The sequence below is a fragment of the Electrona antarctica genome (genome assembly GCF_951216825.1).
Source record: "Electrona antarctica genome assembly, chromosome: 3".
In the NCBI taxonomy this organism is placed as follows: Eukaryota; Metazoa; Chordata; class Actinopteri; order Myctophiformes; family Myctophidae; genus Electrona; species Electrona antarctica.
In genome coordinates this window covers 53,554,964-53,627,052 of record NC_136808.1, presented here as the reverse complement: position 1 = coordinate 53,627,052, position 72,089 = coordinate 53,554,964, and the positions used below count along the sequence as shown (strand labels likewise).

General features: G+C 44.6%; 2 protein-coding genes and 1 long non-coding RNA gene across 3 annotated transcripts; all 3 read left to right on the top strand.

The window, feature by feature from the left end:
- Positions 1–40,457: 40,457 nt before the first annotated feature.
- On the top strand, positions 40,458–69,088 carry chrnb4 (cholinergic receptor, nicotinic, beta 4 (neuronal); the record flags this gene model as incomplete). The annotated part of the gene is made up of 5 exons (XM_079497468.1): positions 40,458–40,571; positions 47,010–47,054; positions 47,795–47,904; positions 49,166–50,231; positions 68,713–69,088. The coding sequence occupies 5 exons, from the start codon at positions 40,458–40,460 to the stop codon at positions 68,875–68,877; spliced, it is 1,500 nt and encodes a 499-aa protein (XP_079353594.1). The 3' UTR covers positions 68,878–69,088.
- Positions 52,941–56,448, top strand: LOC306920661. Its single transcript, XR_013789669.1, has 4 exons — positions 52,941–53,151; positions 53,374–53,401; positions 54,794–54,870; positions 56,371–56,448. It is a non-coding gene; the product is annotated as an uncharacterized lncRNA (long non-coding RNA).
- On the top strand, positions 57,021–61,090 carry LOC306920660 (uncharacterized protein). The gene is made up of 4 exons (XM_079497469.1): positions 57,021–57,815; positions 57,953–58,105; positions 59,661–59,753; positions 60,024–61,090. Exons 1-4 carry the CDS (start codon positions 57,051–57,053, stop codon positions 60,321–60,323), a joined length of 1,311 nt encoding a protein of 436 aa, XP_079353595.1. The 5' UTR covers positions 57,021–57,050; the 3' UTR covers positions 60,324–61,090.
- Positions 69,089–72,089: the final 3,001 nt, after the last annotated feature.

Genomic DNA, 72,089 nt, shown 5'->3' with positions numbered 1-72,089 from the left:
CAAACCAAAAGGTCTTCAAGTTCAATATAATGGACAAAAAACGGAGACCATGGCAATAATGTCAGGTTAGACAAACATGAGCCGTTAATTGCATCAGACATCAAGAGATACACAAGGGATTTCAAGGGACAAACAATTAAGACATCGACGTCCATGTGGCCTGGGACTAGTAGACATGCCAACCACAGCACAAAATCTCAATCTCCAGTTACGTCCTGTGTATGCTAATACGCACACACACGGCCACACACGCGCACGCGCACACGCACACGCACACGCACACAGCCACGCCCACACCCACACCCACGCACGCACACGCACACGCACACGCACACACACACACACACACACACACACACACACACACACACACACACACACACACACACACACACACACACACACACACACTTCAAGTCAAGTCAATTTTATTTCTAGAGCACATTTAAAACAACCAAGGTTGACCAAAGTGCTGGACAGCATACAAAACAAACATATACAGTAGGAAAAATGCACAAGAAGATACAGTAAAAAACATTTTTCACAAGTAAAATAAAAGAAGTACAGAACAAGACTGTAGAATGGGAGAGCACAGCAACACATTATTAAAAAGTGGGGAGGGGCATGTGGTGTTAAAAGGCAAGGGAGAACATGTGTGTTTTTAGACGAGATTTAAAAATGTCCACTTGACAGACATACTGTAGGTGGGCCTATTACATTAGTGGAGGGTTTCTCAAAGTGGGTGCAGAGCAGCAGAGGCACCCTCGAGTCCAGGGGTGCCGCAGAATACTTTGATAATATTTGGAACTCATCAGTATCACTTCAGTATAACCAGACCCTACCTAGACCTGAGTTGCAATGGACTTTGTGTGTTATTTTTCGATCTCCTTGCCAAAAGTAGCAGATCAGTCACATTGTGAGCATGTTGTTGTGAGCTTATAGATGAGCTATTTTTGGTTAATATTCCCCCCAAATTGATGGATGCTGGGCTTCGAATGGTTTAAGTATAAAGTTATTTTAAATATGTCCTAATGGAAAAACAGATGTTCTTTCAAGTTTTCCTCATGACATACACTGTATCTTAGGTGCAAAGATTTACATTGCAAGTATCGGCTGAGAACAAGGATGTCCGTCTATCCCATTTTCAATGCCGTGCCGTACCGTACCTCTCCGCTGCTTGGTGTTATAGTTCAGTAGCTCTGACCTAGATCGTGAGTCCAGACAGACACACAACATGCTGTACGTCAACAACAATCTGTCTCTCTTCCCAAACCCCACATGCAGTCTGATGAGATTCCTCTGATTTGATGACTGCTTCATGTGGTCTCCTGGTTAGTGCAGCTGACAGAGGGTCTCATCGTTTCCATGCTCACTCCCCCTGGGGAGCTGGTTAAATTAGTAAAGGCAGACAGTAAATTGAATCATAGAGACGTTGTGTAATCCTGGGCGGATGTATGATGATGCCATTAGGCTATACTAAACAGGGAGTATCAGTATATTAGGGTTACGTCATGGTGGCTCTATAGTGCAATAGGCCTATCTCACAGCACCCTTTCCTGATAGTGGTGTCATTTAACATTAGGCATTTACACTTTTTTTCTCTGGAGAATCTAAGTACATTTCCTAATGTTAAAATGTCAAAGGCCGATAATAATATGAAGAAAACACAATGGTATAACAACTCAAATAAGTAGAATAAACCTTACCTTTACAAAACGGTAGTTTGTGGCTTGTGAAAATACCTCTTTTAACATGGAAGCCTATGGACCGCAGAAAAAATAACACCACTAGCTCCAAAAGGGGGGCGTGGAAAGGGGGCGGGGAAATGCTGTGAGATAGGCCTATACAGGTCAGTCATGAATCACATAAAAAAACATATTCCATGAAGAGAGCATAATAGTCATGCACATGCAAATACAATTTAACCACTTTAAACCCCAGTATCCTTATTGCCAGGTGAACATTCATCAAAAATAGCAGATGAACACGCTTATACAACCTGTGTTGCAACGCATTGTGAGATTGTAGATGAGCTTTTCTTTTTTAACAAAGGTGTAGAGGGAAAAAAAGAGCGGGCCAAGTGAAGCTGCTGGTCAGAAGGCTCTGTACTTGTGGCTCGACTCAGGCCAAATGTATTCATGAGCCTGAGGCGCATGTTGGGCCTTTTTGGAGACTACAGTGAGTGACATGACAGTCCCAAGTCAGGTCCTTGTGGATGTTCACCCCCAGATATTTAACCCATTTTGGGCGGGAAGCCGGGAACCCTTTTTGGTGTTTTAAGCATTATGTTATGCTTTAGCTATTGAAAAATAGCAGATCTACAAGCTCGTAGCGCGGCACTCGGACCGTGCCGCGCTACGAGCTTGTAGATCTGCTATTTTTGAAAAATCGTGAACATGTGGCGCACATCTTTGACTTTGAATATATAATCTTTCAGAGCGTTTTAAACTCATATCTTTGCTTCTGGGGAGGTCCCTACACAACATATTTTCAGATGGGGATCAGCGGCCAATTACATATAATTCTGGGGGTCCTTGACATGAAATAGTTTGAGAACCGCTGACATAGAAAGGTTTTTCAGAAAACTGTCATGTTTTAGAAGACATTTGTAAAATTGTCCTGAGGTCTAAACGGGTTAAAGGTGTCAATCCTGGGGGAGAGTCTTCATGACAACAAACTTCTTGCTTTTCAAGACATTCAGGGAGAGATGGTTGTCCTGCACCATCACTCCATGGTGGTCACCTCCTCCCTGTGTAGGGCAGGCTGACTCATCGCCACCAGAGATGGTTGTCCTGCACCATCACTCCATGGTGGTCACCTCCTCCCTGTGTAGGGTAGGCTGACTCATCGCCACCAGAGATGGTTGTCCTGCACCATCACTCCATGGTGGTCACCTCCTCCCTGTGTAGGCTGACTCATCGCCACCAGAGATCCGTTCCACCACTGCTGTGTCATCTCTACAAACTCCAAGTGGTTTGAAGTCTGTGTTGCCTCAAAGCCTTGCAGGTTTAGGCTTCACTCACACGGTCACAACAGATTGTTTTATAGCTGATGCATGAGACTTGTTTACTGATGCAAGCTCGCAATTCATTTCCAATGGGAGTCACATGGTTTGACACAACATTTTTGTTGTATGAGGGGGAGGGGGGCAGTCGAAACACAGCCGAAAGCCGTACAACAAAAATGTTGTGTCAAACCATGTGACTTCCATTGGAAATGCATTGGGGCGGCCATGACACTTACCCTTTGTTTACATCTAGCATCCAACAATGTTGTATGTTAGATGCGAAGGTGTGAGTGAGGCCTTAGAGGACGTACCTGAGGACACAGCCCTGTGCTGCCCCATCCTGAGTCTCAGTGTGGAGGAGGTACAGCCAGCCACCCACTCTCGCCACCTGGGGGCAGTCTGTCAGGAAGTCCAGGATCCTCTCGTATCCTCGTATCAAGCTTCAGGCCCAGGTCCTGAAGCTTGCTGACAAGCCTGGAGAGCTCTGAATTCAACACCATAGTGGTGTTTTGACCTGCATGCATGCAGGCTCTCATAGCACTTGCTGACTTGTAGAGTTCCCCAGCACATCAACCTTCTCGCAAGCCCAAGATGGACATAGCAAGACTCGCCATCTCCAGTTTACTACCCGTATCTGCGTGAAGTGGGCGGACGCCTTTTTAGGAGATGAGAAGATATGATTTGTGTACCGCGTCGCCTCTAGTGGCTCCAATCGGGATGGACTATCTTCCTAAATTAACAATCTTTGTTTAAGGTTGCACACTGGCACACCCATGGCTTTGGGCACACCTATATCTTACGCGCCCATTATTAATTTGATCAGCGGACAGCTGAGTTGCTTACTGTTTGCTTAATGTTTGTAATCTGCTGTACTTTTGAACCTGAACTGGAAAACAGACTACAAAATCAGCCTAGGGTCTCATGCCCCGTTAAGTGCAATTTATTGGCACATCCGCAGGTGATGTTTTGAGCCAATTGCTCTTCTCCATGAAGAGAGTTGCCAACTGCTACATCACTTTAGGCCACTTTGGTGTCCCTGAAGTCTTAGTATTGTTGTTTATAAATTTGAAAGCACCGTTCAACTAACAAGATTGATGGAACAAGAGATCACTATGTTTTCACTCTCACATTGCTTCACAATTCTCCACTGACACACACGGATGCCAAGGAACAACCCAGAACAACCACACTCATCCATTGCGAGGCGTACTGGACAAACTGGTACTTAAGTTCCCCCCATAAAGACCTCGAGACCTTGAGAACCACTGAATTAGGCGATTGCACTTGATAAAAAGCCCATTTTGATCAGAATCTGGCAATCTGGTGCCAGACAAGCTTAGATTTTAAGCAAAACTCAGATTACATGTGGATATACTAACTGCAGTGCAGGCCAATGACTCCTGCCTGCCTTATTTTATATATATACGCTGAGGAAGGCCATACAGGCCGAAACGCGTACGTTTGTTCATTCTCGTCAGAGGTAAATAAAAATCATGCAAAAGGACATACAATGAGTGCTGGCATTTTCTTCATCTCAACTTATATCTTCGAGCCTTCGAGTGCTGCGGGTTGTCTGCTACGGCAGTACTTCTTTCTTATTTTAATATGGAAATCTATAGAGCGTCGCAGTCCCGCCCCCTGTTATGACGCCCCCTGTTATGACGCCAGGCCCAGGAAATGATTCCCAATGCATTTTCCCATTGACATTTCAAAAAGTATTTAAAGACATTTTAAGTGTCGTACAAAGCCAACTCGAGTTGTGACAAATCATGACAACAAACACAATATTTTGGACCAAACAAATAATTAAAAACAAACAACAAAAAAAGTGTTGTAACCTGCCGTTTTTTCTTCTTTCTAATTATTTGTTGGGCCCAAAAAATTGTGTTTGTTGTCATGATTTGTGTCACAACTCGAGTTGGCTTTGTCCACAGCGTAAACGTCTTTAAATAAATACTTTTTGAAAAGTCTATGAGGAAAATTAACGGGGAATTCGGAGGCTGGGCTGCGACGCTCTATAGCTTAATGAGCAGAGAATGCCACAAAAATTGCCACAGTTTACAGTATGCTTTGATTTTCACGATGGCCTCACTAAGAATTACAGTTACTGTACAAAACATGTGTTAAAAAATCAAAACACATGAAGCACTTCAGACAAAAGCATCCATGAATGCTGTCATGTTGTGTCATGTCACCAAAGAGCACCTCCAAACCATTAGCATTTTGCACCAAAGGTTTTTACTGTGTATCATCAAGGCATTGGCAGCGCTCCTCTCTCCCCTTTAGTATGCCATGTTATATTTTATGAAAGCCAGCATTGCTGGAGAAGTATTTGGCCCCTTCCTGCAGTGCTGATCCATTCAGCTAAGGGACTGAGTCGGCCACATCTGGTAGTGCACTTCAATCATGCGGTCCTCCACATATATTTTCCCACTGGGAGCCTCCTAGCCACATGGTTACCTCTCTGCACACTCCTGTCCAGACTCAGTCGAGTCATTTCCATGTCCTGCATTTATATGCATTGATCCAATCTGACCAGGTCTCCATTTTGACCCTGTGAATGAGCCCCAGGAGAGGTGTTAGCTCCCAGGGTTCAATAAGAAGCAGGGTTCACACATGGCCCACTACTCCATCACCAGTACGTCTGAAGCTATCCGTACCTATAGTTATCTCAAACGGGTCCTGAGTGCCTGATTATAAGAAGACCTCAAAGGTGCCTGTGGGCAGTTTAACAGGCAGCGATACATGGGATGTTGTGAGAGGCACATCCCAAAATGAGGTATTCAAAGATTTGGCACACGCACGCACGCACGCATGCACACAAAATGACTACAAAACTACAACGTGCCTTTTTAGCATTTTGGTGCTAACATCGCCATGTAAATAGCTTGTGGAAGAAACAAAGCCTTCTTCATAAAATTGGGTTCTTTTGTGAAATATGAAAAAACACAAAGAATGTCACTTTAATATTTAATTTACAAATGTATTTCAGAATTTGTGTATACAAAACTCTGAGAATCTTTCCTTGTGCACCAGAAGTAAATTCATGGAGAAGTTCAGTGGTTTGAGTGCATTTATAGGGGATTATTACTATTAAATTACTATAGAAATTAAAGGACCACTTCACCACTTTTCAACCTATCTAATTATTAATTTAATATTAATTCATATTTAATATGAATATTTAAAGGATCACTTCACCACTTTTCAACCTAATAATCATGATAAAATGGCACAATTCTTTTCTACTCAGTCTGTGTCTCATAGGAGGGCTGTGGGCAGTTCAGAAACCCGTCCACCAGTGACATCATCGTTAGGCAGATTTATTTTAAACAAGATTTTGTTTTTACAAATATGTTTAGATTTTCATTATCGTGAGAACGATGGCTTCCATTTTCGCATTGCAACTTTTCAGTACTAGAAAGCCTGCATCTATTACATTGGATTCCCCATCGATGATGTCACTGGTGGACAGGTTTCTGAACTGCCCACAGCCCTCCTATGAGACACAGACTGAGTGCAAGAAATGGTGCCATTTTATCATGGTTATTAGGTTGAAAAGTGGTGAAGTGATCCTTTAAATATTCATATTAAATATGAATGAATACTAAATATTAAATACATTACTATTCAATTATTAAATTACTATTAGATTAAAAATCCGCACTGAACACAAAGGTTCTTACTTAGCTCCAACAGAACCCTGTTTCATGTTTGTTTTGTGCATGTGCGTCCTTGTCACCTGTTGTTTGTTTCAACAAGTTTAATCAAGAAAAACCCTTAGTTACAGCAAGAGGGTTTTAAACTACTATAATTAAAAAGAGCAGCCGAATGAAATACCACAAAACCAATGCAGGCGCCGCCTACAAAATCAATAAAACTACCTTAAAATAAACCCAACCGATAAAATGAACACTAGAGGGGGAGTAGCTCTCCTCAGCTGACTCGACACCCCATCCTCTCATGCCTCGTCGGCTCCCCGGGGGGGGCTCCCCAAATCCTTTTTATGTCCCTAGACTAGATTGGTATGTCCAACTAACTGTAGATGAATAGCTAGCGAGGCCGTCTGGTAATCAGCTAGGTCACCGGTTCAACCCACAGCCTGCCCAGTCGGACACTTAACCCCATAATAGCACCAGGCATACTCCCCCCCCACCCCATCCCCCTATTCTACAAATTGGTGTGCCTTCATATTTTACAACACCAGCCTTTTGGAACTGGCTAAACTCTGTAACAGTTTTGAGTGTTTTGCTTAAGTCTGATCAGGCCTGATGTCGAAATTTAAAAAAAAGTATTCTGAAAGAATATATATTCAAAGATGTGTGCCACATTTTCACGATTTTTCAAAAATAGCAGACCTACGAGCTCGTAGCGCGCCACTCGGTGGCACGCTATGAGCTTGTAGATCTGCTATTTTTCAATAGCTAAAGTATAACATAATGCTTAGTTAAAACACCAAAAGGGGTTCCCGTCCAGAATGGGTTAAAAGGAAACCATTATTTTGACTATGAAGTGTTCCTCTGGGTTTAACAGAACAGACTTAGAAAGAGACTAGGACAAAGGTGTACTGATCTCATGGTGTCCTGATACTGACCTGACGAAGATCCTGTGAGATCGAAACGTTTGTCTTCTCTTCAATAAAGTCATAAAGTCATATCAATAAAGTAATTCCTTTGCCTAAAGAATGGTGTGTGGGCCCTATACCTCCTTCCATGATTGCCTTATTGGCCCTGCAGCCACTGTCGAGGTGCGTGTAAATAGGTATGCTCTGTCGAGGTGCGTGTAAATAGGTATGCTCTGTCGAGGTGCGTGTAAATAGGTATGCTCTGTCGAGGTGCGTGTAAGTAGGTATGCTCTGTCGAGGTGCGTGTAAGTAGGTATGCTCTGTCGAGGTGCGTGTAAGTAGGTATGCTCTGTCGAGGTGCGTGTAAATAGGTATGCTCTGTCGAGGTGCGTGTAAGTAGGTATGCTCTGTCGAGGTGCGTGTAAATAGGTATGCTCTGTCGAGGTGCGTGTAAGTAGGTATGCTCTGTCGAGGTGCGTGTAAGTAGGTATGCTCTGTCGAGGTGCGTGTAAGTAGGTATGCTCTGTCGAGGTGCGTGTAAGTAGGTATGCTCTGTCGAGGTGCGTGTAAGTAGGTATGCTCTGTCGAGGTGCGTGTAATTAGGTATGCTCTGTCGAGGTGCGTGTAAATAGGTATGCTCTGTCGAGGTGCGTGTAAATAGGTATGCTCTGTCGAGGTGCGTGTAAATAGGTATGCTCTGTCGAGGTGCGTGTAAGTAGGTATGCTCTGTCGAGGTGCGTGTAAGTAGGTATGCTCTGTCGAGGTGCGTGTAAATAGGTATGCTCTGTCGAGGTGCGTGTAAGTAGGTATGCTCTGTCGAGGTGCGTGTAAGTAGGTATGCTCTGTCGAGGTGCGTGTAAGTAGGTATGCTCTGTCGAGGTGCGTGTAAGTAGGTATGCTCTGTCGAGGTGCGTGTAAGTAGGTATGCTCTGTCGAGGTGCGTGTAAGTAGGTATGCTCTGTCGAGGTGCGTGTAATTAGGTATGCTCTGTCGAGGTGCGTGTAAGTAGGTATGCTCTGTCGAGGTGCGTGTAAGTAGGTATGCTCTGTCGAGGTGCGTGTAAGTAGGTATGCTCTGAAAGTAGAGATGTCCCGATACTGTATCGGTATCGGGAAAAGTATCGGATCGGCCCTTATTTGTCATATCGGGTCATATCGGTATCGGCGAATATGCCAGTCTAACCACAGATCCGACACAGGGGTAAGGGGTTGACATGGCAGGTAAATAAAATGTTGGGGCATGTGGAGTTTGCTTTGGAGTTGCCCAAACTGCAAGTACACATTTGAGTGAGGAGTCTGCTATAAACACAACATGAGATATAGCTATAAACACAACATGAGATCACTACACTGGTATCTGTATTCGGTATCGGTATCGGCTAACACAGAAATTGAGGTATCGGGATCGGATCGGAAGCGAAAAAAGTGTATCGGGACATCCCTATCTGAAAGTGTCTTCAATCTACCCATCAACATGGGTGGGGTGGATATTAATTACCCATTACCCACTGAAGTGACCAGCACAATATTTTGGTATGATAAAGTGAATTGTGCAAGTTTTGTATTGTATTTCATTATTATATACAATAACAACAAAAAATATACACACACACACACACACACACACACACACACACCGCACGCACACGCACACACACACACACACACACACACACACACACACACACACACACACACACACACACACACACCACACACCACACACCACACACCACACACCACACACCACACACACACACACACACACACACAGCGGTAGGCCTAATCAGCGAGATGCATCCAGTCATAAAACTCAGTTTGAACAGAGAAAAGGCGAGGCAAACGCTGTGTATATACACACTTCACTGGAAGGGTTAAGTAGAGCTAAATGGTGTCAATACAAGGACTCAAGAACACCAAATTGGATCTATATATCTTTTAGTACCATTTGACAGCTTTTATGCGCTTCATGGACTACCGACGCAATAAACTACTAATACCTCAGTCCATGCAGTATACTTGGACTATGTTGTTCTTTCTCATTCTAATGAAGTTGTATACATCCTGCTCTCTTTACATTTTACAATGAATCTATTCTGTATGGCTACAAATAATTTCCTTTTCTTATTTTTTTTTTTTGTTTGTTTTGTTTTCATTTGTTTGCACTCAGAGTTAAACCATTTTGACCTGAGATCAGATTCTAAAAATGTCTTCTACATCCTGACAGTTTTCTGAAAAAGCTATGTTTCTATGTCAGTCGTTCTTCGATTTTTCAAAAATAGCAGACCTACATAGCAGCGGTGGCCGAACGGTTTGCGGAGCGGTCTTGTTATCGGAAGGTCGCCAGTTCGAATCCCCGGACCGGCACGTTAAAATTACCACCGCTGAAGTGCCCTTGAGCAAGGCATTGAACCCCTACCATGAAATGTTCTATGAGCAGGGTCTGGCTGTAAACAAGCATCTCGAGCTTAGTCCATTCACCCTGGGTAAACAAAGAACTTTGCTTTGCTTTGCTTTACAAGCTCGTAGCGCGCCACTCAGTGGCGCGCTATGAGCTTGTAGATCTGCTATTTTTCAATAGCTAAAGCATAACATAATGCTAACACCAAAAGGGGTTCCCGCCTTAAATTAAAGGGATAATATAATCTAAATACTGAATCAAGCAACTTAAAAACTGTCCGGCGTGCTCACATAAGCCTGAGTAGACGCTACAATGACCGCAAACATGAAATGGTGAAATATCTCACTGAGGATTTGTGGCCTGTAATTCATATCAAACCTTGTGTTTGTGAAATTTAAAAAGATTGAGAATCACCAACGTATGACCAACCTAAGGTGCTTCACAACAGTAGTAATATGAGAATCACCACGTATGACCAACCTAAGGTGCTTCACAACAGTAGAATACAGTATGCTCAAATTAACATCTGGCCAACATTACAAACAGCAATGGGTATATATAAGCAATGTATGGTGTCTCAAAATGACCTGTGGTATCAGGACGGGAACCCCTTTTGGTGTTTTTACCCTTCAAGACGGGAACCCATTTAGGGGTTCTTGTATATTATACTGTAGTGTATGTACAGTATATAGCAGCATAACATTTTTGTAATTTTGGAATAAATATTTGAAGTTTTTCTGAAAACTTTTGATTTTTTAGATTTAGAAGGCGTTTTTAGAATCGGTCTCAGTCCTAAATGGTTTAGGGTTAGCCAGCCGGGGCGCCTGATGGAGAGGAAAGGAACTGGTCGGAATAACGTGTTACTTCCACACGCTACGTCCGGCCGGGAAAACTCTCCCCTGTCAGGTGAAAAGAAGCAGCTTGGACTCCTCATGCATAGAAGGAGGCATGAGGTCAGTCCGCTGCCCCCCAGGTTGGCAGAGGAAGTGTAGCGCCCACGATTATTGGCACTGGGTGAAAAAACTGGGTTGCAAAATTGTGGGATAAAATTTAAAAAAAAAAGAAAAAAAAAAGTTAACTGTAGCCGATGTTTACCATGGTAACCTAGTTCGTAGCATGTCATGGCATTAATTTATTTGTACTCTATTTACACAACCATCTTGTTATTTGTTTCTAAATGGCTTTTTTTTTTTTTACAACATTTACATAGTTGTAATAGAGAGTAACAACAATAGTTCCATACTGTAGAATATTGCCCCATGTCATTTAAAAGGAAGGATACGATGTGTGCAGTGATGCTGATGGTCTAACTTGGATGCACTCTTAGGTTATCACTGAGTTAACAGCCCTCACTTCCTTGGATGCACTCTTAGGTTATCACTGAGTTAACAGCCCTCACTTCCTTGGATGCACTCTTAGGTTATCACTGAGTTAACAGCCCTCACTTCCTTGGATACACTCTTAGGTTATCACTGAGTTAACAGCCCTCACTTCCTTGGATGCACTCTTAGGTTATCACTGAGTTAACAGCCCTCACTTCCTTGGATACACTCTTAGGTTATCACTGAGTTAACAGCCCTCACTTCCTTGGCTCACATCCGTGCACCATTTTAATCAAGTACATTCTGGAGGGGAGCCAGCGAGCCAGAATGTTTTCGCTGCACACCATAAAAACGGAAAACAGCTCAGAAAACAGATGGGGAGCTGCAGAGCTTATAGACAGGTGTGATTTATATTTAGGTAGATCATAGCAGCTTCATCACACATATTTCCTAATGTTGTCAAAAAACATGCACACTACACAAAACAAAACAAAACACTGTCATTGTTGGCAACCTCTATGTCCATTACCATATTTCTTTACCCTGATTAAGCCAATGCTTTTGAAATATTGTTCTTCATAACCTTTAAAATACATTTATAATTTTGCATTGGACCTATGCTGCTGCTCTTTCATTCTTCCTAGACGAGAGTGTATTGTATTTGGCTGCAGACCCTCATCTGAAAGGATTTTGTGCCACAGCACAGATCCCCAGAAGAGAAGATTTGTGCAAACAAAAATGGGTTAAAGTGGTTAAACTGAAGTGACGCTGTTAATGTTGCTGGGGAGTGGGGACCCCTTGGAAACCCTTCAAGGACCCCTGGGGATCCCCGGACCCCACTTTGAGAACCATTACTCTAACAGCATACGTCATAAACAATCTGACTGGTGTTATTGACGTACATCCACATAGATATACTACATGTCACCTACAGTACCTCCTGTGTGCAATAGTACCTCTCAATATTTGGAGTAGTGCATATATTGAAAGCACAGTGGGTAGAAATGATATAGCGCTTGAGGGAAAATAATCAAACAGAAAACCCCCTAAAATAAATAAATAAATAAAAAACAGGGAAATGAAAATAAATGACTATAAATTGTTACGGGAAATGAAATCAAAGGGAAAAGGGAGATACTCCTGTATCCTGTCACAGCCAATCGGCCATGCAGGTGGCACTCTGGAACAGACTCTTAAAGGAGCATTCAGTGATTTGGGTGATTTGGAAAACCCCCTGGTCCGCCCCGGTAACAAGATGTGCACATGCACGCACTGCAGTGGAGGGACACGCGACAGGCCAACAGCACACACACCAAGGCCCGCCCCCACTCGATCATGATTGGTGGAAGGCTCCTCTCTATCTTGATTGGATAAAGGCTGGGCCACCCAGCCAAAAACGAAACCTAAGGTTTATTTGACCCCAGGGGTTAACTGGGGACAGGGAGGAACTCCTTATATGGTCAGCACACTATAGTAGGGAGGATTATCAAAAAAGAAATACAAAAAATAAGTGATATTTGAATTAAGTGAAATCACTGAATATACCTTTAACAAACGGGCCCTGTCTCTGCATTGAAAGACAGAGTTTAGAGGCGAGTGTCACACAGGGGCCATGTATGACAAACTGACGATGGGCGCACTGACAGTGATGAGAAAGAGTGTGTGTGCGGGGGAAGACAGGTGATTCTTCTGTATGCCAGGGAGGGAGGGATGCCTGATAGAAGAGAGATGGCTAATCAAAGAATTGCTGCTGCTGCAGTACCATGTTGCACCGCTGCAGACCTGCCTGACTGTAGAGGGGTATATATCAAGTAGGCAGTTCATTACCTGGAGTGCTTGGCTCTCCCATAGCAGAAAGTCTCAACCTCATGTGAAGATATCGATTTCCTACCGTCCACTGGCTTCTAGGAGGGAGACCATCTCATTGCTCCACACATGTAATGTTTCAGTGTGTTGCCATAATCTATGGATACATGCTTGCATCATATGTGTGCCTGTATGGCTGTGTATCTGCGTGTGTGTGTGTGTGTGTGTGTGTGTGTGTGTGTGTGTGTGTGTGTGTGTGTGTGTGTGTGTGTGTGTGTGTGTGTGCGTGCGTGCGTGCGTGCGTGCGTGCGTGCGTGCGTGCGTGCGTGCGTGCGTGCGTGCGTGCGTGCGTGCGTGCGTGCGTGCGTGCGTGCGTGCGTGCGTGCGTTTTGAAATCTGCCCCCAGTCTCAGTGCCTGAACCGTATGAACTTATAGCCTCAAACAAGTGAAGTGATAGTATCATTAGTCTGTTCTAATGCTCCATTGCGCACTAATTAAGTAATTAAGCAGCGCCAACCCCCAACTGGTATGTAATGGAATTACGATATAAAAAGCTGTTGTGTATGGGGACGTGACACCAACTGCAGTAGTTCATGCAGAGGGAGTGAAAATGATTGAATGGTCAGACCCTGGGGGACACCCTGGGGGACACCTAGGGCAGACCCTGGGGGACACCTAGGGCAGACCCTGGGGGACACCTAGGGCAGACCCTGGGGGACACCCTGGGGTACACCTAGGACAGACCCTCGGGGACACCTAGGGCAGACCCTCGGGGACACCTAGGGCAGACCCTGGGGGACACCTAGGTCAGACCCTCGGGGACACCTATAGGCCAAACCTATAACCTCCTGCGGCTGCCTGTGTGGGGGACACCTAGGCCAAACCTATAACAACCTGCCTGTGCTCTGCTGTGCCATTCCTCACAGCCCAGGGAGAGACCACTGTGCAGCACTGCCTCACAATGGACTCTATGCACACAAAACTCTGGCCCCTTCTTTCTACACAGGTGTTACCGCTGATACTAATGAAGGCTCTGTTCCATTCTGGTCAAACAGAGTCAGGGTGCTGCTGTTGTGCATGTTGGCTCACTGGAAACACTCTGCTGCTACACCAGTGGGTCTCAAAGTGTCCTTGAATGTGTTCCAAATGGCCACTTACGGCCCGGGTCTGTAACTCCGAGAGTGTAGGCCTACATACAAATGGAACCAAATGGACCCGTAAGGCTATGCATAACTGTTAGTCCTGGGTTCCCATGAGGTGGTATATGCCTGTTCCCATAGTTCCATTTGAATGGCCCGGCAGCATATTTGAACGGAAAGACTCACTCCCAATCTTCCGCAAGTTCCGCCAGCGTCTGAAAACCCACCTCTTCAGAGTCCATCTTAGCCCATAGCACTAGCTACTAGCTAGCACAAGTTACGAGCTTGTAGATCTGCTATTTTTGAAAATCGAAGAACGACTGACATAGAAACATAGCTTTTTCAGAAAACTGTCAGGATGTAGAAGACATTTTTAGAATCTGATCTCAGGTCAAAATGGGTTAAGCAATCTTCTGTATCAAAGGAAAGTATTCCAGTTGCTTACATAGATTCCATCACGTACATTCTGGCATTGAATAAGAAAATATTGATGATTTTGTTTGACTCTCATCATAAATGTCTCAGTGTAAATTAATATTGCCCACCACTGACGTTTTTTATAGATACTCCCAACCTTGGAAAGTAGTTTACATAAAGTAATCAATCAACACAAGGCTTGTTTTTTGCAACAGGGAATTTAAATCTAAATATAAGATATTCATTATATTTCACTGGTTTTTCAAGTAACAAAATGTGTGTGTGTGTGTGTGTGGGGGGGGGGGGGGGGGGGGGGGGGTTCAGACAGGGCATTCTTGCACCTGTCTGTGTGTCCAAGTATACAGGCCTACTGTATATGTGTCGTGTGCAATTCTGTATGTGAGTGTAATTAGAAAAACAGAACGATCCTCCGCGTTAACACGGCTGTGAAATTGATCCCATTTGTCACTGCCCAGGGTTTCCCAGGTTTTCTTTTTTCTTGTACAGGCACTATTTACTGACATGCATCCCCACAATCATGGCTGACTGGAATCAATTCTTTCTGCCCCAGATGAGATCTTAATGTGCTTGGAAAGGTGTGTCTAAAAGCCTGTAGAAGACTATGGGGTCGATTGATGCAAGGAGTCCAAGGACACAGAGAGTCAAACGATGTCTATCTGTAAATCTCTTGTGCCAAGGGAAAAGACAGGCAGGCAACAAAACAAAATACAAAACTACTCAAGAGGAAAAAAAGAAAGAGATCATAGATACACGTAGATACCTATCCTCAGCTGCATAAACAGCACATTTTGATTTAAAGAGAAGTGACAAGTGAGTCATATATAAAGCCAACAGATTTCAATTCCTGCACCTTATTGGTTACAAGACAAGAAAAACAGAAGAAAAAGGTAGTGCATTAATAAACCTTTGCATCGTGGCTAAGAGCCTCGTCCTTTTCAACACTATTAGGCTGCCGGCCGTGCAGGTCAGCACCTCATCAACACAGATGTGCTCTCCCTCCTTTGTGTTTTCATATGACTTCATATGACATGTATTGTATAATTAAGTATGTAATATATTTTTTGAGGGGCGCTAGCTAGCCCCTCAAAAAAACAAAAACATCCAGCTTTTAGTTACCGGCGTCCACAAACTTCGTCTTAAACAAACATTAAATTCCCATTGACAATGAATGGACAGTTTTATGTCATAGTGTCTGAGCAAATAGGCACAGTGTCTATTTTACGTCATGATGTACGCTGATAAGTGTGATTTTTAAGGGGCCCCCCTTCTATAAACAGCTTTTGTCCCCACACATCTCAAGGATCCTTCCTACTATAGAGTGTGCTGAAGGAGTTCCTCCCTGTCCCCAGTTAACTGCAGGGGTCAAAAACCCTAGTTTCGGTTTTGGTGGTGGGTGACAAAGCCTTCATCCAATGGCTTTGTCAGGGTCTAGCGGGGTGGGCCGTGTCCCCCCACTGTAGAGCGTGTGCATACATATCTTGTTACCGGGACGGACCGTTTTTTTCTCCAAATCACCCAAATCACTGAATGCTCCTTTAAACGCCATTGACATTGAAGGGAAAATGTACGTCAGTAAACGAGCAAATCAGCCAATCAATCACAGGCAACAGGCATTCTGATTGGCCAGTATGAGATGATGCATGATGATGTATGATGATAAGAGCTGAAAATTCCGCTAAATATGACGTAAATTAAACATCAAAACATTAAACACCATTGACATTGAAGGTAAAACTTACACCATGTGTAAACGAGCAAATCGGCTAACCAATCACATGAAGGTGGGAACGCTTGGCCAATAAGGGACCACCTTATGTATCTTATGTAGTGATGTCAAATGTCCGCTAACATAAATTGATGTACGATGACAAGAGCGCCCCTCATTTCACACGGGTGTGATTTTTCATGTAAGGACAGCCCCTCTCACTTGCACACATATACACAGTCACTGTGTATGGATGATTAAACCATTCTGGACGGGAACCCGTTTTGGTGTTTTAACTAAGCATTATTTAGCTATTGAAAAATAGCAGATCTACAAGCTCATACGAGCTTGTAGGTCTGCTATTTTTGAAAAATCGTGAAGATGTGGCACAAATCTTTGAATATATATTCTTTCAGAATACTTTTTTATTTATTTCGATTTTTTATTTCGATTTTATATTTATTTATCCATGTTATGTGTAACACAGGGGGCACAGCTCACACTGTTCCCCCATTTTGCAAACTCTTACCACTTTTCAACTTTCTTTGTTTCGTTGTTTTTGTTCTTTATATTATTGTAAATGTGTCTTGTGTGTATGATTATGTTATCAAATTGAGTATGCACACTGCCTTCTATGTACAGTAAGTCTGTAAGTCTGTCTGAGTCTGTTGTTCTTGTGCGAAAACCTCAAAATAAATGATTAAAAAAAAGTATGTAATATGTCATATATTAATCATAAGAGTAGCCGCAGGAAGTAGGAGTGCTATACCGCACCCCCTCACGTACTCACCTAGGAGAATGAATATTGATGAAAAATGAACCTGTCACGTTATTCATATAAATAATAAGGTGACTGAGGTATAGGGGAATGAAATAATAGGTCTATTTTTCTTGCGCTCCTCAACCCACACCCCCCAGTCAAAGCAACTACCTGCGGCTATGTAAGAGTAAGCTATGTATGCGTATCACATTTGGGAATATACACGAATGTACACATACAGCCGGTAGCAGCATTATACAAAACAAATTATGTTTTGTATAATGCTGCTACCGGCTGTGTACTGTATGTGACTAACACCCTTGAATGTAAAAATAACGCTCCATTCAGAGAGGACAGAGAGAATTTCAGTCTGGGTTTTGTCTTTGGAGACAATATAATAAAGCATAATAAACATCTTAACCCTTTTGGTGTTTTAACTAAGCATTATGTATACAATATTAATAAGATCAATGAGCGCATTGTGGTTCTCACACTATTAGGCAACCCACAAACAACTGTCATCTGTTGCTATAGTCCCACGGTCCCACCAATGAGGAGAGGTATACAACTGATACCGAGAACTTCTACAAAGTGCTATCAACTACTGTGGCTGCTGTTCCTGCACACAACTTGCTGATCATAGGAGGTGACTTCAATGCCCAGCTGGGCCCTGAGAAGGCCAGATTCACCTACCATAAAGCCACTAACAAGAATGGCCGATTCCTGACTGACTTCATGGAACAGTGGAATCTCATTGCTGCAAACACAAGGTTTCAGAACCGCCTGAACAGACTGTGGACACATAGGTCTCCTCGCGGATACCTATCACAGCTAGACTACATCCTTGTTCGGAGGAAGTGGCAAAACACCATCAAAAACTGTCGTGCCTACACATCATTCACAAGTGTGGGCTCAGATCATAAGATAGTTTCTGGTACTTTTAAAATAAGCTACAGGCAAAGCAAACCACCAACCAAAGACCCCATGAAACAAATAGACTGGAAGAAAGTGTCATCAGTCAACACATTAAACCAGGAATTTACAATAGCAGTCCATAACAGATACTCTGCTCTTATTGACCAACTGGACGACCCAACTGACATCAGCTCAAAGTATGACAAGCTTGTAGATGCAACCCGGGAAATTGCCCTTGACAGCCTTCCCAGACAGAAGAAAAAGTCACATCTGATCTCCAACAGTGGTAAAGTGCTGGAGGCAAGAAGGGTACTGAAGAGTGTGGCCAACTCTCATAGAGCTCGTCCCACAAGGGGATCTGAACTCAGACTAGATGCTGCCAAGACTGCACTCAAAGATGCCTACACCAGAGAGCTTGAAGAACAGCTCCTAGCTAAAACCAAGGAACTGGAAAAGGCTCACATTGGACGGCGACATGGCGCAGCCTGGGAAGCTCTAAGGGAGATAACAAACAAAAAGGCCTCTCCAATTATAAAGATTAGCGGAGACACCACTCAAGAAAGACTTAACAAATGGTTTGATCACTTCAGCACTCTTCTTGGAACTCCTGACCAACAATCGGTTGACTTGAATGACCCTTTCTACAACAGAAGGGTGAGTGAAAGGTTACCCATTGATACCAACCTGTTTACCATGGAGGAACTCCAATCAGTCCTGAAGAACCTCAACAAGGCCAAAACGCCAGGACCTGATAATATTCCAGCCTTCCTATGGAAGCACGAGCTCTTCCACAATCAGCTGTTGGAATTCTGCAACGGAACACTCAAGGGTAGGAAGCCCAAAGCATTCTCCAAGTCCTGCATTATACCACTACCAAAGACCGGTGATCTACAACAACCAAACAACTACAGGGGCATCACTTTATCTGCCATTGCCTCAAAAGTCTACAACTCTCTTCTTCTGAACAGGATCACTCCACACGTTGACCCGATTCTTCGAAGGAACCAAAATGGGTTCCGGAAGAAAAGATCCACCCTTCCACAGATTCTGGCAATAAGGCGAATCATTGAGGAACTCAAGATTTCAAAGAGGAGAGGCACCATCATATTTGTAGACTTCTCAAAGGCTTTTGACAGTGTGAACAGAGCAGCCATGATGCACATCCTCCATAACTATGGAATTCCTGAGCAGATTGTTGAAGCCATTGCTATAATGTACAAAAATCCCACCAGCTTCGTTCAGAGCCACGATGGTCCAACAAAAGAATTCAAGACTACAGCTGGAATTCTCCAAGGTGACACACTTGCACCTTTCCTGTTTGTCATCGTAGTGGACTATGCTCTGCGACAATCAGTGGACAAAATCAGAGACAAAGGCCTCATGGTTGGAAGGAGATCTGGTCGTCGGAGCGAGAAATACCTGACTGACCTCGACTATGCGGATGATGTCGCCCTGACTGCAGAGCACATACAATCTGCTCAGACGCTGCTCATCTCATTTGAAGAAGCCGCTGTCAAAGTAGGACTCAAATTAAATGCCAAGAAAACGGAGTGCATGCTTATGAATGAGGACCCTACCCATCCAAGTATTACATCAATGGATGGATCACACATTAAGGAAGTCGAGGACTTTAAATATCTGGGTTCATATGTGGCTGACAGCAGAAAGGACTTTCTTGCCAGAAAGGGACAAGCCTGGAACGCCTGCAACAAACTCTGAGTCTGGCAGTCCAGCGTTTCAACCTCCACCAAGGTCTCTTTCTTCAGGGCCTGTGTTGAAAGCATCCTATTATATGGTGCTGAGACATGGACTATGAAGAAGGAATTACAAGACCGGCTTGATGGCACATATACAAGACTCCTCATGTGTGTTAAAAACATTTCCTGGAAAACTCATCCAACCAAAGAGCAGATCTATGGTGAACTGCCACCAATAACAACAACCGTAGCATGTCGTAGAGCGATCTTTGCTGGTCACTGCTACCGCTCCAAGGATCAAGTAATATCAGATATCCTGCTATGGCGGCTCCCCCAATCGTCCAGAGGAACCAGGCCTCATACATATCCTGACACAATCTCCAGGGACACAGGACTGACATTCCAAGAACTGGGAGCAGCAATGGCTGACAGGACCCGATGGAAAGACGTGGCATCTACGATCTCGACGACAGTCGAAGGATGATGATGATGATGTATTTATGTTATACTTTAGCTATTGAAAAATAGCAGATCTACAAGTTCGGTGGCGCGCTATGAACTTGTAGGTAGGTATGAACTTGTAGGTAGGTATGAACTTCTGTAAGGTTATCCCATCTCTACAAAAGTACTCTGGGTCAAGTGACCATTGGGTTCTTGGTTACCTTCATCTAAGAAGACTATTGTTCCAAACGTCTTCCATTTGAGAATGATGGAAGTTGGGGCACAGTGAAGGTCCCGGGTTCGATTCCCACCGGGGGTGCTGTGGGCGCTGGGGGGGGGGGGGACGTGTTATCTCCTCTGCGTCATCAGCGCCCATACCCTAGGTGGGGTTGGCAAAAGGGCCTTTCTGTGTGGAGTTTACATGTTCTCCACGTGTCCCCTCACCAAAAACATGCAGTGATCCTGCATGGTCTCTACTGCCTCCCCCTGGTCAGCCGGGGCGCCTGATGGAGGGGAATAACGTGGTCCATCCACGTGCTACGCCCTACAGGGGGAAACTCCCCCCTGTCAGGTGATAAGAAGCGGCCTGCTCACGTCTCATGCCGGCTTGCGTTTCAGATGCATCTGACACACGCAGATGAGTGACCGGGGCTTTAGGCATAGGTGGACTGAGGGCTGGGTGTTATTACTTCAAATCAATTTCATGATTTTTTCAAACTTTTGCCTCGACTACCATCCATCCATCCATCCATCCATCAATAAACATAAATTACTGAACACCTAAACCTACTGAAAAGACACAGAATAGAGTGATACTGTAGTTCAAGAGTCAGACATGTGACAATAACTTGAACTGAGTGACAGACTGAGTGACAGCTATAATTAGGGAAGGGACCGTTGGCTCTAAACCAAACCCCAAACGAATCCCCTTGCTCTGCAGTAAGAAATCATATTGCTGAGATAGAACATTTCACCAATTGCATTTTGTAATATAACGAAGAAGGGATGGAGTCATGGAGCCCATTTGCGGAATTAACTGGCTCATGGCTCTTTTCTGTCACAACTCATGATTGTAAAAAGTTTTATTGCAGCAGATGTGTGATCAGACAAGAGAGATGTTCTCTCCCTGCTCTTTTATTGACACATTTAGATCGTGTGTCAAAGGCCATGTCTCACCTATTAGACACAGGATCTGACACATTAATTTGACAGAGCTGCATCTTTTAGTTGTAGTTGAGTAACATTTGACCATGAGTCTCTAAACTCTAGTAGGGTAATTTTGGCGGGAACCCCTCTTGGTGTTTTAAACATTATGTTATAATTTAGCTATTGAAAAATAGCAGATCTACAAGCTCATAGCGCGGCACCGAGTGCTGCGCTATGAGCTTGTAGGTCTGCTATTTTTTTTAAATCGTGAAAATGTAGTGCAAAGCTTTGAATATATATTCAGAGCCAACGTTTTTAACTCAAATCTTTGCTTCTGGGGGAACAACATACTGTATTTTCAGATGGGGGTTGGTGGCCAAATACAGATAAAATACAGAACATTTTTGAGGGTACGCTTGAGAATGACTGACATAGAAACATAGGGTTTTTCAGAAAACTGTCAGGATTTAGAAGACATTTTGTAGAATCGTTCGCAGGCCAAGTACTTTCTCCACCACTGGTTCTGTGTAAAACAAATAGCTGGCAGTAATGCCAGCTCTTTGTTATCTCATTGTTGTGGGATCTCTGTATAAAAGTGGCTAATGATTATATTAGTAATGAGTACACAGATACAGAGTCTGTATCTTTCTCAAGGACATTTCCATAGGAAATGTGTCAGTGCTGCCAGTGAGGGATTGAAACGGGGCCCATTCAGTTACGGCACGGTGACTCTAATCACCAGAACCTCCTGACTCTTCTCTTACTGATAGAGTGAAGACTTGTGGGCCAAACGGAGGCTGGTGAGGTTAAAGCTGCAATCCAGAACTTGTTTAACACATTTTGACCTGAGATCAGATTCTAAAAATGTCTTCTAAATCCTGACAGTTTTCTGAAAAAGCTATGTTTCTATGTCAGTCGTTTTTTTTCAAAATAGCAGACCTACAAGCTCGGCACGCCGTGCTATGAGCTTGTAGATCTGCTATTTTTCAATAGCTAAAGCATAACATAATGCTAACACCAAAAGGGGTTCCGCCCAAAATGAGTTTTAATGAATAAAACATACTGCTAACAATCGGTTGTATGACAGTTCATGCTTGGTTCATGCTTGAAAATAGCAGATCTACAAGCTCACAAGTTGTGAGCTTAGTTGTAGAAGTCAAGAATCAGCCAAAATACATTTTAGTCGACTAAATCAACTGTAGATTTATTCGACTAAAACCTTATGATATTTAGTCGACTAAAACTAGACCAACACTAAATCATTTTAGGTGACTAAAATGTGACTAAAACTACATTTTTGTTTTGCTCTCCTCCGTCTCTCCAGGTTGCACTGTGCATTGCACATTGCAAGCATTTCATCTTTCCCTGGTGAATCTTAAAGACCCAGGCCTTCTCATATTTGTATTTTGTATATCTTAAGAAATCGTAAGAAAACCTCAAAAGAAATGATTAAAAAAAAGTAGCCGCAGGAAGTAGGAGTGCTATACCGGTGTACCCCCTCACATACTCACCTAGGAGAATGAATATTGATGAAAAATGAACCTGTCACGTTATTCATATAAATAATAAGGTGACTGAGGTAGGGGAATAAAATAAATAGGTCTATTTTTCTTGCGCTCCTCAACCCACACCCCCCAGTCAAAGCAACTACCTGCGGCTATGTAAGAGTAAGCTATGTATGCGTATCACATTTGGGAATATAGAATTTGTTTTGTATAATGCTGCTACCGGCTGTGTACTGTATGTGACTAACACCCTTGAATGTAAAAAGAACGCTCCATTCAGAGTCTCCGTCTCTCCAGGTTGCACTGTGCATTGCACATTGCAAGCATTTCATCTTTCCCTGGTGAATCTTAAAGACCCTGCAGGCCTTCATATTTGTATTTTGTATATCTTATTATCTTCCCACATCTGCAGACCCCGGGATAAATCACTTAGCTGTTCCGTAGTCGATTGTCCGTCATGGGTGGTCATAACATTGGTCTGTGCTGGTCGATCATCCTCCCCCGCACTCTCGCCCCAAACCCGGGGGTCCATAGCGGTGAATGGTGGGTTCCTTATATATGGTCTCACTAGCCAACACACAAGAGGAGGTTGAATGGACTGAAACCAGCGCTCCCAAAAACAACAGGTTTGGAGATCTGTTGGGAATTGATTACCCGTGCGCCCAGTCCCAATGTTTGTAAACAAATAATTGGTCTATAGGCTTTTGTCCCCACACCTCTCATATTTGCCATTGCCAATGAAAGGAGAAATTAGGTCATATGTGACTAAATTTGACTGAGGGACTGCCATTGGATTTTTTCATGTCATATGAAAGCAGGGAATCAGAGCTTCAAATTGACATATTGGTTATTCAGTTTGAGCAGCCAGTTTTGGAGATATGGCTTATAGAGTAATGTCTTGCAGAAAACAGCAAGTTGAGAAAACAGGCTTGAAAGGTTCACTTTTGTGGTCTCTAACATTACACCTAGCTACATGTTTAAGCATTTATTTCATATTTACATGTCGATTTCAGCTCTGACACTTATTTCAGACATGTGAAGAGTCTGCCTGTGCTATAAACTCATTTTGAAAAAAAAAAAAAAAAAAAAGGTTTTTCTCCTCTGGTGAAAAGCTGTAATTTGCGCGATGGCAGTCTCTCAGTCAAATCTGATTGATTGATTGATTGATTGAAGAATTTATTAACAGTTTGCAGAATTACAGTACATTTCAAGCACAAACTCAATACAAAGGCTGTTAACTGTGAGTGGACGACCCAATTAAGCATTACACGTGTTTCCAATAGGGTCCACCATGTTCAAATCATCAAAACATTTAGAGACGTACAAATAGACACTTCTATAGACAGAACAGGAATTCATCATGAAGGAGGTAAAAAGGGAAAATAAATATATACAGTGAGGGGGAAAAGGGGGGGGGGGGGGGGGATTCAGATTTTACGGGGGGCAGTTTCGAATTGCAGCCATCCGTAGGTGCCCTTTGAGAGCGGTTTTGAAGGAGTCAAGGGATTCGCATGTCTTGGTCACATATGTGCCTCAAATATGACATACATTTGTGGCAACACAAACATTAAATGCCATTGACAATGAAGGAAAAATGTACGTCATATGTAGACGAGCAAATCGGCTAACCAATCACATAACTTCAGTTGTTCATGAGATGATGTATGATGATGTATAATGATAGAGCGCCCCTTGCTTCACACAGTGTGATTTTTTGAGTGTTGTAAACCACTCCTACAACTGGCTTTGTTATTGAGTGGTAACTGGCTTTGTTAGTGCGCAAAAAATGAGCATGGTTGCTACGGTCACCCAGTTCACCCGGGTGTGATTTCATTACGTCAGAGCTGATTACATTACGTCAGAGCTGATCAGGCTATATAATACCTTACACCACTCAGTTCACACGGGTGTGATTTTTTACCAGTAAAGACGCCTGAGGGCGAGAAGCGACCTCGCCCTAAAGGGTGGGGTCGCGTGCACTGGCTATATACGGAGCGTGTCTTGAGTGTACCGTGTTTGATGAGGTCAGATCAACATATGGAATGTCAGAACAGGTCAGCTCCATATATGCAGCGGGGGCAGTGTCTTGAGTGTACAGGGTTTGATGAGGGCCCAGGTAGGGCCGGGACTTAATTTTCGGGCCTGTTGAGAACTCTAGTTTTTGCCAGCTGCCAGGCGCGGCTGCACAAATAACTTTGGGGCAGGCCCGTCTAGAGTTTAAGACAGGTATCAGTCAAAAGGGAGACATCGAAGAGGAAGGATGGATGGGGAAGGATGACATATGGAATATCAGAACAGGTTCTGACATATATCCATATATTAATATTGATGACATCAGGGATCTCCATAGATGGGCTTAATTGCGACAGCAGGTCGCATTTACTATGATCCCTGATTGACTATCACCCCTGATGATGTCATAGTGATGTCACGAGACCTGGGCACAATATGGGGGCTTTCCCCACGTATGGGGATTTTGAGTGAAAAAACGCACAATTCCATAGTTAATTCCATAGTTAATTATTGCGACCTTCGGTCGCAATAATTGATTAAATTGATTAAATTGATTAACACCCCCAAAATAGAATTCCTGAGATTGTTGTATTGATAATATTTGAATAGGTACTTGAGGTTGTGCTCTGCCCCAATACAGTTCATACATGGGGCATAATAATGATGGTTTAAGCAGCGGTGACATCTAAGTGTGTGTAAATCTGCCGTGCTGAGATTGCACTTCCATGAGATGGACTAGTCTTCACCCCACTAAATCTCACTGCTGTCTGTGTCTGCACAATAATTCACCGCCACACCCTTCAGCATCTCCAACAAACACATGTGACGTTACACAGGGCATATGAAGAATAAGTAATTGGAAACATGTAAACAAATCTACAAAATAACAGATCTACAAGTCCCAAAAACCTATCAGTTACCATGCATGCAGGTAGCCTAATCACGCACGTCACAGTGACAGTCATCTATGTTGGACAGGTAGCCTAATCACACACGTCACAGTGACATCATCTATGTTGGACAGGTAGCCTAATCACACACGTCACAGTGACAGTCATCTATGTAGGACAGGTAGCCTAATCACACACGTCACAGTGACAGTCATCTATGTTGGACTGGAGGACCAGAACATGCCGCTATAGGGCGGCACAGCTGCAACTGCAAAGCAAAGCAAAGTTCTTTGTTTACCCAGGGAAGTGGACTAAGCTCGAGATGCTTGTTTACAGCCACACCCTGCTCATAGAACATTTCATGGTAGGGGTTCAATGCCTTGCTCAAGGGCACTTCAGCGGTGGTAATTTTACCGTGCCGGTCCGGAGATTCGAACTGGCGACCTTCCGGTATCAAGACCGCTCCGCAAACCGTTCGGCCACCGCTGCCCTTAAGAATGTATGTTTATGTGAACTCAGGTGTTATGGTGTTTTGCTGATGTGTGGTGTTTGCTATGCATTGCAGGGTTCGATTTACAGTTTTTCACGATTGTTAACACACAAGAATCGAAACCTTACACAATTTGCACAACCTTCACTTCATGTACCTAATCGCTCGACACAGTTTGCACTACATCACACTCCCTTTTCTGCATTAGACTCTGACTTTCCTTCTTTACACTCTGATGTCAATTACACATTACCTTGTTGTCCAAACACTACACACAATGTTCAGTTGTTGCACACGCACTTCTCACATGAAATCTCAAAGCATCAATCTACAACACACAAGTAGTCAAATCTCTAAACATTCAGATCTGGTGAGCAATTTGCATTCAGCACTGCAGCATAAAAGGGACTTGATGGCCTCTGTTTTGTTTGGTGAACAATGGAGAACCTTGAAGAGATCGACAACCAGAGAGAGGGGTAAGAGTGAGAGGAGGACGAGGAGGATGTAGAGGAGTAGGTGGACAGAGAGAAGGTTGGAGGAGGGAGAGGAGGACAAGGAGGAGGAAGAGGATGAGGAAGAGGAGAAAGAAGAAGGAGAACACATATCTAATGAGATTCAGGCAACTGTGGTTGACCATGTGCTCAATCATGGTTTGACCATGAGCCAGAGGGTCCAACCCAATCATGGTTTGACCATGAGCCAGAGGGTCCAACCCAATCATGGTTTGACCACGAGCCAGAGGGTCCAACCCAATCATGGGTTGACCACGAGCCAGAGGGTCCAACCCAATCATGGTTTGACCATGAGCCAGAGGGTCCAACCCAATCATGGTTTGACCATGAGCCAGAGGGTCCAACCCAATCATGGTTTGACCATGAGCCAGAGGGTCCAACCCAATCATGGTTTGACCATGAGCCAGAGGGTCCAACCCAATCATGGTTTGACCATGAGCCAGAGGGTCCAACCCAATCATGGTTTGACCATGAGCCAGAGGGTCCAACCCAATCATGGTTTGACCATGAGCCAGAGGGTCCAACCCAATCATGGTTTGACCATGAGCCAGAGGGTCCAACCCAATCTCAGCCACTACACAGTTGCTGCAGCATCATTAGAACATGTTTCTGTTCTGTTCCTTCCACCTTATTCTCCTTTCCTGAATCCTATTGAGGAGTTATTTTCTGCTTGGAGGTAGAAGGTATATGAACGGAACCCACAGAGCCGGCTGGTTTACAAAAAAAAAAAAAAAAAAAAACATTTCGGCTGCATATTTGTGTGCTGTTTTATGTTTGATTATGAAAAAGTAGGCCTACACTGAGTCATTTTACAAAAGGAGAAATAGCTCATTCTCCAGAGTCATTGTCATTCACGTGTTCCATTTCTATGATTGTGTTTTAAAATGTTCACTTCATTGTGCTGTAAATGCTTGGTAGTGTGTAGCCAATGCTTAGTTGTGTGTACTCAATGAATGGTAGCCCATGTGTGTGTCATTTGAAAATATGGCTGTGTGTACCAAATGAAAACACGAGTTCCATTTTGGGAACAGTTAAGAGATTTGATGGCAAAGAGTCATCATGGAAAAGGAGAGTCAGGGTTTAGCATTTTGTGTGTGAGGTTTTTAGTTTTGTGTGTGTGCAGTTTTGAGAATGCCGTTAGGTTGTGAAAAAACGTGTGTTAACAATCGTGAAAAACTGTAAGCTCATGTTGGTATAGACAACCATGCACTTTCAACCTATAATATACAAAATATTTTCAGGAATTTTCAATGAATTAAAAATAAATGCATAATATTGAAAATAGCCAAGAGAGAGAGAGAGAGAGTGTGTGTGTGTGTGTGTGTGTGTGTGTGTGTGTGTGTGAGTGAGAGAGAGAGAGAGAGAGAGAGAGAGAGAGAGAGAGAGAGAGAGAGAGAGAGAGAGAGAGAGAGAGAGAGAGAGAGAGAGAGAGAGAGAGAGTGTGTGTGTGTGTGTGTGTGTGTGTGTGTGTGTGTGTGTGTGTGTGTGTGTGTGTGTGTGTGTGTGCGCGCGCGCGCGTGCGTGTGTTCGTTCTGATGGGGGTCCACAACCATTATTACAAGGTCTCTCTCTCTCTCTCTCTCTCTCTCTACCCCCAGTGGAAGCAGGTGCTACACAGACATGCTAGTTGCTGTGAAAACAATACTTTTTTGGGAAATGGTGATGAGTCTGATGTCTGATACAGTTAGAGTCTATTTGAAGTAGACTTTACCTATTGTCAACTCAATTTGTAAAACTTTTATTTGGCATTATTCTGATATAGGCTAGTGCGCATTTCGCATTAAATCATTAACCATTGCAACCATTACGGCCCATGACTCCCATCTCGTATCGTTGTCTTCACTTGGAATTAATTTCTCACAGAATGGCGCAATTAAAAAAGACCTATTAAATGAATGTAAAATCTGAATCAATCTACCGCCGAGATTGACAAACAGCGTCCCCTGGAGTCACCGTATGCGATAGGTCACCAATTGCATTGTAACAGTGTATAATGTTGATTGAATCGGGAGAGACGCTCCACGGTAGAATGTGTTTCGGAGTCTCAGCCCCGGCCGGTGGTAAACTGCGCGCGTATGTGGCTCACTCTCGGACCCGATCTGTGCTCCTCTGCTCCAGAAGAGCGCACATTTTTATTCTCTTGAGTGTTTACCAGTGAAAACTAAATTTGGACCAAATGTGCCGAAAAAATGAGTCGGAGTCTTCCCATCCTCGCTTACTTTATCACTTTCATGCATTGTAAGTATATTAATAATATTATTTCTGAATGTTGTGTAGTGTATAGCTTATATACAGCATCTTTTTTTTTTATAAATGATTTGCAAGACCACATGCAGTTATTTCGATGCATATCTTGTTGACTAATAATTCTATAAGTCACACTTTTCCTTGAATCTTCTAATCAGTCTAATGTTTTTCATCGTGGTGAAAGTTAGCCTAATAGCCTATGTATGTGTTATAGGAATAAGCTGCTGTTTTAGATAACAATAATAACATCATGCTTTAATGTCGGTGAAACTATAGCTCTGTAGCCTATTCAGTTAGATCCATGGTTAACTTAAAGTTCATCCGATTTCTGTACAGATGATTCAGTGAATTCATGCAGTCTTGTTGCCGTACATTACATATAGCAAGCATCGCTGTTATTGTACTCAAAGTAGAATACCCCCCAGGCAGGGAATGATCCCTAATATATAGCCAGGCTACATGCACGAGGAAAAGTTGGACATGTTACCCACCATGTATCATGAACAGTTCTACACTGAGTCTGCAAAAACGATAGGAATATACCCACCTACAAGTCACACCCCATTTTGAACAATCAATGCAGAAAAAATACTCCATTACCCCCCGAGTTTTACATCAAGCTGCACTTAATTTCCCTTCATGCCAAAGGTTTTCCAAGGGAAATCACATCATCAGTTACAGACAGTATAGGCTACTGTAGGAATAAAAGATTGCACCTTGTGGTAGGCCTATATGTATTAGGCCCTATATGCCATGGGCATGGCACCTAATATTTTGTAAACACATTTTATAAGCACTATTAAAAAGTATAAATCAAAGTAATTATTGCATTTAAACACACTATATTCAATGATCTGGGATTCAATGATCTGGGATTCTATTTCTAAAGTGCACACTGTGTCACAAATACTCAGATGACTGCATGCTAGAAAATGAAAAACGCACACACACACACACACACACACACACACACACACACACACACACACACACACACACACACACACACACACACACACACACACACACACACACACACACACACACACACACACACACACACACACACACACACACACGCCTACATACAGACAGAGAAACGGAATAAACATTATTGTAACATCACAGGTTTTTACAGGTGTAAAGAGAGGAGTGAAATTTGTACACACACTTATGCATCCTTCTTGGGCACATATAGTACAGTACATGTTTACTTTGCTTGCGTGTGTCTGTGTCTGTCTGTATGCACTACAAAAGTACAGCACCAATTCTAGACACATGCACAGACCGAGCAGTGGACCGTCAGTCACAGCAGACAGCTGATCTCTCCATCAGTCAGTATAGTTGGAGTGGCTTTGGGAGTAGAGTGGGGTTGAGTGATACGACTTCAAATCAATATCACGATTATTTTTTGAAACTTTTGCCTCGACCACGATTAATGAACGATTAAAAACAAGTGAATCTCGACACGTTATGACTAGAGCTTGCGGATCAGCTATACTTCCACTATTTCTCCTTGACACCATTGTACGACAAAGTATCATACAGGGTGGTTACACAGACTAATTGGTTCATTAAAAAATGCATTCTATTTTTTTGTCGATTCGTTGAAATGAATAAAAAAAGAACCCTGAGGTTATTAGTTGTCGGTTTCAATATATTTTGGGCAAATTGGCCAGCTCTAGTTTGGGGTGAGGCAGAGCACATTGGATAGCGGTCTCCAGCTCTAGTTTGGGGTGAGGCAGAGCATGTTGGATAGCGGTCTCCAGCTCTAGTTTGGGGTGAGGCAGAGCACGTTGGATAGCGGTCTCCAGCTCTAGTTTGGGGTGAGGCAGAGCATGTTGGATAGCGGTCTCCAGCTCTGGTTTGGGGTGAGGCAGAGCATGTTGGATAGCGGTCTCCAGCTCTAGTTTGGGGTGAGGCAGAGCATGTTGGATAGCGGTCTCCAGCTCTAGTTTGGGGTGAGGCAGAGCACGTTGGATAGCGGTCTCCAGCTCTAGTTTGGGGTGAGGCAGAGCACGTTGGATAGCGGTCTCCAGCTCTAGTTTGGGGTGAGGCAGAGCATGTTGGATAGTGGTCTCCCAGCTCTGGTTTGGGGTGAGGCAGAGCATGTTGGATAGCGGTCTCCAGCTCTGGTTTGGGGTGAGGCAGAGCATGTTGGATAGCGGTCTCCAGCTCTAGTTTGGGGTGAGGCAGAGCATGTTGGATAGCGGTCTCCAGCTCTAGTTTGGGGTGAGGCAGAGCACGTTGGATAGCGGTCTCCAGCTCTGGTTTGGGGTGAGGCAGAGCATGTTGGATAGCGGTCTCCAGCTCTAGTTTGGGGTGAGGCAGAGCATGTTGGATAGTGGTCTCCAGCTCTAGTTTGGGGTGAGGCAGAGCACGTTGGATAGTGGTCTCCAGCTCTAGTTTGGGGTGAGGCAGAGCACGTTGGATAGTGGTCTCCAGCTCTAGTTTGGGGTGAGGCAGAGCATGTTGGATAGCGGTCTCCAGCTCTAGTTTGAGGTGAGGCAGAGCACGTTGGATAGCGGTCTCCAGCTCTGGTTTGGGGTGAGGCAGAGCACGTTGGATAGCGGTCTCCAGCTCTAGTTTGGGGTGAGGCAGAGCATGTTGGATAGTGGTCTCCCAGCTCTGGTTTGGGGTGAGGCAGAGCATGTTGGATAGCGGTCTCCAGCTCTAGTTTGGGGTGAGGCAGAGCACGTTGGATAGCGGTCTCCAGCTCTAGTTTGGGGTGAGGCAGAGCATGTTGGATAGTGGTCTCCAGCTCTAGTTTGGGGTGAGGCAGAGCACGTTGGATAGTGGTCTCCAGCTCTAGTTTGGGGTGAGGCAGAGCACGTTGGATAGCAGTCTCCAGCTCTAGTTTGGGGTGAGGCAGAGCATGTTGGATAGCGGTCTCCAGCTCGGGTTTGGGGTGAGGCAGAGCACGTTGGATAGCGGTCTCCAGCTCGGGTTTGGGGCGAGGCAGAGCACGTTGGATAGCGGTCTCCAGCTCTAGTTTGGGGTGAGGCAGAGCACGTTGGATAGCGGTCTCCAGCTCTGGTTTGGGGTGAGGCAGAGCACGTTGGATAGCGGTCTCCAGCTCTAGTTTGGGGTGAGGCAGAGCATGTTGGATAGTGGTCTCCAGCTCTAGTTTGGGGTGAGGCAGAGCATGTTGGATAGCGGTCTCCAGCTCTAGTTTGGGGTGAGGCAGAGCACGTTGGATAGCGGTCTCCAGCTCTAGTTTGGGGCGAGGCAGAGCACGTTGGATAGCGGTCTCCAGCTCTAGTTTGGGGTGAGGCAGAGCACGTTGGATAGCGGTCTCCAGCTCTAGTTTGGGGTGAGGCAGAGCATGTTGGATAGCGGTCTCCCAGGGCTTCAACAACATGTCATATGCTGAAGGCATAGCCTTGAAGGTCCCATTGTGTCACATGGACTGGAGCAGGGGTGGGCAACTTTGACGATGGAGAGGGCCACTATATTTTCCACACTCACTCCAGAGGGCCACATTGCATATTAGCCTAATGTCATAGCACTGCAACACGTTTTGAGCTTGTAGATCAGCTATTTTTTTGCTATTGAACCCTAACCCTGAATAAGTTTTTTTTTATTGGAATCCATTTTATTAACTTTATGATCTAAATACCGAATACATTGGACATAAAAGAAAGTATTAAACATTTTAATACTAGTCATTAAGCTACATACTATATAAACTTACCGGTAAGTCATTAAAGCAGGGCATGTTTGCATGTTTGGAATTGTAACAGCTGAAATCAATAATATATCAGTATTCTGATGCGGGCCGCATTAAGTGATGGTGGGGGCCACATGTGGTAGCCTGGCTAATAAGCCAGACTAATATCACACAACACTGTCGCAGGATCGGCAGGCAATTGCTTTTTGCAAACGGCTGATTCGGTCTGGCTTATTAGCCAGGCTACACATGTGTAGCCTGGCTAATAAGCCAGACTCAAATCACACTGTCGTGTGGTATTTGAGTCTGGAGATGCTGTGTATGGATCTTGTTTCCTGGGGGGCGGGTTCAAACATTTTCTCTTTGACGCAATTGGTCAGAGCTACTGTCAGTCAAAGGTCTCAAGCATTGAACGTCACTGTACCAAAGCCCGCCCATATTGCATACCGTGTCCCGATTGGCCACACCAGTTCTCTGGTGTAGGAAATGGGCATACAATTGAGCCTCTCCAGACCGTAATCCGCCGGCAGGCAATTGCTTTTTGCCAACGGCTGATTCGGTCTGGCTTATTAGCCAGGCTACACATGTGGCCCCTGGGCCGCCAGTTGCCCATGCGTGTATGGACTGGACGGAGCATCAGCCAAATGGCTGATGATGAGGGTAGGGCCATCATGGAGGCATGCTATGACCTATAGAGATGAGGGTAGGGCCATCATGGAGACATGCTATGACCTATAGAGATGAGGGTAGGGCCATCATGGAGACATGCTATGACCTATAGAGATGAGGGTAGGGCCATCATGGAGGCATGCTATGACCTATAGAGATGAGGGTAGGGCCATCATGGAGACATGCTATGACCTATAGAGATGAGGGTAGGGCCATCATGGAGACATGCTATGACCTATAGAGATGAGGGTAGGGCCATCATGGAGGCATGCTATGACCTATAGAGATGAGGGTAGGGCCATCATGGAGACATGCTATGACCTATAGAGATGAGGGTAGGGCCATCATGGAGGCATGCTATGACCTATAGAGATGAGGGTAGGGCCATCATGGAGGCATGCTATGACCTATAGAGATGAGGGTAGGGCCATCATGGAGACATGCTATGACCTATAGAGATGAGGGTAGGGCCATCATGGAGACATGCTATGACCTATAGAGATGAGGGTAGGGCCATCATGGAGACATGCTATGACCTATAGAGATGAGGGTAGGGCCATCATGGAGGCATGCTATGACCTATAGAGATGAGGGTAGGGCCATCATGGAGACATGCTATGACCTATAGAGATGAGGGTAGGGCCATCATGGAGACATGCTATGACCTATAGAGATGAGGGTAGGGCCATCATGGAGGCATGCTATGACCTATAGAGATGAGGGTAGGGCCATCATGGAGGCATGCTATGACCTATAGAGATGAGGGTAGGGCCATCATGGAGGCATGCTATGACCTATAGAGATGAGGGTAGGGCCATCATGGAGGCATGCTATGACCTATAGAGATGAGGGTAGGGCCATCATGGAGGCATGCTATGACCTATAGAGATGAGGGTAGGGCCATCATGGAGACATGCTATGACCTATAGAGATGAGGGTAGGGCCATCATGGAGACATGCTATGACCTATAGAGATGAGGGTAGGGCCATCATGGAGGCATGCTATGACCTATAGAGATGAGGGTAGGGCCATCATGGAGGCATGCTATGACCTATAGAGATGAGGGTAGGGCCATCATGGAGACATGCTATGACCTATAGAGATGAGGGTAGGGCCATCATGGAGACATGCTATGACCTATAGAGATGAGGGTAGGGCCATCATGGAGACATGCTATGACCTATAGAGATGAGGGTAGGGCCATCATGGAGGCATGCTATGACCTATAGAGATGAGGGTAGGGCCATCATGGAGACATGCTATGACCTATAGAGATGAGGGTAGGGCCATCATGGAGACATGCTATGACCTATAGAGATGAGGGTAGGGCCATCATGGAGACATGCTATGACCTATAGAGATGAGGGTAGGGCCATCATGGAGACATGCTATGACCTATAGAGATGAGGGTAGGGCCATCATGGAGGCATGCTATGACCTATAGAGATGAGGGTAGGGCCATCATGGAGACATGCTATGACCTATAGAGATGAGGGTAGGGCCATCATGGAGACATGCTATGACCTATAGAGATGAGGGTAGGGCCATCATGGAGACATGCTATGACCTATAGAGATGAGGGTAGGGCCATCATGGAGACATGCTATGACCTATAGAGATGAGGGTAGGGCCATCATGGAGGCATGCTATGACCTATAGAGATGAGGGTAGGGCCATCATGGAGACATGCTATGACCTATAGAGATGAGGGTAGGGCCATCATGGAGACATGCTATGACCTATAGAGATGAGGGTAGGGCCATCATGGAGGCATGCTATGACCTATAGAGATGAGGGTAGGGCCATCATGGAGACATGCTATGACCTATAGAGATGAGGGTAGGGCCATCATGGAGGCATGCTATGACCTATAGAGATGAGGGTAGGGCCATCATGGAGACATGCTATGACCTATAGAGATGAGGGTAGGGCCATCATGGAGGCATGCTATGACCTATAGAGATGAGGGTAGGGCCATCATGGAGACATGCTATGACCTATAGAGATGAGGGTAGGGCCATCATGGAGGCATGCTATGACCTATAGAGATGAGGGTAGGGCCATCATGGAGACATGCTATGACCTATAGAGATGAGGGTAGGGCCATCATGGAGGCATGCTATGACCTATAGAGATGAGGGTAGGGCCATCATGGAGACATGCTATGACCTATAGAGATGAGGGTAGGGCCATCATGGAGACATGCTATGACCTATAGAGATGAGGGTAGGGCCATCATGGAGACATGCTATGACCTATAGAGATGAGGGTAGGGCCATCATGGAGACATGCTATGACCTATAGAGATGAGGGTAGGGCCATCATGGAGACATGCTATGACCTATAGAGATGAGGGTAGGGCCATCATGGAGACATGCTATGACCTATAGAGATGAGGGTAGGGCCATCATGGAGACATGCTATGACCTATAGAGATGAGGGTAGGGCCATCATGGAGGCATGCTATGACCTATAGAGATGAGGGTAGGGCCATCATGGAGACATGCTATGACCTATAGAGATGAGGGTAGGGCCATCATGGAGGCATGCTATGACCTATAGAGATGAGGGTAGGGCCATCATGGAGACATGCTATGACCTATAGAGATGAGGGTAGGGCCATCATGGAGACATGCTATGACCTATAGAGATGAGGGTAGGGCCATCATGGAGACATGCTATGACCTATAGAGATGAGGGTAGGGCCATCATGGAGACATGCTATGACCTATAGAGATGAGGGTAGGGCCATCATGGAGGCATGCTATGACCTATAGAGATGAGGGTAGGGCCATCATGGAGACATGCTATGACCTATAGAGATGAGGGTAGGGCCATCATGGAGACATGCTATGACCTATAGAGATGAGGGTAGGGCCATCATGGAGACATGCTATGACCTATAGAGATGAGGGTAGGGCCATCATGGAGACATGCTATGACCTATAGAGATGAGGGTAGGGCCATCATGGAGGCATGCTATGACCTATAGAGATGAGGGTAGGGCCATCATGGAGACATGCTATGACCTATAGAGATGAGGGTAGGGCCATCATGGAGACATGCTATGACCTATAGAGATGAGGGTAGGGCCATCATGGAGGCATGCTATGACCTATAGAGATGAGGGTAGGGCCATCATGGAGACATGCTATGACCTATAGAGATGAGGGTAGGGCCATCATGGAGGCATGCTATGACCTATAGAGATGAGGGTAGGGCCATCATGGAGACATGCTATGACCTATAGAGATGAGGGTAGGGCCATCATGGAGGCATGCTATGACCTATAGAGATGAGGGTAGGGCCATCATGGAGACATGCTATGACCTATAGAGATGAGGGTAGGGCCATCATGGAGGCATGCTATGACCTATAGAGATGAGGGTAGGGCCATCATGGAGACATGCTATGACCTATAGAGATGAGGGTAGGGCCATCATGGAGGCATGCTATGACCTATAGAGATGAGGGTAGGGCCATCATGGAGACATGCTATGACCTATAGAGATGAGGGTAGGGCCATCATGGAGACATGCTATGACCTATAGAGATGAGGGTAGGGCCATCATGGAGACATGCTATGACCTATAGAGATGAGGGTAGGGCCATCATGGAGACATGCTATGACCTATAGAGATGAGGGTAGGGCCATCATGGAGACATGCTATGACCTATAGAGATGAGGGTAGGGCCATCATGGAGGCATGCTATGACCTATAGAGATGAGGGTAGGGCCATCATGGAGACATGCTATGACCTATAGAGATGAGGGTAGGGCCATCATGGAGGCATGCTATGACCTATAGAGATGAGGGTAGGGCCATCATGGAGACATGCTATGACCTATAGAGATGAGGGTAGGGCCATCATGGAGGCATGCTATGACCTATAGAGATGAGGGTAGGGCCATCATGGAGACATGCTATGACCTATAGAGATGAGGGTAGGGCCATCATGGAGGCATGCTATGACCTATAGAGATGAGGGTAGGGCCATCATGGAGACATGCTATGACCTATAGAGATGAGGGTAGGGCCATCATGGAGACATGCTATGACCTATAGAGATGAGGGTAGGGCCATCATGGAGACATGCTATGACCTATAGAGATGAGGGTAGGGCCATCATGGAGGCATGCTATGACCTATAGAGATGAGGGTAGGGCCATCATGGAGGCATGCTATGACCTATAGAGATGAGGGTAGGGCCATCATGGAGGCATGCTATGACCTATAGAGATGAGGGTAGGGCCATCATGGAGACATGCTATGACCTATAGAGATGAGGGTAGGGCCATCATGGAGACATGCTATGACCTATAGAGATGAGGGTAGGGCCATCATGGAGGCATGCTATGACCTATAGAGATGAGGGTAGGGCCATCATGGAGGCATGCTATGACCTATAGAGATGAGGGTAGGGCCATCATGGAGGCATGCTATGACCTATAGAGATGAGGGTAGGGCCATCATGGAGACATGCTATGACCTATAGAGATGAGGGTAGGGCCATCATGGAGACATGCTATGACCTATAGAGATGAGGGTAGGGCCATCATGGAGACATGCTATGACCTATAGAGATGAGGGTAGGGCCATCATGGAGGCATGCTATGACCTATGGAGCATAGCAGTGGGCGTGGTTTTCTGGACCCACTGAGAAATCGTCCATTCATTTTTCCCTTAGAGATTTACAAAAATATTATAATATATTATAATATATCAATTATATTAAGCCTATATGAAGCCATCCAGGGTCCTGGTGAGTCATAAAACCTGTCTTACAAGAGTCAGAAACCTGAGCATGATGCAGTTTGACAGAGGGTGGTTTGTGGAGAGTGTCAGATCATAAGGTGACAGAGGGTGGTTTGTGGAGAGCGTCAGATCATAAGGTAAAATCAGGTGAGTGTGACGAATAGCTCAGGTTTGGTAACCATACATATTAACCCATTTAGACCTGAGGACCATACTACAAATGTCTTCTAAATGACAGTTTTTGAAAAACCCATGTATTTTCATGTCAAGGACCCCCAAATATATGTATGTAATTGACCGCCGACCCCCATCTGAAAATATGTAGTTCCAGGGACCCCCCCAGAAGCAAAGATTTGAGTTAAAAACGTTCCTGCCCTGAAAGAATATATAATTCAAAGATTTGCACTACATTAGTGCAAATCTTTGAATATATAATTCAAAGATTTGCACTACATTTTCACGAGTTTAAAAAAATAGCAGACCTACAAGCTCGTAGCGCGGCACTCGGTGCCGCGCTATGAGCTTGTAGATCTGCTATTTTTCAATAAGTATAACATAATGCATAACACCAAAAGGGGTTCCCGCCCAAAATGGGTTAAGTTCACTGAATGTTGAGCTCACTATAGCGATCTCTCTTGTATTCTCCCATCAATATGTGTCCCACCTCTTTGGAGTGATTTTCTCGACTATACAGTCGAGGTGACTGTGACACTGTGACAGTGTGCAGTGTCAGGGCATCCGTTATTTCCTGGGAAGAGGCAGTGCAACCTCTATCCATCCTGCTTTGAACGGGAAGTGTTCACCATCGCTTTTAATCAGCCTTCTCTTCACTCTGACCACGGGCACCATTTATCAACAAGGGGCGTAGGCGGACTTCATGCGCTGGGAGTGGGACTCACTCACGGCTTGTTTTCATCTCAGAGAAACAACTGGTAATGTGGCTGCAGGCAGCGCGGTGGCAACAGCAGATTCATTAACATGCTGTGTTGTGGAATTATTACCCTCAACCCCATCTGAAGTTAATTATTCATTGCAATGTAGCTCAGAGGTCCTCGTAAACATTTGCATCTATACCTCAATGTTGACGACGTAGCAGCCCCAGGGCCCCTTGGTGGTTCCTTGGAGGACTGGGTACTACATTGGCTCAGAGAATCAAAATAATGTTAAATACACACATACAGTATATAGCCTATAGGCCTATATTTAGGATTATACATGATGCTGTTTGTACACGGTGAGACCTTCAGTTAAACCATTTTGTACGGGAACCCCTTTTGGTGTTTTAAACATTATGTTATAATTTAGCTATTGAAAAATAGCAGATCTACAAGCTCATAGCGCGCCACCGAGTGGCGCGCTACGAGCTTGTAGGTCTGCTATTTTTGAAAAACCGTGAATATATTTTTTTTAAATGTTGAGGTCAGGCCTAAATGGGTTAAAGGTCCTACTGTATAGCTGTTGTCGTTTGTTCAGCTCATACTGTATATGCTAAAGTATACGTGTCTGTTTGACACATAAGCAGCGAGCACAGGGCCAGATGGCGGTTTACTGCATCAACAACAGGTCCCTGTGCAGGGCCATAAAACATGCTCCATGAAACCACATCAAAATAGACGAGGGGAAATCGCAGTGGCACAGGAAATGGGAACAAGTGGCATAAGCTGCAAATCCCATTTTATCACTTTGATGCAAATTGCACAATCGGACGTTGGCATCTTGTTTCATGTGCTGTATCTTGTCCATGGATAACATGGTTAACACATGTTGGGTGGGAACCCCTTTTGGTGTTAGCATTATGTTATGCTTTAGCTATTGAAAAACAGCAGATCTACAAGCTCATAGCGCGCCACCGAGTGGCGCGCTACGAGCTTGTAGGTCTGCTATTTTTGAAAAATCGAAGAACCACTGACATAGAAACATAGCTTTTTCAGAAAACTGTCAGGATGTAGAAGACATTTATAGAATCTGATCTCAGGTCAAAATGGGTTAACATCATAGGTCAGACTGCCCGTTGTTGCATGTCACATTGCTTGCTTTAAGTTAACCATGTGAGAAAAGAAAAAAACACTTAAAATAGCAACAAAGAAGTAGAAAAAAAGAACTAGGGAAAAAGCTAAAATTGCTTGTCCACTGTTTGACAAGCAATAGTTTGACCTCCTAATGTGTCGCTCAGCGACACATCGTGACCATGTACTGTAGATCGTTTATTGCTATTCTCATCAAGTTTTAAAGTTTATTATTTTTTATTGTCAACCAAAATGACATGCCTAAAATAGGGAGTCGGGACACAAGGTTATAATAATCCTTCCAAAATTGCCTTACACCACCAGGTACCAGCTGTGCTGATTCGGAGGAACGTCTCATGAACTGGCTGCTGGGAAAGGATCGCTACAACAAGCTGATTCGCCCAGCCATCAACAGGACAGAGAGGGTCACTGTCAAACTCCAAGTGTCTCTGGCACAGCTCATTAGTGTGGTGAGCTATATACCCAATGCCACAATACTAAGCCAGACATGATACCGGAGTGTGCGTGCGTGCGTGCGTGCGTGCGTGCGTGCGTGCGTGCCGTGCGTGCGTCCTCCAAAAGACCCACAATAAGAAAGAGAGGGGGGAAAATAAATACATGGTCAAAGAAAGAGACAAAGAGCGAGGATCCCCTCTGAGATTCGAGAAGCCAGTTAATTACATAGCTTAGCTGCTGCTATGTCAGGGCCCTGGATGGATGGATGGCTAAAGTAAAGGACAGGTCTGTCCGGCTGTGATCTCTGCCTCTGATTGAAACTTCAGCACATTGGATTAAAAGGGGCCGTAAACCTGCTGTTGCCGCCGAGGGCTGGCAGTGCATCGGGAGGCAGTCTTTAGATTTACTGTTGGGAGTCGTCCCCATGCAGCCTGCAGTACAATCCAACTAGGCTCATTCACAACCTCCATTTATGAGCTCATACTGTGTCGTCCTCGCGGTAATTGGCATTTGGTATCATGTTATTATTGAACCTCTATGTCATGTAGCCGTATAATGAGAATGCCATCAGCAAACAACAAGTAGGATATTGTTTTTGTTTATTTTATGAATAGAGCTGGACGTGTTCAAGGCAGCGAAAGAAAAGTGAGGCGTTAAAATATAATAAAAAAAACATCAAGACTAGACTCAATTGATTGACATTGATTTTTGTTTAGTTTTTTCTTTCTTTTTACTAGCATAAGTTATCCTTGATGTTCAGGTTCGGCTTGTTTTCCATGCTTCCTTCTTAAACTATCAACAACTAACAATCTTCAAAACCCTAGAAAATGTAAATGAGAAATTGCAGACTTGTGTGATGTCTGCAAACAATCATCCACAATCACTAGAACGAGCTGACAGGGAATCAGCACAGCGCCACAGACTCCTAGCCTGGCTAATAAGCCAGACTCAAATCACACTGTCGTGTTTTAGCCCTCCGTCGAGGCAATCATCTGTCTGGGACAATGTTAACTACTCGGCTTCAAATAGCTCTACACAGTATGCTAACAGGCGACACCACCGAGGCAACTAAGATAACGGCTGATTCGGCTGATTCGGTCTGGCTTATTAGCCAGGCTAACAGACTCCACCTTCTCCCTTTTAAAAAGATATCTGTCATAATATTTGAATTTGAATACTGTACTCAAGTACCGTATACTTTACTTGATTATTATGTTTTGTTTTTTTAATGTTTTCTTTTTGTAGCTTTCGCCTTTATTTTATATTTTTTTCATGGAGGGACAGACAGTAGGCTGACAGGAAATGGGGAGAGATGGGGGGAAGACATGCAGTAAAGGCCGTCGGGATCGGGAGTCGAACCCGCGGCACACTGCCAGACTGGATCACCAGCCAAGGTGCCTGGACCACTGAGCCATGGCCCAGGCCGATTATTATTATTATTAACCTTTAATGACTTTTTCTCCACTACATTTAAAAGGCAAATATTGTACTTTTCACTCCACTACATTATGTAAAGTGTAATTCATTTCCAAGTCCATCCATCTTCAATCGGCACATGTGACTTATATTCATTGGAATGCCTTCTAAGGGCAGCATTCAATTTCATTGGTTCTCGTACCCGCCTTCAATCGCTTATCCGGAATCGAGTCGCGGGGGTAACCACCATCTGCTGAACCACAAAATAGTTTTAATACAGTCAAGTGTCACTTATTTTTAGTCACTCTCCTTTTTCTAAGTATTTATTAGTATTTGGGTGCACACATGTATACAGGTGAATTCCTTATAAATGCATTAATTTGAAATATTTAGGCACGTATATTGACAGAAAACTCAATTTCAGTGAAAATACTGACCATATTTTTAAGACTTGTAACCAACGCCTCCATCTACTACACAAGCTCAACCCCTTTAGAGTGAGCAAGCATATCATGGAAACATGATATGTCTATAAGAACCTGATAGAGGGAATCTTGACTTTTAACATGGCAATCTTAATGTAAAAGCAGGAAGCAAGCTGCAGCGAATAGTGAACCTAGCCTCAAAAATCATTGGGAAGAGACAGAAACAATTAAGTTGTATCTACAAGGAAGAACTTCGAAGGAAAAAAAAGCTGTCAATATAGCAAATGACCCCTCTCATCCACTCTGCAGGGAGTTAGAACTACTTCCCTGGTAGACGGTACAAAGTACCAAAATCTAACCGTAACATATTTAAAAAATCCTTCATTCCTAATGCCATTAAGGCACTAAACTAAATGATTTATACCATGTCTCGCTAAATTTGTTTTTAATGTATTTGCCACTGTTGCTGTTGTTGTTACTGTTGTTTGAGACCGAAGACAAATTTCCACATTGTGGACAATAAATTAAACTTAGTTAGTTAGTTTGTTTAAAAAAAAGAAGATGCGCTACACGTCATTGCAACCCGTCGGTTGGGTTGCTTATGACGTTTCCACACGTCGTACGGTCTGAATGTGTTAAAGAAGTTCCACCTTGAGAACTAGAACAGCACGCAGCGACATGATAGGACGACCTTTAACCCTAGAACAGCACGCAGCGACCTGATAGGACGACCTTTAACCCTAGAACTGCAGGCAGCGACCTGATAGGACGACCTTTAACCCTAGAGCTGCAGGCAGCGAACTGATAGGACGACCTTTAACCCTAGAGCTGCAGGCAGCGACATGATAGGACGACCTTTAACCCTAGAACAGCACGCAGCGACCTGATAGGACGACCTTTAACCCTAGAACTGCAGGCAGCGACCTGATAGGACGACCTTTAACCCTAGAGCTGCAGGCAGCGAACTGATAGGACGACCTTTAACCCTAGAACAGCACGCTGGGCTTCCATTGACAATAAATGGTAGACTGCATCTTTGCATATTCATGTCGTAGAGCTTCCATTGATACTAAATGGTAGACTGCATCTTTGCATCTTCATGTCGCTGGGCTTCCATTGACCATAAATGGTAGACTGCATCTCTACATGATATCATCAACAACTGGGATCCACAGGGAAGCGACCCTGACTCGTTTTCTTAGTTGGAGGAGGTGTTGTTTTTTATGCTTGTTTTTGTCATGGTTTCCAGTTCCCACCTGATGTCGTGTGTGAGTTCTGATTGGTCCAGAGCGTACTGAATAACTGCCAGCTTACATAACGTCTTAAGACTAGGACTCAAGTCTAAGATGAACAGCTCATCAGAGATAGTGCGATCTCCTTCCCTTCCTCCAAAGAGGATGATATGATCTCCCACAATGCAACAGCACATACGACACGTTGGACATGGTCCTTTCCCCTTGGGCTCAACCTTCTTCCAGGAGAAGGTCTCTGGACTGAATTTCCACACATCATTGAAGGTCTGTTTACCGTTCCAGCCTCCAAATATGTACAGCTCTCCATTGTAGGTAAATGCTGAATGACAGTACTGTCCTTGTGGTAGAACTTGAACAGAAGGTGTGTTCAGGCAGTCGTTGGTCTGTGTGTCAAACACTCTGATGGTGTTGTAGCCCCCCTGGTCGCCGTAGCCCCCGAATACAAACATCTTTGTCCCAATGATGGTTGCAGAGTGACAATGTGAAGCAGGAGGTGGAGTTCCTCTGGTGTTAATTACAGACCAGACCATTGTGCTGGTGTCCAACTTGTACATGTCATTAGTGTATCTAGTCATCTTGAATCCTCCATGGATAAACATGACCTTCTCCAACACACAGGCTGAGTGGCAGTACCTCTCCTCTGGAACAGTACCAGAAACCCTGGGTTGGAACCATCTGTGGGAGTCGACATCAAATGCATAAAGCATCCCCTCCCCAGTGTCCCCTCCCCAGTGTCCTCCCCAGATGTAGACTGTATCTTCAACCAACACAGCTGTGTGGCAGTAGCGCATGGATGGAACCTCTTGGTGACCGTCTCCTCTTATAGGTTTCACTGGAGGTAACTTCTTCCAGCATAAAGACGCTGTGTTGAAGACATGGACATCCATCTGTTCCATGTTGGTGGAGGTCGATACATCACAGTATCCTCCAAAGGAATACAGTTTGTTCCTCACTGCTACAGCAGCATGATGGACTCGCTTTGGTCCTCCTGCTTTGGAAACGGTCCAAGACAACATCTGTCTGTCTGTCTGTCTGTCTGTCTGTCTGTCTGTCTGTCTGTCTGTCTGTCTGTCTGTCTGTCTGTCTGTCTGTCTGTCTGTCTGTCTGTCTGTCTGTCTGTCTGTCTGTCTGTCTGTCTGTCTGTCTCTCTCTCTCTCTCCTCTCTCTTGACGTCTACAGTCATTTTCAACACGGTGCATCATCTTATATATCTTCTGCTGTGAAATCACATGCGACACAAACTGTTACCATGCATGCCTTAACGATGCCAATTTGTGCAGCTGTTCTCATCTGCACCCTTTGAACTCTGGTGCGATTTATGACAACGGCTGCCTTTCAGCATAGCATCCGTCCAAATGAAATAAACTGAAATGCCTCAATAACTTTCCTAAGAGTACTACAGAGAGAGTGGATGGAATATTCCTTTATATGCCTCAACTCCTACAATTCCAAGTTCTTGTTGGGGGGAGGGGGGCACATGGCCGCTTTTACTCTCCCGCCCCCCTCGGTTCCGGGAAAAGAACGGAGACAGGCCTGGGACGTGGCTCAGAGGTCCATCCTGGGCCGTGGCTCAGCGGTCCATCCTGGGCCGTGGCTCAGCGGTCCATCCTGGGCCGTGGCTCAGCGGTCCATCCTGGGTCTTAGCTCAGCGGTCCATCCTGGGCCGTGGCTCAGAGGTCCATCCTGGGCCGTGGGTCAGCGGTCCATCCTGGGTATTAGCTCAGAGGTCCATCCTGGGTCTTAGCTCAGAGGTCCATCCTGGGTCTTAGCTCAGAGGTCCATCCTGGGCCGTGGCTCAGCGGTCCATCCTGGGCCGTGGCTCAGCGGTCCATCCTGGGTCTTAGCTCAGCGGTCCATCCTGGGCCGTGGCTCGGCGGTCCATCCTGGGCCGTGGCTCAGCGGTCCATCCTGGGTCTGACAGTGTGCCGCGGGTTTGACTCCCGATCCCGACGGCCTTTACTGCATGTCACCCCCCCATCTCTCTCCCCATTTCCTGTCAGCCTACTGTCTGTCCCTCTATACAAAAATATAAAATAAATGCGAAAGCCAAAAAAACAGACATATTTTTGCTTGCTTACCTTGCTCTCGTTTCCATAATATCGCTCGATGATCACTCGCGTTCATATTGTGGAAGATGAGAAGTCAGAAATGAAGAGCTTAGTATATCCATCTGATCAAAACAACGGAGAGCTCCCTAGATTAGCAGATACGAGGCATTCTTTATCTGATCAAAACAACGGAGAGCTCCCTAGATTAGGAGATACGAGGCATTCTTAGTATATCCATCTGATCAAAACCACGGAGAGCTCCCTAGATTAGCAGATACGAGGCATTCTTTCTGCAGCGGTAAACAGGGAAGTGCCCGGGACCGCTGGTGAACGAAGAGCGAAGCGTACGGTGGCCTTGGAGTCCAACTCAAAAAACAATTCAGAATATCCTTCTTTGGTCTGGTATCATTGAAGATGCGCTAGGACCTCGTACCTCCCTGGATTAGACTGCTCGGTGTGACCCAAATATAGCAGACTGTGGATTTTAGAATTAACAGACAATTTACAATTTAGGCATTTAGCAGACGCTCTTAATCCAGAGCGATTTACATTAAGTAATAACAAAAGCATGGCATACATCACATATATAAAAAGTATATAGATACAGACAGTGCCTCTCTCACAAGTGTACAATACTGATGTGACCTGTGACCTGTGTTCGTTGGGGGGGTGTTCTGGAATCTTTTGGAGAGCACTTATAACACAGCATAATGAGACAGACACAATTCAGAGTTTCAGAGTATTAGAATCTTGTATTCGAATACGGAGCCAGCGTCAAGCGTTACAATGGAACACCATACTGACTCAACACAATTCAGTCAGACTTCAGCTTAAATACCTTCCTCTCCCTCAGGGAGAGAAGGTGGGTCTTAACACATGAGACAATGGGAAGACCCTTCTCTCAGACCACACAAGTCACAGGTCAAATGTCAGTAAAGATAATAATGGGACAGAAACAGCTTCTCATAGTTTAGTTTCCCATGAGTGATTTGATCTCCTTAAATGTATAATGTAGTGGCCTGGGGCATGGCTCAATGGTCCAGGCACCTTGGCTGGTAATCCAGTCTGGCAGTGTGCCGCGGGTTCGACTCCCGATCCCGACGGCCTTTACTGCATGTCTTCCCCCCATCTCTCTCCCCATTTCCTGTCAGCCTACTGTCTGTCCCTCTATAAAATAAATGCGAAAGCCAAAAAAAACGACATATTTTTGCTTGCTTGTCTGTAAAAAAAAGAAAACAAAAAAGTATAACTAACTAACTAACTAACTAACTAACTAACTAACTAACTAACATTACTGTTTCTGTTCCCAGAATGAAAGGGAGCAGATTATGACCACCAATGTCTGGCTCACTCAGGTAAGACTTGAAAAATCTCAAGGTCTGTCAAGATTAATCACCAATTACATTTCTCACACCTTCTTCCATCTCTTGTTAAATGTCCCCCTGAACTTGAATTATACCATGTCCATGTGCTTTCTCTCTCTGTGGAACAAACCACTTCCATTATTGTGGGCTGAACATCCTTCATTGGAGTGCAGCAAATGTGATCACGAAGCATGTAATTGTTAGTGCAGACCGCTCTGCGACACTGTGTAAAACCTTATACTTTACTATACCGAAAATAGCAGATCTACAAGCTCTTAGAGAGCTCTTAACTCCTTGTGAGCTTGTACTGTAGATCTGCTATTTCCGGCAAAGCGACACTGTTGTTGTTGTGTGTATGAGGGACTATAAATTACGCATAATGGTCATTAAAGGGGCATTCCACCCATTTTCAACATTTTACTATGTCATTAATATACCTTAGAGCTGTTGTGTGGAAATAATAAAAAGGTCCCCCCATTCTGTGTTTCCTAGAACTAGAGGTCTGAAAAAAATCATTAACATGGTGAAACACATCTTGATGATGTCATCAAGATGTGTTTCACCATGTTAATGATTTTTTTCACACTTACAGTTCTAGGAAACACAGAATGGGGGGACTTTTTTATTAGTTCCACACAACAGCTCTAAGGTATATTAATGACATAGTAAAATGTTGAAAATGGGTGGTTTTCCCCTTTAAGTGAGAACTCAGACAGTCTCTGTCTCCACAGCATTGGGTGGATTACAGACTTTCATGGGACCCATCAAAATATGAAGGCATCGACAAACTACGGATTCCTTCCAGACATATCTGGCTGCCGGATATTGTTCTGTACAACAAGTAAGGAACTAGAATACTACTAATATTGCACTTTCTAGGAATTTGTCCACCCCTGATCTATATACCTCTCTCCCAGAAACCAGAATTAAGATTATAATTTGTGATGTTATTGATAGACAACTGGAGACAAAAGCTGTCTGAATTATTATTTATTCTCTAAGTTTTGTTTCCAGTTGTGAACCAGAAATGACTTCTCTCACAATCACTGTTAGCATCTTTCACAAGTCGTTTTCTAGGCCAGTGGTTCGCAAACCTTTTTCCTTGGACCCCCCCGCTTCTTACATCTGACAAAAACGCACGCACGCACGCACACAACACACACACACACACACACACACACACACACACACACACACACACACACACACACACACACACACACACACACACACACACACACACACACACACACACACACACACACTATGTGGTGAGTCTGTGATGTTTTATTGCTTTGTTGGAGCATTTTTCATCTTCACAACTATCGATTGGACTTCTCAAATGATACAAATAACCAATGGGAGTCCATCAATTCAGGGCTGTTTCCATTTTAATACTTTCAGCGCCATTGCCGTTGATTAATGGCAATTGAAGCCTAATTTTGATACTAACGCTTAACGCCATTGCCTTTTGATTAATGGCAATTGCGCTTTTATAGTGCATTTGATCGATCGAGCCATAATGCTACTTACGTTAGCCGGTTAGCTAGCTATGTTGTTAGCACAGCACTGGATCGTCCATCATAGATCGTCGTCGCCATAATAATCCATTCTATCCGTTTCTTTCAATCGCCTGTATCTCCTATTCCTTGTCCCAGATGGCATTTTGGTCAAAACAGCGTTTCTTTGACGGCACAGAGCCGACGATGTGGAGCTCTCCAGTGCCCCGGTTTGGATTCACATTGTAAACAAGGCCTGTCTCGGCTCCGTTGAGCGTCCTAGGATAAGCTACTTCCGGTAGACTGGAACTGTGGCTTTTCAAAATAAGAGCTCGACCTGGAAAAAATGCTGGCGTGAATTAGATCCTAATTCTTCAATAAATGCTAGCGCTGAAAGGGTTAAGTGTGTCAGCTCCTTGGCTTTGGTACTGTACAGGTACAGTAGGTTTTGTTTGTGACGATTTCAAGGCCTCTTTTCCCCACTTCTCCCTCTGCCCCACTTCTCCCTCTACCCCACTTCTCCCTCTGCCCCACTTCTCCCTCTGCCCCACTGCCCCTCTGCCCCACTTCTCCCTCTGCCCCACTTCTCCCTCTGCCCCACAGTGCTGACGGCACCTACGAGGTCACAGTCTTCACCAACGCCATCGTTCAGTTCAACGGCAGCGTCTTCTGGCTCCCGCCGGCCATCTACAAGAGTGCGTGCAAGATCGAAGTCAAGCACTTCCCCTTCGACCAGCAGAACTGCACGCTCAAGTTCCGCTCGTGGACCTACGACCACACGGAGATCGACCTGGTGCTCAAGTCCTCGGTGGCCAGCATGGACGACTTCACGCCCAGCGGAGAGTGGGACATCCTGGCGCTGCCGGGCAGGCGGACGGTCAGCCCTCTGGACCCCACCTACGTGGACCTCACCTATGACTTCATCATCAAGAGGAAGCCCCTGTTCTACACCATCAACCTCATCATCCCCTGCGTGCTGATCACCTCCCTGGCCATCCTGGTCTTCTACCTGCCCTCGGACTGCGGCGAGAAGATGACCCTGTGCATCTCCGTGCTGCTGGCGCTCACCGTGTTCCTGCTGCTGATCTCCAAGATCGTTCCTCCCACGTCGCTCGACGTGCCGCTGATCGGCAAGTACCTGATGTTCACCATGGTGCTGGTGACCTTCTCCATCATCACCAGCGTGTGCGTGCTCAACGTGCACCACCGCTCCCCGAGCACGCACACCATGCCCGCCTGGGTGAAGCTGGTGTTCCTGGTCAAGCTGCCCGCCCTGCTCTTCATGCGGCGCCCTCAGAACACCTCCGCCCGCCAGAGGCTGCGTCGGCAGCGGTGCCTACGCGCCCGGCGGGCCATTCTGGGCCTGGGGGGCTACCCGGGCGGCCCCTCCAAATCCTCTTCCTCCTCCGCCCTGCTCTTTTCGGACACGACGACATTCTCCACCCTGCAGGGACACTTTTACAACAAGGGTGCCACGCCTCCGCCGGGTTATGGCCACGGGAGCAGGAAGGGGGACGTGCGCTCCACAGAGTACCTCCCCAACGGCTTTCTTTCTAGCCAGGACCTGCGGCAGAGGAGCACCTCGGACTGGCCTGTCGATGTCCAGGAGGCGGTGGATGGAGTGCGATATGTGGCAGATCACATGATGGGAGACGATGACGATCAGAGTGTATGTATATAATGTCTACTATAAATCTGTCTACGGCAGCGATTCGCAGCCTGAAATGATATGTTAAAAAGTATTCTATTATGATACACTCTAGTCAAAAAGTCCTTTTGCGCATCTACTTTAATGGGCATGTGCGTCTGGAGCAGGCAGTCAACATGAGGGGAAAAAAAAGGAATCCCCTTTTGTCTCTAAGTGAAGACTCCTTCAGGATTACCTTTTCACCCATTTCATTATGATACACTTAAAACACTATGACAGCACAGCACAGATAGGGCTAGGTCTCCGTTTTATCTAAAGATTGCAGAGCACTTTATAGCAATTCCTCTTCTTAATGAATGTTGTGGCTCACAACATGAAAGAAAATCCACACACTGAATTAAAGGAACCCATCTTCAACCTATCTTCATATAATTGGTTCTCACTAAAGGCTGTATTTTCTATTTAGCTTGAAATCCCCATTGATGTTGTCATTGGCAGGCAGGTTTCTGCACTGTCCGTAGTCCACAAATGAGACACAGAGTGATTAGACAGAGATTGTGCCAATCTAGATCTATCTTATAATGAGCATTAGTGAGGCCAATTATATGAAGATAGGGTTCAAATTGGGTGAAGTCCTCATTTACGTGTCATTTATTGGCACATCCACAAGTGATTCTCATTTTCAGACTTCAAGTCTGCACTTAATCTCACGGGAGCTACAGTGTGTGTAGCTCTGGTCCATAGCTCTAATGCTGTTGCATTTAGAGCTATGTTACCAATGACTTCCGGGGCTCGCAAAAATGCAGACCAGCCACTCGTCTTTAGCGTAAATAAAAAGAAAGTTTTTGCTTCTCACCAATACAAAGGCGGGTTGTGTCATTAGAAAGCCTACTCTCCTTAGTGGAAGCACTCTGAGCCTCCCACCACACGTATAAAAGGTACTGTTTGGCCAGAAAGGGATTTTTTTTCACCGGAGGAAAAATATTCCGTATGAGGGTTTTCTCTTGGCAATGTCGGTAGAAGGCGCAGTGGAGTAACTCAAATTATACCACAGGTCGTTTCGAGCAACCAGCCTGATTGGTTGAAACAGCCGTGGTCGTAGTGACTACATCTGTCATTAAAAAAAGATATTCTTTCAGCGATTTTCTTAGTTTTAAGGGTAACTGTTGTATAATTGCAATATTACACTCGAGGGTGTGGTTTAACGTGATTATTGCCACTTCAGTGATGCTTGCGGAACTCGACTTCGTCTCGTTCCTGACCGCATCCCTGTCGTGGCAATAATCACGTTAACCCACACCCTCTCGTGTAATATTGCTTAAGTATTCTTTTTCCGTTGGAAAAATAATCCCTTTTTGGCCAAAAAGTACCTTTTTATACGCATGGTGGGGGGCTCAGAGTGCTTCCACTAAGGAAAGTAGGCTTTCTAATGAAACAACCCGCCTTTGTTTTGGTGAGAAGCAAAAACTTTATTTTTATTTACGCTAAAGACGAGAGGCTGGTCTGCATTTATGCGAGCCCAGTGGAGGTCGTTGAACTCATTCACCTTACATGACCATTTTTATTTACGGGGATAAAATTTCACACCAGTGTCATCCCAGTCCACAAGTAGTCTATGTGTTTGTCCTTTAGGCTACAATCAGCCCTAACTCTGTACAGCTGCAGCCACAGTGAATTTATGTGTAGCTGAAGTCAGTTGATGTAGGACGGTGCTGACCTGCCTCTGATTGGTAAATAGGAGCAGGGAGTGTTGGTGTTGGGGTGGACCAACGCCCAACGCAGGCCTTGACCCCTCTGAAGCAGGACGGAAAACACTTAACCTGCCGGACAGTGGTTGTGTGACCCAGCAAATTAACACAAAGGAATTTGGTAATCAATCACTTCCTTGGCCAAATCAATACAATTTGGAAGTGACCAGGCTTGAGAAATGACCCCTCCTTTACAGAACTGCCAAGGACAGCATGGAGGAGGGGTTGAAAGGGTCAATAGCTTTTTCGGTGAATGTTTGAGTAATCTGTAGTCTGGGTCCTCCCTGGAATGTAACCTATTTAACCGTGCAACCATTTTTCAACAACCATATTCTGTTGTAGCCCAAGAATTAACTTACAGAGAATGTAGTCCTCGCTACTGCTTGAGCAATTTTGTTTTAATGCAATAAGGGCAGGATATGGAGATGTATGAGTTGCAAACCAATGCAGTCGAAAGTCAATTGTATTGCCAGCACAGCAGTGTAGGGCCGTAAATATAGACGGGGCAGGCGGTGTGGACTGTGGGGGCCCTGCACCCTTAGCCCAGATTTCTGATCATGTTGTATCAACGTAACTAAAAAAAGTACAATGTAAATACACTATTTAAGTTTTATTGCATAACTAATAAAACTAGAGTATATTCAACAATGTTGTACTAAGACTTGTATAGTAATGTGATGGGTAAACAAGTTTTAGTTCAAATACTTAAAAAATGTTTGGTTCAAATTTAAAATAACTTAACATGTACAAGTTATAGCCTGCAATGCATTGTGGGAAGGAGAAGGAGAAGGAGGGAAAACTGGCTTGCAGTTCTCCATTAGCACAGTCACTGGTTAGAGAACAATACACAGCAACATTTATTTTTGTTTAAGAGATTTGTCGTCTTTAGCATCGATTGTGTTTAAATTAACGCACGCAGGGACGCTTGCGACCAGCGGTGCACTGCACACGTTATCTCCGTCGCCGGCTTGGAAGAAGTCTGTTTACACCACCGCTGTTTGCAACCATTTCAACGTGCATGCGGTGCGGGTGGTTGGACAACACAAGTCAACAGTTATTTTTGTTTTAGTTACTTTATATTTGTTCGTGAAGCTTTCTATCGCCCGCGGAGGTGCTTGGGGCCCGGCGGTGCACGTTATAGCAGGCTTGGAATCATTCCACGTTTGTTAAGCCAACATTTCGACGTGCATGCGGTGAGTAGCCTATTCATTATGCAATCACTTTAAAAATCGGAGCATTACATGGAACTACATTTGGCTTAACCTCGCGTCACCAAACCTTCCACCTACATTTTGGCTAAATCAAATAATATACACATCGGGCGAGGCAATATGTAAACGTGTCGGGAGCATTTATTGCATGCGATTAATTTGAATTAATTTGAACCCCCTTGTTTGTTTTGTGTTGTGTTGCAGGTCACTGAGTCTGAGATGATTTGGAATTGTAAGTATTGCCCTTTTAACTGTGACAAGAGAACACAGCTTTTAAAGCATTATAGACTAAAACATGGAGGCTTTTCAAGAACCGAGCCATTACCTTGCTTGTATCAGGATTGTTTGTGTACATTTAGATCATTCAATGCACTTCAAGTGCATTTATCCCGGCTTCACACCAAACCAGATAAGCAACCATCATGTGTAGATGTACCAGTTAAGTTTTCCTGCCTGTCATGTGATTTTTCTGAGTCTTGTTCTGAGACAGAATACTTTTCTCACCTGTATAATATACACTTAAAAGTAAATCATAAAGTCAGGTGCCCTTATAAAGACTGTGACTATGAATGCAGTGTCTGCAGCACTTTCAAAGCACACAAAAGTCGAAATCACAGAGAACAGAACTGGAAGATGTTCAATTCAGACATAATTGGTAATATTAATATTAACAATGACAGTGGTGCTGAACAAGAACTGTCAATTGACGATGATATTGATATGGAGGTGTTTGAAGAGGTGACTGCAGACTCCGAGGCTAGTGAGAATGAACTTTGTGGTTTAACAAACCAGCTTGAGCACAATTTAGCATCACTTCTGTTAAAGTTGCATGCGGTTCTAAACATACCAGAGAGTTCTGTGCAAGAAATAATAGAACAACTTTGTGAAATCAACAAACTGTCAGAGCCACTTCTGCATAACAGAGTGAAGGCTATATTGAAGAGATGTTATGCAGACATTGATGAAACCATTGTGAGGGAGATTACTAGTGCTGTGTCCGAAAGTAACATGATGACACTTTGTGCTAAAGATGGACCCCTAGGAACTACTAAAAAGAGAGCAGCCTATGTACGCAGAGAGTTTCCACTGGTAAACCCGATAGAATATGTTGTGAAAAAGGGTGTAAAACCACTTGCATATGTCCCCATTGTTCCCATGCTCCAGCAGTTGCTTAATAGAAGTGACGTGTTGGACAAAGCCATGTCAGAAAAAGCACAAGTGCAAGGGGAATACAGATCATATGAAGATGGGCAGTACTTTAAGGAAAATGCTCTTCTTACAACAGATGAGTTCACAATTGCTCTTGGCTTGTATTGTGATGATTATGAGGTAGTAAATCCTTTAGGGACATCAAGGCTGAAACATAAGATGTGTGCAGTATACTGGGTCATTCTGAACATACCTGCAAAATATAGGTCAACCCTCGACTCAATCCAGCTTGCTCTACTGTGTAATACAACCACAGTCAAAGAGTGTGGTGGTTATGATAAAGTTCTGCAACCTCTTATCTTTGATCTAAAGTTATTGGAGCAGGACGGTGTTTACTTGGAGAAACTAGGTGCAAGTGTCAAAGCCACAGTCTTATTTGTTGCCGCTGATAATCTTGGTGCCCACTCTCTTGCAGGATTCTTTGAGAGCTTCAGTGTTGATAAATTCTGCAGATTCTGTTCGGCAAGCAGTCGTGACGCTCAACAACAAACGGTACGTGATGGATTCTTTCAACTCAGAGACAAAGAGTCCCATGATAGGCAGGTGCAGATGGTGAGAGAGGACCCAACATTGAAACGGAGTTATGGTGTGAAAAGGGCGTGTCCATTAACTGAAAATCTTGAGCACTTTCATGTGGTCACTGGTTACCCTCCTGACATTTTACACGACCTCTTTGAAGGCATTGTTCCAGCCGAGTTATCCCTGTGTCTTACAGACCTGATACACAAGGGGTATTTCACACTAGAATTGTTAAATAAGGAAATCAGGTGCTTTAATTACACATTTACTGACAAAACAGACAAACCTCAGATAATTGCAAAGGGATTTTCCACCAAAGGGACTATTGGCGGAAATGGCCATGAAAATTGGTGTCTAATAAGGCTCCTTCCACTTTTTATTGGTCACTGTGTCCCTGAGGGTGACGACACTTGGGAAATTCTCATGCTTCTCAAAGACATTGTTGAGCTGTCTGTGACACCAAGGCATACTGAAGAGACAGTTGATTTCCTGGACAGTAAGATAACAGAGCACAGACAGCTGCTGCAGTCAACGTTTCCTGATTTCCGATTAAAGCCAAAGCATCACTATGTGGAACATTACCCTCAACTTATAAGGAAATTTGGCCCCCTGTCTGATGTGTGGACGTTTCGTTTCGAAGGGAAACACAAATTTTTCAAAAGGGCAATTCGCAATTCTCAAAACTTCAAAAATGTTGCCATGACACTTGCTACAAAGCACCAGAAAGCAGCCAGTTACCATCTTGACTGTGACTCATATTTCAGACCATCAGTTGAGATGACTAAAGTTACCCCAATTTTGCTGGCCCTTTTCCCTGAGAATGTTCAGAGAGTAATTGCTCAAAACATTACAACTCCTGGTTCAGCTCTTGGTGTGTCATCTGTCTGTGTAGATGGAGTCAAGTATGATCCAGATATGATCGTCTCTACTGGCTCATGCTCGGGTCTCCCTGAATTTGTCCAGATTGAAAACATTGTTGCAGCTAACACAGACATTATGTTTGTCTGCCAAAAAATGACAGCATCGTACTCTGAGCATTTAAGATCTTACCAACTTGACCACAGTCATCTGCCCTGTGTGGTGAGAGTGTCAGAGTTGAATGATGTTTTCCCATTATCTGCATACATGGTGCAAGAACAACTTACGGTAACACTGAAACGATTTGTTATTTGCTGAATCATCTTTTTCATGTCAAGGATGTATTTGACTGCGGACTGTACAAATTTGTGTACATTTATTTTGTAAATGATTGATATGTTACAAGCCAATCTAGAAGCTCAGTGACACATAGTTTAACCTCTTTCTATTTAGGATATTCAAAAGTAGCAGATCTACCAGCTCACTGAGTGTGCTGTTATATTAAATGTTTTGTTGGACCCCCAGACCCCACTTTGAGAAACCCTGTTTTTTTGCAAGTGTCAAAGCCAGTCTTATTTGTTGCCGCTGATAATCTTGGTGCCCACTCTCTTGCAGGATTCTTTGAGAGCTTCAGTGTTGATAAATTCTGCAGATTCTGTTCGGCAAGCAGTCGTGACGCTCAACAACAAACGGTACGTGATGGATTCTTTCAACTCAGAGACAAAGAGTCCCATGATAGGCAGGTGCAGATGGTGAGAGAGGACCCAACATTGAAACGGAGTTATGGTGTGAAAAGGGCGTGTCCATTAACTGAAAATCTTGAGCACTTTCATGTGGTCACTGGTTACCCTCCTGACATTTTACACGACCTCTTTGTGTACATTTATTTTGTAAATGATTCATATGTTACAAGCCAATCTAGAAGCTCAGTGACACATAGTTTAACCTCTTTCTATTTAGGATATTCAAAAGTAGCAGATCTACCAGCTCACTGAGTGTGCTGTTATATTAAATGTTTTGTTGGACCCCCAGACCCCACTTTGAGGTTTTTTTTCCCCCTGCAGATGGCTGTACAAGATAATTTAACCATGAGGGTATATCTCTCGGCGGGAGATATACGAAAGCTGACCATGACACCACGACCTGACACAGTTGAAGATTTAATTGGCTGGCTCGAAGGCATTCTCCAATTAAACAACAACTTCTCCTTACAATATGATGATCCTGATTGGGGACTGTGTAACCTTTATGATATCAAAGAGCTTCCAGAGAAGCCAACCATCCATGTCATCCCTATGCTTGTGTTGGAAACGATACCAACTACCAGTGCAGAACCTGTCTTCCAACCAACCACTGCAGAAGGTAATTCCACTGACACAGACAGCCAGGCAGACACCGATATCCTGTCCAACACCTCTCTTAGAAGTTTGCCATGGCCAGAGGTATTTAAGGTTCCCCATTTTGGTACTGATGTTGAGTATAGACTCAATGAAGGTAACCTGAAGTACATGGTGGATCAAACCTACATCACAGTGACTAAAGAGCTGAAACATAAAATCCTGCATAAACTGGCTGAGACCATTTATGAGTTTGATCCATACCCTGGCGCAAAAGATCGTGAGATCGTTGCAAAAGCCTTACTAGAAAAACACCCATGTCTTGGAAGGTGTAGCTTGATGTCATGGAAGAAAAGTCTGGAATTTAAGTTTGGAAATTACAGAGGAGACATGGTACGGATAGGTCGACTTGAAGTCTGTGTCAATGGTGGTAAACGTGCAAGAGGCGGTGGAGATGAGCGTGAACCTCCCAACAAAGGCATCAAGAAGGCAAGGAAAGGGGAGCTCAATTTCCTGCCTCACTATGAAGAGAAGAATGACCCCAAAATGGAAGAAGCTCGTCAGGCTCTATCCAATGAAATGCTGAAGAAACACCCACATGGATCCCTCATTAAGAAACAGATGGACATCACATTTGCTTTTAGAAGAAAAGAAATCGTCAATAAGAAGCCTGATGTCAGCGTGGTGTTGGAGCGATGGCCAGCACTCTTCACAGAAAGCCAGGTAATTTTTGAATATTTACATTGTGTTCAAAATGCATTTATGCATGGCACAAAATACATTTCTGTTAAGTATTGTTAACAGTAAATATCGTAGCTGAGGGTCATATTTTTATCCATGGGCCATGTTTTATGTTTCAGGTTTGGTGCGAGTTCCACAGGGTGGTAGGGACAAATCTCAGAGACCACTTCTTTGGAGCGCTGGACCAGCTGTCCTCGAGGCTGATGGACCTCTTCAGGATGAAGAAAGGTGTCGCTGGAAAACATCTGACTGAGCTTTTACTTCAGACCAAGGTGAGTTGTCAACACGAGTGTACTTCCTCTCTTCCCTCGATCTCTGCTTTCCTTTTTCGTTTTAAAACTTCAAACTTCTCAGGTAATCTATTCTCATATCTCTATCCATATGATATGATGATTATCATTTCCACTTCTGTATATTCATGTCACCTTAAAATTATGGCCATATTGTCACCTTAAAATAAATAATTCATTTTATGAGGAAAATCATAGTTTTGCCTAAGTCAGCTCATGCCACTGTCAACCTCTGGTAAACAGTTTAAATCCTAATTGAAAGGGATATTCTGTTCCTTCCATTTTAATATAATAGCCTAGATATAATGGCATCAGAGTGTGACATTTAGTCGCATTGGTCTTGTGACTTAGGTTTGATTGATTGATTGAAAATTGTATTAACAGTTTGCAGAATTACAGTACATTTCAAGCACAAACTCAATACAAAGGCTGTTAACTGTGAGTGGACGACCCAATTAAGCATTACACTTGTTTACAACAGGGTCCACCATGTTCAGTTCATCAAAACATTTAGAGACGTACAAATAGACACTTCTATATAGACAAAGAACAGTACAGGAATTCATCATAATGGAGGTAGAAAAGGAAAAGAAACATATACAGTGAGGGGAAAAGGGGGGGGGGGGGAGGTGGGGGGGATTCAGATTTTACGGGGGCCAGTTTCGAATTGCAGCCATCCGTAGGTGCCCTTTGAAGGAGTCAAGGGATTCGCATGTCTTAATGACTGTTGGTAGGGCGTTCCACATTTTGGTGGCATAGGAGCGAAAATAATTTAGTCCCTTGTTTGTGCAGAATCTGGGTTGAACATGGTTCGTTGCACTCCCTCTGGTGTTGTGGGTGTGGACTTCGTTAACATTAAGGAAGTATCTACACAGGTACATGGGTATCTTGGTGGAGTATTGAATCTTGTGGACCAGACCCATCGCAAGATGCTGTACTCTGTCGCCGACCCTAAGCCATGCCAGTCTGTCAAAGTGGGCAGGGGTGAGGTGGGTTCGGGGGGTGAGGCCAGGTAGGAGCCTGACCAGTTTGTTTTGGGAGGTCTGGAGCCTAGTTTTAAGGGCCTTTGAGGTGCTGTGGTACCAGGAGGTGCATGCATAGTCAAAGAAGCCTTGTACAAGGGCTCCTGTTAAGGTCTTCAAGGTGTTTTGTCCCCCAAAAAAGCCTATTTCTGTAGTAAGACTACACAAACGATTTGCTCAGGTTTATTGCCTCAAGTCATTTCATTCTCATGTTACATAACTGTTATTTTTGGTCGATAGTCATATCTTTTATAAACCTTTTGGGTGAAGTTTGGATCAGTTTTCTTTGTTTTTTGAAAATCTTGTCTGTCTCCCTGACCACTGCCTGCCTGCCTGCCATGCCTGCCCGCCCTGCCTACTGCCTGCCCTGTCTATTGACTACCTGCCCTGCTTACTGCCTGCCCGCCCTGCCTGCCCTGTCTATTGACTACCTTCCCTGCCCGCCCTGCCTACTGCCTGCCCTGCCTACCGACTGCCTGCCCTGCCTACTGACTGCCTGCCCGCCTGCCTTCCAGACTACAGAGCCAACAGCTGTGAGAACTCTTTGTCTTCGCGGACTGCCAATCATCTTGGGGGACGATCCGGCTGTCTTCTTCAAGTCTTGCTCCGTAAGTAACATAATTTGTTGTAAATGATGCAGGTGTAGTTATTTTTTGAACAGAAGAAAAATATCAGATTATTTTGGATGCCAAGTTGTAGAACCATATTTCTCATTTCAGGAAAAAAGTGCATTTATTATCAGTATTATAGTCATTTTAGTAATTAATGTGCTGTTTATGTTGTGCAATTCTTTAGATCTATATTTTCACAGCATTATATATTTGCACAACATGATCTAATGGTATGGTTGTGTCCTGTCCTTGTTCTGTGTTTGTTAGGATGTAAATGAATCTTCTCAATACAACGAGATGCCAGTGGGAATCCTCTACAACAATTCGGAAAGTCCTCAGCTCAGCCCATCCAAAGTGGGGATTATCTTGGAAGGGAGTGTGGCGATGGAGGTGGCCGACGTGCCTCAGGCCGTCTGTGTTCTTTTCGGTCTGATTTATGCCCTGCACCTGGACTACCCAAAGTGCATGAAACATACCTGCCACTTCATTCAACAGGTAATGCTCAATGTGGGTAGAGGTGCGCTGCCACACAAGGTTCAAACTTTGAAGGATCAGCTGGAACTCTAAAACATGTCTGTACTGACACGCACACACACACACACACACTACATAACAAAACAATCAGGAAGACGCACGCACACGCACACACACACACACACACACACACACACACACACACACACACTACATAACAAAACAATCAGGAAGAAACACTCCATATTTAAATTTTCCTTGTGAAATGAATGCCCTTTGTCGTACCAGATTGTACACACACATTGTAACAGCTGATCTGTGAGTTTTTTTTTTTTTTGTGTAAAAGTAGTGAACGTGGTTAAGTGTGTCTGCTGCTACTACTTTAGAACGGGTTTTCTTTTACACTTCCTGAAAAGTATCTTGCTCAGAGTTCAGGTCCCACTGTATCTGTGAAAGTAGAAGTTGAGGACAACTACAGATGTGCCACTTCAGGCTTTCCTCTACAACCCCTATAAGTGTTATTCAGAGATCAGCTCCAATAGTTTATAAGCACTTTATCTTTAGCCTTAAAGTGTTATTCAGGGATCAGCTTGACCATGTTAAAGGGGTTGTAAATGGTTCTAAATGAAGCACTTGATCTTTAGCCTTAAGTGTTATTCAGTGATCAGCTGATCATGTTAAAGGGGTTTTAAATAGTTCCAAATGAAGCACTTCATCTTTAGCCTTAAAAGTGTTATTCAGGGATCAGCTTGACCATGTTAAAGGGCTTAAATAGTTCTGAATGAAGCACTTTATCTTTAGCCTTAAAAGTGTTATTCAGGGATCAGCTTGACCATGTTAAAGGGCTTAAATAGTTCTGAATGAAGCACTTTATCTTTAGCCTTAAAAGTGTTATTCAGGGATCAGCTTGACCATGTTAAAGGGCTTAAATAGTTCTGAATGAAGCACTTTATCTTTAGCCTTAAAAGTGTTATTCAGGGATCAGCTTGACCATGTTAAGGGCTTGAATAGTTCTGAATTAAGCACTTTATCTTTAGCAGTAGTATACTGTTAAGCGTTTATAATATTTGCTGTACTGTCGGTGTGCTTTATTTTATATAATTGATATAAACAGTGACACTGTTTATACACCAAGTACAAACAAAGTGTATATACTCATACAGTACAGTCTGTTACATACACATTGATGCATTTTGGCTTTGGTCTGTATGTGTGCGCACTACTTATGCATGTCTTCACTTATTCCTGTAGACTCTTAAGTAGGTGGAGCATAGGCTGCAGCATACTGTATGTGTATAAAAGTGTTTGTATTTGGTCCACCTTTTAAGCTTTTAAGCTTTGTTTGTTTTAGCCTTAGGATTGTTCCATTTTAAGTCACTGGTCTGCTGAGCAGTCAGTCTGTTTATATCTGTAACATATTGTTGCTGTCGGGCAGAATCCTTGTATCCGCATTTTGCAAATGTTTCCGTTTTTAGGCCATATTTTTATAATATGTCACAAGTAGTGAAAATTGCTGATCTACAAGCTCACAGCGCTTGTAGATCAGCAATTTTCACTATTTTAAATGCTTTTTAAAACCAACAGCTTTATAATACAAATCAATAATTTTGGATATGAGGCTTCTACCCGATGGCAACCATATCAAACCAATGCTGCATTTAGTTTTTGTGTATTAGGGTCAATGAATCACATACACTCCATGGTTTGATATTCTTCCATCCGATTTAGCAACAATGTCATCAAATCATGGAGTGTGATTCATTGAAATATTGACTTTAATACTGTTCATGTTCAATGCGTTTTGTTAAACGATGTGATGTACTTTGTCATGTTTATGTGAAAATGTAATGTCCCAGGATATGAGTAGACAAACATAATGTGGTGCTTGTCATTACTCATTATATAGTCCAGTAATAATGTAATTTGACCTCTAACTAATTGCAACAAAAAAAAAACTCAACTGATTTTGCATCTTCAATATATCCTGAATAACAGAAAGAAAGTTGCCTGGAATTGTCTGAGGGGAAAGTGTTGAGTATGGCCACCATTGACATCCTATTATAAGGCAATATTTTCTAAATTTCCTTATGCTTTAAGTAGCATGTGACATATCAAACTAGGTTGTTGTCATGATGCTGAAGCCATTCCAAGCATTAGTTTTGCATAAAAACACTCATTGGGCTAAATTTGGCCATACTAACTTGCCAAAATGTAATGAGGTCAGCACATTTGGGCAAGTTGCTATGGCCAAATTTAGCCCAATGAGTGTTTTTATGCAAAACTAATGCTTGGAATGGATTCAGCATCATGAAAACCCCCTAGTTTGATATGTCACATGCTACTTAAAGCATAAGGACATTTAGAAAATATTACCTTATAATAGGATGTCAATGGTGGCCACACTGTACAGGCTATTTCCAACACTTTCCCCTCAGACAATTCCATGCAACTTTCTTTCTGGATATATTGAAGATGCAAAATCAGCTGAGTTCGGTTTTTTTGCAATTAGTTAGAGGTTGATCCTGTATTTTCCATAGATTTCCTGTACTATAGGGGGGATTCACACTTTGTGCGTTTGTTTCAAACTGTTACTGAATACGGTTACCTGGTCCCCGCTGGCCATGATTCACATTGGCCTTGATTCTTCCTCACCCAAGTACACTTCATTCAACTATTCAATGCACCGCATGCATTCACATTGCACCGAAACGTATTCGAGTCGGACCCGGGAACGGTTGGGCGATCCGCTCCTGGGAACGGAACACAGCATTCACACTAACCACAACATCTGACAAGTGGCCCCGAGAGTGCATCCGGGACCATATTGTGAATCCCCCCTAATAGTCACAAATGTGAAGTGAAAGGGAAAAAATGTCCAGGGAAAAAAAACATTCTGTAAATTAATGCAGGGATTCTGGGAATTATGAAACCAATGTTCATGGTTGAATAAATTTACAAAATGTAATATGGTGTGTTTTCTTATTTAATTGTTGATGCAAATATTTTGAAGTGGAATAATTTAAATTTATATTATAAATAATTTAAGTTAAATCAACCTTGCAACCTAAGTGCAATGAACGTAACATTCTTAATTATAGTACAAAGGATTTTAAGTGCAATGAATGTAACATTCTTAGTTATAGTACAAAGGATTTTAAGTGCAATGAATGTAACATTCTTAGTTATAGTACAAAGGATTTTAAGTGCAATTAATGTAACATTCTTAATTATAGTACAAAGGATTTTAAGTGCAATGAATTTAACATTCTTAGTTATAGTACAAAGGACTTTTAAGTGCAATGAACGTAACATTTTAAGTTAAGTTAACAAAGGACTTAAGTTTATTTAACTTGACTGCTTCAATTCAGGAATTTGTATTTTTTAGTTAACATCACTCAAGTTTTTCAATTATATAACTTAAAAATTATTTGTGCAACCACTTTCCATTAAAATTTTACGTTGATTGAACTTATTGGGGTTAAGAGTGTGGGGCCCATTGGGTGGGGCCCATGGGGGCAGGCGGTGTGGACTGTGGGTGCCCTGGGGCCCATTGGGTGGGGCCCATGGGGGCAGGCGGTGTGGACTGTGGTTGCCCTGGGGCCCATTGGGTGGGGCCCATGGCGGTGTGGACTGTGGGTGCCCTGGGGCCCATTGGGTGGGGCCTATGGGGGCAGGCGGTTTGGACTGTGGGTGCCATGGGGGCAGGCGGTGTGGACTGTGGGTGCCCTGGGGCCCATTGGGTGGGTGCCCTGGGGCCCATTGGGTGGGGCCCATGGGGGCAGGCGGTGTGGACTGTGGGTGCCCTGGGGCCCATTGGGTGGGGGCCCTGGGGGCAGGCGGTGTGGACTGTGGGTGCCCTGGGGCCCATTGGGTGGGGCCCATGGGGGCAGGCGGTGTGGACTGTGGGTGCCCTGGGGCCCATTGGGTGGGGCCCATGGGGGCAGGCGGTGTGGACTGTGGGTGCCCTGGGGCCCATTGGGTGGGGGCCCTGGGGGCAGGCGGTGTGGACTGTGGGTGCCCTGGGGCCCATTGGGTGGGGCCCATGGGGGCAGGCGGTGTGGACTGTGGGTGCCCTGGGGCCCATTGGGTGGGGCCCATGGGGGCAGGCGGTGTGGACTGTGGGTGCCCTGGGGCCCATTGGGTGGGGCCCATGGGGGCAGGCGGTGTGGACTGTGGGTGCCCTGGGGCCCATTGGGTGGGGGCCCTGGAGCCCATTGGGTGAGGCTCATGGGGGCAGGCGGTGTGGACTGTGGGTGCCCTGGGGCCCATTGGGTGGGGCCCATGGGGGCAGGCGGTGTGGACTGTGGGTGCCCTGGGGCCCATTGGGTGGGGGCCCTGGAGCCCATTGGGTGTGGCCCATGGGGGCAGGCGGTGTGGACTGTGGGTGCCCTGGGGCCCATTGGGTGGGGGCCCTGGAGCCCATTGGGTGGGGGCCCATGGGGTCCAAAAGCTGGATGTCAACATTGACAAGCTGAGTGCATCTGCAAGCCAAGCAAGCAGTCATCGTGCCTTTCAGACATAAAAGCGGCAGTAAAGACAAGAACAAGAGGATAAGGAACCAAAGCTCCCAAAATTAGATTCCTTTTTTTTTTTAACGGTCACCAGCAGCTGCGGGCAGAGATGCTGGCATCAGCATCTCTGCCCGCAGTGGTGAGACAACATAACATGTTGCAGGTACAGTAGCATTAAGGCTATACATTATTACAACGTTAGTCCTAACTACGTTTGTATTCATTATCATGGTGGATGCATTGATTATGTTACGCAAAAATGTGAAGTTATTTTTTGAGGGGCGCTAGCCCCTCCTACCTGTAGTAGAAGCCCAGTGTATGGGGGGGGGGGGGGGTCAGTAGCTATGAAGCACCACCCCCATGAAACATACTTCCAATCACATGCCCAGAAGTGCTTTGGTAGTAAATGTAAATGTATGTTTTCTTCATTGAATTGAATTGGGAGGGGGTTGTGGGGGTGGGGGGGATTCTTGCCCAAGAGGTGTGACTGGTAGGAAGCAGTGCTGTATGTCCAGCTTTGAGGGTTTGTGTGAACACAAACATTGTCCTATTACAAACATTGAATGCCATTGACAATGAATGGCCGGTTTTGAGTGTTTGTGCAAACACAAACATTGTGTAAACACAAACACTGAAGACAAAAGTGAGGACGCAAATTGTGATTGGCTGGAATGAGATGATGTGCTATATGATAAGAGCGCCCCTCACATCACACAGGTATGATTTTGAGGGGCGCTAGCGCCTCCTATATACATGTTTAATGTTTGTCTTTAGTTCAATGTTTATTTTTAATATATTTAGCGCCCCTCACTTCACAGTCACAGGTGTGATTTTTATCTCATTAGTTGACTTATTGATTTGATTGACTGACTGTCTGTTTACATTGTGTGTCAGAGCGCTGTCCATGGTGCTGATAGATAGATTTCCTGTGTGTGTGTGTGTGTGTGTGTGTGTGTGTGTGTGTGTTTGTGTGTGTGTGTGTGTGTGTGCGTGTGCGCGCGTGTGTGTGCGTGTGTGTGTGTGTGTGTGTGTACAGTATGTGTGTGTGTGTGTTCATGCGTGCATTCGAGGATCGAGGTGTCTTTATTGTTGCATCTTGTGTAAGAAGCGAATCTTAGCTAATCAGGATGGAATATGAAAAATCACACCCGTGTGAAGTGAGGGGCGCTCTTATCATCTTACAACATAATGTTTGTCTAAGCAACGGGTGCTAATGTTTGTCTTGTCCTCAAAACAAACATTACATTTATCTTTATTGTCTATGAGGCGTTTCCTTAAACATGCATCGTTGAAAGACAAACATTAAAGCTGTATATAGGAGGGGCTAGCGCCCCTCAAAAATCAGACAGATCCGTCTTGATCACATAGAGATACAGTAATCATAGGAGGCCTTTGCTATGTTTCACCAGTTTCAATTGAAACAGGCCTCCACCCTCAGGGGGCCTCCGAGCGCTGGCTGACCGCCGGGTGTCCCCCACCACCCTTGGCCTCTCTCTCTCTCTCGCTCACTCGCTGCCTTACTCTCTCCCACGAGTTACACCTATTTCCTGTTAATAACCTGGGTAAAATGTGCGGCATTGGGAGGTAAAGGGGAGACACTTATCGTGAAGGGACGACAGGATGAGGAGAGGTGGTGTCGTCGCTGCGTAATTGTCGAGAGTAATGGTTGCGCACGATATTGAACAGTCAAACTATTGTATCAAACAGAATAATTTTGTCATATATGGAGGCCTCATATTTGGTCTTGAAACGAGCCTCCAGGTTCCTAAGGCCGCCCCTGACAGTAATGATGTTTGTACAAAATCTGTAGTATAGGAGAGATATGAAAAGAAAATATCGGCCTGCTGGTGGTGCTATAACAAGCTGATGTGAAACATTTCGGGCAGAGGTTCTGCTCTGGCCTCCAGGGAGTTTGCGTGCACAGTTTCACACCATTCAGTCCAGTTTACACTATAATAACTGTTATAGCGCCACCTTGAGGCAGATTTGAAAAAGATTAGGATGGCATTTCTTATTCGGCCTAGTGGGAATGTGCGTTCCGAGTTTCACAGACGCCTGCGTTCATGATTTGAGGCATTGTGTTTAAAATGGGCCACTCCTGCTGACTTTGGAAATCAATCTTATATTAGGCAATCAGGATGAAATATGAAAAATCGGACAGATCCTTCTTGATCACATGACTATATAGAGAAAATGTGTACCGATTTGTGTGATGTTTGGACTATATCTGTAAATCTGTATGTCACACTTTGCCTAGTCTGGTAGTATGAAACCGGAAAGAAATACAGGAAATAACCTCCAGGCAGTCCTTGATGCAGAGATGCGGTTTTTCTTTATTCACATTCACGACGGACAAAAGTATTTACAAGGTTACTGGACAGGTAGCCACGGAAACCCAGACGTTTTCATTTCCAGGGAGAGAAAAAAAGTCTGGGACCGACTAGTCCACTTCTATTCGGCATAGAGTAGCGCAAACGTCGATCACTCTCTGCTGATTTCTGATCGTCTGCACCTTTGTTAAATTGACGCACACACGTACACACACACACACACACACACACACACACACACACACACACACACACACACACACACACACACACACACACACACACACACACACACACACACACACACACACACACACACACACACACACACACACACACACACTCCTCTCTCTCTCTCTCTCTGTCGCTCAAATTAATTGGTCTCAGCTGCGTCTAGATTCTCCCTGCGGATCCTGCCGGGAGCTGCCTACGCCATGGAAAGCATAGGTGGACTCCAGGCTACTGGACAGGTGGCCCTATAGCTCCTTCCACTGCCACAGTCCTACTTTGACTGCCTGGCAGGGGAGGCCTCCCTACCTATAAAGGCTAAGCCCCTCCCACTGGAACACACCACCCTGAATTGATTCCACAATTACACCAGTAACTTCTTCATGTCCAGGGACAACACATATTATTCATCACATATTATTATACATCACTTCAACCAATTATCCACATCATATAATAAAGATAATTAGAGTTCTCTATATATACACAAAACACTGTTGGCATGTCCCCTACCCAAACCTTAGAGTATATACTGTATGAATAGAGACGGCACCCGGAGGAAACCCTGAGGCGAAATGGACATGGTGGCCGAATTTGGTATTGCAGTTTGGACCCAAACACATGAACGCACTGGTCCGTTGACTATTATTGCGCACGTTCATGATGACACGTGAACGCTGTTTCATACGTGAACGCACGTGAACGCGTGCAATGATAGTCAACGGCAGCGCGTTCATGTGTTTGGGTCCAATCCATCCCAGAATGCACTCTGTTCCTACCCGGAAGGAGGAGTGAAATCGCCTCATGCGCTTTAGAGCAACGTAATGCAAGTGGATGGGAGGAGAAATCCGGTGCCGTCTCTATTAATATATACTCTAAGACCCAAACCCACAGTTGGTAGGTAGGTGCTCCCTACAATGGAGCTACCAATCAGTCATCAATCATTATACACACACAGTCCAAAATAATATAATTCTCTGCAACATACACAATAAATAATAATTCAAACTGTAACCCATTTGTGTCCCAACCTTCCTGTTAGATTATGGGGAAGAAATAACCAGAACTTAATACAGGTCGTTAAACATATCATCAGTGGCAGGGTGAACCGCTACACTGTATTTTCACTATTTTAGAAAAATATATATATTTTATAAATATGCGATTAAATCGATTAGTTGTATTAATATAACTGTTGATATGAACTGTACTGTATATAAATGTGTTCATTAAACCTGAACTGATATGAACTGCACTGTGTGTGTGTGTGTGTGTGTGTGTGTGTGTGTGTGTGTGTGTGTGTGTGTGTGTGTGTGTGTGTGTGTGTGTGTGTGTGTGTGTGTGTGTGTGTGTGTGTGTGTGTGTGTGTGTGTGCGACTGTGTGTGCGACTGTGCGTGTGTGTGCATTTGCAGGTGATTGAGGACTGGAAGTATGTGGCCATGGTGGTGGACAGGATGTTCTTGTGGATCTTTGTGATCGTGTGTGTGACGGGAACGCTGGGCCTCTTCCTGCAACCGCTGTTCCAGAGTCACATCATCCCCATCCAACAGCCCAGCTCAGAGACACCTCGCATCTGACCTGTTCCATCCAACAGCCCAGCTCAGAGACACCTCGCATCTGATCTGTTCATCCAACAGCCCAGCTCAGAAACACCTCGCATCTGATCTGTTCATCCAACAGCCCAGCTCAGAAACACCTCGCATCTGACCTGTTCCATCCAACAGCCCAGCTCAGAAACACCTCACATCTGACCTGTTCCATCCAACAGCCCAGCTCAGAAACACCTCACATCTGACCTGTTCCATCCAACAGCCCAGCTCAGAAACACCTCTATCTGACCTGTTCATCCAACAGCCCAGCTCAGAAACACCTCTATCTGACCTGTTCATCCAACAGCCCAGCTCAGAAACACCTCGCATCTGACCTGTTCCATCCAACAGCCCAGCTCAGAAACACCTCGCATCTGACCTGTTCCATCCAACAGCCCAGCTCAGAAACACCTCGCATCTGACCTGTTCCATCCAACAGCCCAGCTCAGAAACACCTCGCATCTGACCTGTTCCATCCAACAGCCCAGCTCAGAGACACCTCGCATCTGACCTGTTCCATCCAACAGCCCAGCTCAGAGACACCTCGCATCTGACCTGTTCCAGAGTCACATTATCCCCATCCAACAGCCCAGCTCAGAAACACCTCGCATCTGACCTGTTCATCCAACAGCCCAGCTCAGAAACACCTCGCATCTGACCTGTTCCATCCAACAGCCCAGCTCAGAAACACCTGGCATCTGATCTGTATTCCAGAGTCACATCATCCCCATCCACGGTCACAGACATTGCGCAGCAGCGCGCACACATGCTGGGTGGAGAGAGAGAGAGAGAGAGAGAGAGAGAGAGAGAGAGAGATAGAGAGAGAGAGAGGTGCTGCGTGTTAAAAAAATACTCATCTTTGTGTTCTGTTTCACCTTATTGCTGAGTGACGCACACAGGGAAAAGCAACAAGGGGTTTAGAAGCGAAAAAGTCCGTTGTGGAGAAAAGGAACTCCACACATGCACTTCTCACATGAGTGATTAGCCTACTAATGATTGACTGAGGCTGAGGATGTCTGTTGGAGAGAGTGTGAGACCACGGTGCTTGTCCAGCGCAGTAGGGAAATTTTACATTCTCATCAGACATTCATATTTTGCTAAAGTGTAGGCTATTATAGGCTATAGCTATAAGCTCTGTATCTGGTTTATTGCGGGAGGATGCGGGATTTGCGGGGGCTAGCTGGTTTTATCTGTCGTGAGTGACTGTGTAAAACATCGTCCATCGATCATCTGACAGCCCGGGCCAGGGGGAGACCCCCGGTAGCTCCGCGTCTGTCCCCATCCAACACCTATATTGCCCTATCTTGCGCCATACCTTACCCCTTATCCCTAAACGTATACATTTTTACTATTTAGAAAAACATTTTAAAATAGTTCCAACTAGCCGATCTGGGAGCTTGTAGATCTGCTATTTGAACTATTTTAAAATGTTTTTCAAGATAGGGCCCCTATCCATACATTCCAACAACCCATGCAGCTCACATTAAACACCTGATCTGCAACCAGCCGGACTGAAGAGGACTAATTCTCCAGCAATTCAAATGTTTGGTATAGTATTTGTCAGATCTGCATAAAACATTAGTTGTAGATGTATTACTATTATAGGATTTGTTATGCCGGTTGGAATGAATTATCATACTGGGGCATTATAGATGGTGTGAGGTAAATGGACTTGCATTTATATAGTGCTGTCATTAAATGTCTTCTTTACAATGTGCGTTACAATCACCCATTCACATAACAACGAAATCATGCAATGTACCACCCTGCTTGTCGGGATGGTACCTACAATGCATTGTGAGCTTGAAGATCAGCTATATTTGCTGAAGAGATTTGGTGTAAAGCGGACTAAGTATAGACCCCTGGGGTACACCGGTCAAAGAAGTAGGGTTTAAGTGTTTGAAAGTAACTCAGAAAGGACTCACAACTGTTTGGCTGTTCAGGTCTACTATCTAGATACAAATCAATAGAATAAAAATAATCCTATAGTTATTAGATGCTTTTGGAAAACCGAGCACAAAGTCTTGGAACCCAGTGATATAAGTAGCCTTGCCGAGCCATGAGGCCCATTGGGCAGGAGCCTATCTCCTGTTTCTGTAGCGTGAGGCAGCTTGATGTACAAGTACACCCCCCGGATATGACGCTAGTATGTCACAGGGACTTACCCCCAATCCAACCCTTGATGCTGAGTGTCAAGCAGGGAGGCACTGGGTCCCATTTTTAGAGTCTTTGGTATGACCCGGCCGGGGATCGAACCCCAACCTCCCAGTCTCAGGGCGAACACTCTAACCACAAGGCCACTGAGCTGGTTTAGGAACCCAGTGGCCAATAGCCTTATTAGCCTACATGTCTCTACAGCTCCTGAAGATGTGAGGAAGTGAAAGTGTAACATCTGCATGGGACTTCATTTGGCATCGGCGTGCTGAATAGCTCTCAGCAACAAAGTTCGGAAATTTATCTTTGGTCCATTATTTCTCCACTTTAATAATATCAATTGGTATTGTATATTTGTATACATGTATATGTATACCAGCTCAGTGGCCTTAAGGTTAGAGTGTCCGCCCTGAGTCTGGGAGGTCGGGGTTCAATCCCTGGCCGGGTCATACCAAAGACTCTAAAAAAAATGGGACCCATTGCCTCCCTGCTTGACACTCAGCATCAAGGGTTGGATTGGGGGTAAATCCCTGCGACATACTAGCGTCATGTCCAGGGGGTGTACTTCTACATCAACGCTCACGCTACAGAAACAGGAGATAGGCTCCTGCCCTATGGGCCCCATGGCTCGGCAAGGCTACTTACTTATTGTATATTTTATATCATTGTAATCGTTGATTAGTCACCTTTACAACGAAGTATAGCTTGTAAGGATCGGGCGTTCATAGGATGAGCAACACACCTAAACGTGTGTGTAGCGCTTCCAAAACAATTGCCAAAATGGTATAAAATACTAACAGTACCGATTGGGATTATTAAATTAGAGAAATGATGGACCAAAGTTAAGTTTCTGAACTTTTGTTGCTTCGTTTTTTTTCTTCCACTGAGATGAAGAGAGGCACATAATCCATAGCCTGGCTAATAAGCCAGACCGAATCAGCCGTTGGCAAAAAATAATTGCCTGCCAGCGGATTACGGTCTGGAGAGGCTCAATTGTACGCCCATTTCCTACACCAGAGAACTGGTGTGGCCAATCGGGACACGGT

Coding starts and splice junctions, on each gene's coding strand:
- LOC306920660 (XM_079497469.1), top strand. CDS start 57,051: ATGCTTGTGTTGGAAACGATACCAACTACCAGTGCAGAACCTGTCTTC. Junction 57,816..57,952: donor CACTCTTCACAGAAAGCCAG/GTAATTTTTGAA, acceptor TTTATGTTTCAG/GTTTGGTGCGAGTTCCACAG. Junction 58,106..59,660: donor AGCTTTTACTTCAGACCAAG/GTGAGTTGTCAA, acceptor CCTGCCTTCCAG/ACTACAGAGCCAACAGCTGT.